Consider the following 71,370-nt stretch of genomic DNA (forward strand, 5'->3'; position numbering starts at 1 on the left):
GACATGTGACCCAGGTTCAGTGAGTCAGGTGCTCTCTCGGGGAAAAGGGGCCAGCCAGGGATCAGGACCACCGCAGGGCCAGGACTGCAAGCTCCCCAGGCTTTCCCTGTGGTGCAGCTGGGGCTGTGCATCCAACCACCTATTGCTTATCCGACACGTCCGCTGATATCTTTCCAACAATTCCCTTTGTGCTTCAGGCAGCTATTAGGGGCTTAATGGTGCCCCTCCCCAAATTCATATATTGAAATCCTAACCCCTAGTATCTCAGGATGTGACTGATTTAGAAATAAGGTCTTTAAAGAGGTAATTAGTTCAAATGAGGTCACTAGGGTCAGCCCTAGTCCAACATGACCAGTGTCGCTAAGAGGGAGTTTGGATGTAGACGCACACAGACGGAATACCAAGTGAAGACCCGGGAGAAGATGGCATCTACAAGCCACGGAGAGCAGCCACCGCAGAAACCACACTCTCTGACACCTGGATCTCGGACCTGTAGCTTCCAGAACTGTGAGCAAATAAGTTTGTGTTGCCTAGGGCAGCCCTGCTGAACTCTGCTAGCATACATGGCCAGTTTCCACTATTTGCAATCCTTCAGTGACGCAGCTCATGACTTCCCAATTTGAGATGGGGGGGACACACGACGCTGAAACGCCCAGACCTTGTGGCCAGGCCACCCAAGCTCAGATGCTGGCCCTGCCACTTCCACCTACAGGACCCTGGGCAACACCCTTGACCTCTCCCTGAGCCTCAGGTCCCTCATAGGGGCTAATAGTTGTATTTCCCTCTTAGGGCTACTATGAGTAGAATTAATATATGAAGAACACTTAGAACAGTGCTTAGCACAAAATAAGGGCTATGTGGATGTTATTTATTATCTCCATTGTCCTCTTGGTGGAAAGACACAAGTGGTGAGAGAGCCGGAGAAGCCCCATCTTGGAGATGAACTTGGAGCTGGCCTCTCCCCAGCTTTCCGTGGGGATGTTCTTTCTCTCCCAGGGTTCTGCCCAAGTGAAGTGTTTTCCCTGCCCCCATCCAATAAATTGGGGGGTCGGGGGCAGTTCATGAGCATCTATGATGACAGGGTTGTGTCTACAGAGAGGGAGAGATGGAAGTTTCTGTGTTTTAAGCCATGAAACCATATAAAAAAAGAACTCTACCTCCCTAGCCCTTCCCCCCTCTCCTGCCCCCACCGTGGAGCCTGGCATGAAAATGACCATTTCTAGTCCAACCCACCCCTTGTACACAGGAGAGAACTGAGGCTCAGAGACGGAATGTGCTGTTCCCAAGAACCAACAGCCAGCTCACGCAGGGCTAGGGGCCGGCATCTGGCATCTGCTCTTGATGCTGGAAAAAAAGAGCCACCAAAAGCACTTGTAACCTCCATAAGCCAGGGAGGGAAATGATGCGAAGAGAAGAGGAAATGGAATTTGCTGCTGCCTGGAGCAGCCCTGGGACACTGGTCCTTGGAGGAAACCAAACGAACAATGGACAGACTCAAGTGGTGTCCTCTACCCTCCCCTTCACCCCCCTCCCTGCAGGCAGCCTGGCCCTGGGGCTGCCTCGCACGCTGAGCTCTCCTGAGCTGGCTTATCCTCCCTGGCCTTTCCAGCTAATATTTTCTGTGATCTTTTCTTCCCTCTTACCATGATTTGGTGCGTTGTGGCTTCTTAAACGGGACACAACAGAACAGAGGGAACTGGGTCCAGGGGAACATTTAAACTCTTCAACAGTGGGCCTAGTACTGACCTGACCAAGAATTAAATTAAAGGCACTTGACTTGACTGCAGCTGAATCTAAAAAACCCCTGACCCCGGGCACTGGGGAGGGATGAGGTGCTGCCGTGTACGCAGCCTGCGCCAATTATTACGGGACAAGGAATGTTAGGCGTGCAGGGGGTGGGGCGGGATAAACTGGGGGAGGGTTGCAAATGGGGTGTCAATATAGGAAGGGTTTGGGGCTCTGTAACTGAGTGAAAGCTGATTCCCTGCAGCAATGGCAAAATAACTGATTTGTTACTTACGACCCTCTAGGAGTCACCCTCAAAAGAGGTGACTCCTGGTGACTCTGGGGGGTCGTCTGTCCCTGAGCAGGCCAGGGTGTGTCTCCTAGGAGGAACCCAGGCTGAGCTTAACTGCTTTGCCAAGAAAAGGGACAGAGACAGGGAGGTCCCAGGAGGAATTCTGGGGGAGGACCGCTGATTGTAAACACCAGGTCTGGAGCCAGACTTTGCTCTCCCAGGGCAAGTCACTGCACGTCTCTGTGCCTCGGCTTCCTCCTCCGTAAGCAGGGATGCTAATCGTCCCTCGCCTCCTTGGGTTGTGGAGGAAATGAAATGGGCTCATCCACACAGGGTACCAGGAACAGTGCCTTGTCCGTGGCAAGGATCCCCGCGGGTCTGGAATCCCCAGGGGGTCTCGTCTCCATTGAGTGCCCCTTTCAAAGGCTGTGCAGTTTTCAGCAGCACCCCACAGGACAACCCCCCCAGCTCAGAGGCTTTCCTTCCCGCATTACTGCGGTGCCAGCAATACGGCGTGACAGGCGGGGAGAACAATGTGCTGGAGAGAGGCGCCCACAAAAACGCAGCCCCCAGTTCCCGCAGCCCATTCGCATGCCAGAGCTTCTTTCCTAACGGGGGACAATGGGCCTGCACCAGAACCAGGGAAAAAATTAAATGAAACAAAATGGCCCATAATTAGAATGGCAATAAAAGCAGGGGGGAGGAGGAAGGCAGTGAACTCTATTAATAGTGCTAATAAATGTTCCGGGAGAATACCGCTGTGTTCTGAACCTGCCCGTGGGAGGTGTTGCTTATGCTCATTTGCATATTAATTTGGAAGGAAAATGCCGGGCTCTTTCTGCTGGGATAAATCAATTCCAGTGGAAGTTCTCAGAAGGGAAGCTGCTAATTCTTCTTCCCTTTTCCTACCAGCAGGAAGACGCCCATTTGCTGCCAGGAAAATATTTTTAAGAGCCACCATGGTGGACAAAAAAGTAGGCCAGAAAACCACAGGCAAAGTGCAGAATTTGCAGACGGCTGGAGCCCCGATGAGCTAGGGGTGGCCCAGCTTAGTGGGGGCTGAGGAGCCCGGCTTCTCTCAAAAACAGCACTGGAGCAAGGATGGCAGGTAGGTTCACCTCAAATCCCAGTGTGCATCCGTTGGTACTGGCTGTTAATGGAACACGGAGTTGAGAAGGATTTGAAATCCTGGACCAGACTCAGAGGACAGAGTGCCGTGATCGATTAGTGATGTCTGCCATGGGAGAGGGCATGGTAGGATTAGTGATGTCTGCCACACCGCCCTAAGCAGAGCCATGCTTCATATTGGGGAGCAGGGCTTTATAAATGGGTTGTTTGAGGGGCAGTGAGGCAGACAGGGCCAAGAATGTGAACAAAACTTCAGGGCGGCCAACCACGTAAGAGACTGTCCAGATAATGTGGTGAGAGAGGGCATGACTAAACACTGACGTTTATTGAGCAGCCCCTATGTTTTGGACACTGGGTCTGATCTGGGGGACAGAGACCACCAAGGTACTTTGTCTTGAGCAATTAAATCTAATAAGGGAGACAGGCATGAAAACAGCACTTTTGAGGTGGTGAGATGCCACTCCCCTGCTTCTTCCAGTTACAGGGCTGCCCCTCCCCACATCATCCATAAATCCTGTTTCCCCACTTCTCCTCACGTTTCTTAATATTCCCAGGTTCCCTGCTCTCCTCACTGCACGCCTTCACAGGGGAATCTCTTCTGCCCCCCAAGCTCGAACCTCCTCCTCTGCTCCAATGGCCAATAGGCATCTCCACCATTACAGCCCCCATTTTACAAGGGGGGGAACCAAGGCACAGAGGGATTCATAACTTCTCCAAGGTCACACAGCTAGCAGGTGGTCAAGTGAGGATTAGACCCCAGGTCTGGGTGACCCCGAACCAGCACTCTCAACCCCCAGATGGCTCTGGCCAGCTGACACCACCTACAATGACATCACAGTGGACCCTGGGGGGAATCCCACCCACAGGACAAGCACAGGACACACTCCTCCCACTGCCATCAAAGCCTAGGCTGCTGGCTATGGGGCGGGAGCTGTTATGGTTACTGGGTGGGACAGGACGAACTGGGAGAAGGTTGTGAATGTGGGAAGGGGTCAGGGCTCTGTGACTCCTTTTTATCGTTATTCTGTTACAGTTGTTCCAATTGTCCCCCCTTTGCCCTCCTCTGCCCAGCCCACCTCCCTTCTCCCACAGTCAATCCCCTCACCGTTGTCCATGTTCATGGGTCATTCATACATGTTCTTTGACTAGTCCCTCCCCCTTCTTTCCACCATCATTTTCTTCCCCCCTCCCCTCTGGCAACTGTCAGTCTGTTCCATGTTTCCATGTTTCTGGTTCTGTTTTGTTGGTTAGTGTGTTTTGTTCACTAGATTTTTCTAAAGGCAGGTTTTTATCAGCTGTACATCCTTAGCGGGGTCACTAGACTTCTCGGGTGAACCAGATGCTGAGAGGAAGGTCCTAAGGAGGTGACGTAATCCTCACCTTGTTGCAGAGGGGTCGAGGCTTAAGGAGGTCCACAGGTCTCCCACGCATGCACAGTCAGCCCCGTAGCAGGGCAGGGATCCAACCCAGGGCTTTCAGGCTTCTGGCAACTCAGTACCCAAATTCTCCTGCTAGAACAGGCCAACAGTAATGAGGGGCAACATTTATTAAGTATGGAAGTAGAAAAAAGAAGACATTAGCAAGAAAAGCTTGCATTTAAAAAGATGAATCTTTTAAAGGATCTAGTTGTTAAAATCTTAGTGCTTTGTGTTCAGTGTCATTGGGGAGAAAAGGAGTGGACACCGGGCATCTGGGTGGTCATGGACCGTTGCTCATACTCAACCACTTCAGCCTTGAACACACGGACACCCCCTGCAGAGAAGGGAGAACCTTGTCCAATATCACCCCTGGGGAGGTCCTCCCTGACCCAGTCCATACTAACAGTTCCATCCCGCTAGGTGCCCACCTGCTCCATCCACTGCAGGGGCAGCGACAAGGGGCCAAGGTCAGGAGTTCCAGGACCAGATGACCCACATTCCAATCCCAGCTAATTCCTACTGGCTGGGTGGCTGTGGGCTACTTACCTCTCTCTTCCCTAATTCGAATAAAACCTCAGCACCTGCCCCGAAGGGTTGTGATGAGAATTATGTGAGTCAGAAGATGTAAAGGCAGAGTACACTCTGGCGCTCAGAGTTGGTTCTCCTTAGATTCTCACTGGCTACTTTCTGTCTTCCCCACCAGCACGGAAACGCCCACGCCTGGGCTCTGGTGTTGCTCACCGTGGGACCCTGGCGCTGATCAGAGGTCAGTCTGCAGAATATGTTTTCAACACAAGCTCTGCTGGGCACCACACATGGCATGGAGGGAGGTCCTTCCTACAAGGAAGCAATGTGAACAGACGACCAATATTTGAAGGGCAGAGATCCGTGACTCAAAAAGCCTAGGCTTTGGGGTCAAACAAACCCTCGTGGGCACATTGGCTCACAGTGGGCCACTGAGCTGGCCATCACCTCTGGGAGTCTCCTGTTTCCTCACCCGAGAACTGGGAGTCCTCACCCCGCACCTAAGAGTGTAGTGAGACAAAAGAGATCACCAGCTCCCTGTGCCTGAGGGTGCTCAGTAAATGGCAGCCTCTCCCCCCTCAGGCTCCCCACAGAGCGCTCTCTGGCCACCATCTCCCCCACCCTCCTGACCCCGCAATGCTGCCTGTGCCAGCGGGGCCCACATTTATGCTGCAGACCTGGCCTCCCCTCCGCCGTGGGAGGGAAGTGCTGCTTCAGTTACACTCTTAGCAGGAGGAGGGAGGGGGGTTAAGCTCCTGTTTTTGTTTTTACAATGCAAAATTTGTCAACTTGGCACAGTTGACAGACTGCCTCTGTGTCACCGCACTGGTTCCTTTAATTGCCTTCCCTGCGTGCGAGCATCTGTGTGTGTGTGTGTGTGTGTGTTTGCGCGCATGTTCCCAAGAAAGGCTGCCTGGCTTGGGCAGAAAAGCTGATTCCAAGAGATGGGCCTGTCCCCTGGACCGTCTGACATGACCCCAAACTTGAGAGACAGTGTTTGGGGGAGGAGACACCTCCAGGAGTCAGGAAGCAGGACTCGGGGCCACACCCTGCCCCTTACATTTTAGTAATGGCAACAAAATCCATTAATAGTAAAACAGATGCTAGAATGGGGCTCTTTCTAGATCAATTTCAATTTCAAATCTCAAGACCTTCCACACTGCAAGCTGACCTCCTCTCCAGGGTGTATCTGGAGGTAACTGAACACCTGCTTTGCCACCCTTGGCTGACCAACCCCCCTCTGACCCTATTAAATGCTGGAGCAGCCTATCAGGAGGACTGAATATTGAGGGGCGTTTATTTGGATCGTTGTCAGGGGGCTATCAGCTCACCCTTGCTTCTCTCCTCAAGCCCAGTGAGATGGGCTTCAAGGAGGCCATTGGGAGACCTCCTTCTGGATTTGGGTGGTTTCACACCACAGGCTACTGTGTGACATGTGCCTGAAGAATCTACGGCTAAGAGGCTGTGGCGATCGGCCAGAGGCAGTGAGGCAGGAGGAGGAAGACGCTACATCAGGACCTAGCTGCACAGCCACGAGGCATTGGCAAAGCAGGGCTGGGCATGGGCCACAGGGAATGAGCCGGTGTGGAGCCTCCCCAAGGCGGCCTGAAGAGGAGGGTGGAGTTCTGGGTGCAGAGGGCTGCGATCTGAGCTGGTAGAATGTCATCTTGAGACACTGGAGATATGTGGGACAAGCTAAAGGTGGGAGAGTGACGAGACAGAAGGACCCAGAGTCCCCAGTGAGACCCTCCAACCTCGGGACTCCTTGTTCAGTAAGGCACCACATTTTCCTCATTGCTTAAACCTTTTGAGATGTCTGTCTCCAGAATCCAAGCTGACATGAGCAATTTACCCTAAAGTATCAGGAGCAAGTAGAAGAGTTAAAACTTAGTGACAGACCTGTGAATCCAGTGCTTGTCAAGAGTCACAGTGCTGAGATGTCCGGACGAAAAGTGCCCTGTGAGCCCAAGTCCCCCGAGACATGAGCAGTGTGGGAAACGAAGGGAAGAAAACGTACAAGGCTTTAACACAGCAAAAGCAGAAGCTCCGGGATGTAGGAAGCTCTGGGACGTAGGTTGGGGTGTAGTAAGTACCCCATTAAAGGGGATTCTGAGAAACCATCGTAGACCAGAAGCAGCTGGGGAGACATGACCACTAAACACAGTGTGGTAGCCTGGACTGGATCCTGGAACAGAAAAAGGGTGTTCGCAGAAAATTGACGAACCCCAAATGAAGTCTGGAGTTTGGTTAATGGCAAGGTCAGTTTCTTAGTTTTGACAAATGGACCAACAGCAGTGTGAATGGTAACAACGGGAGAAACCGGGTGAAGGGGACAGGGGACACTCGACTGTCTTTACAACTTCTCTGTAAATCTAAGTTTACTCTCAAGTAAAATGTTTATTTTTTAAAAGTTTAGTGAATGAATGATGGACGTATAAAAAGCCTAGGTCCAGGGATGGCTAGAACACCTCTTTCGTTACAATTGCTTAAGTAACTGTACCTAAACCGACCCCTCTCACCTCTCCCTTAGCCCCCTCAAGAGCCCTGTGAGGTGCGCATCACCCAGTGCTTGCCCGTAGCAGGTTCTCAGTAAATATTCATTGACTGGGTGAATTAATCCTCTCTGCACATAAGGAAGCTGAAGCTTAGAGATGCCAAGTCCCTGCACTGGAATTCATTTGCCTCCAAGGCCCAAGCTCCTTGGGCTCTACCACCCACCCGGCATGAGGGTTAGAGCCTCATCAGAGCCCAGGAGGCCCCTGGCTTCCCTCCACCGCCACTCCAACCTCCAGCCGCTCAACTTCATTGTTTATGCCTGGAAAACTAAGTGCAAGGCGCTACGGTCTCTCCATGCCCCTGAAATCAGCACCATAAATCTCAATTCTAAAATTTAATAGTATTTGTTTTTGCATTTATGGCATCATTGGTACAGAGCAGTCTGTTCAGGCTCAAGGTGGCTGTAGGAAATGATTCGTTTGATGGATCCCCTCAGCCTGCCCCACCACGCTGTGATCTGGCCTCCTCTCACAGACAGACAGCAAGGCCTGGAGGTGGGATGCTGCGGAGGGAAAGGGCAGACAGGGAAGGGAACAGCCTCGATCCATCCCGTAGCATCAGTTCAGCCCGCGGTTCCCTGTCATCACGATATCACAGTAACTACCTGCTCCAGGTACAGAGCAAGCTCCTCCTTATTCACCTCACTGCCCACCTCACTGCCCACTCCCCAGGCCATTGCTCACACCTCACAATTCTGTCCTTTGTGGATGCAGAAAGCTAGAGCAAGATTAACAACAGACAAATGGGGTGGGGAGCACTTCAGAGGTTTGCAAGACATGGAGGGTGCCCCTCAGGCCAACCTGGAGTCAACTAAGATGGGCCAGAGGGCAATCATAGCCTGTCCTACATCCCCCAAAGCTAAGGGCCCAGAAGGGGTTTGTCCAACAAACTATCGGGGGCTGATTCTCCTTGGATTCTCCCCTTCCTACAGTTCAAATTCTGTTCCCTGCCCAAGGAGCGAGGGGCTTCTAATTTAGCCCTTTTGACCTATGTTTCGGATCAAAGTAGACTTTGACTGATAGTGATTATGTCAACTTGGAATGGGCGCTTCTGCTCCTGGCACCAGGAGTGCCCTCTGCATAGAACTGGCCTTTTGGGGTCCTGGAGTAAATGGAAACGGGAGAGAGGTTCTGCCTCACAGGATCTAAGGAGATGTTCTAGTATCTGATGGCCTGTTGGCATGATGGGAGCAAGGCTCTGGATGTTTCTCAGTGAACCACGGTGGACCACGCTGATCCACAATGGGCCGTGGTGAATCATGATGGACCACAGTGAACCACGATGGACCATGGTGGACCACAGTGAACCATGATGGACCACAGTGGATCACAGTGGACCACAGTGAACCACAATGGATCACGGTGAACCATGATGGACCATGGTGGACTACAGTGAGCCATGGTGAACCACAGTGAATCACAGTGGACCACAATGGAGCACGGTGGACCAAAGTTGATATAACATTTAAAATAAAACATCTTAAAAACCCCTCATCGCAACATTTCATGGTCTTCACCTAGTTCCAGCCCCTTCTGCCTCCATCCCCAAACAAGCTGCATCCCATAAGTGATAAGCGGGGCATGGGGTAGAAAGGACCTTCCCCCCTGGGCATCCTTTCAGGATTCGTATCCTATTAAGGAGTTTTCATTGATGCTGCCACTGTGTGCCCTGAAGAGTTTCTACATGTGTAAATGACATAGAGAAGACTGCTTGGGCCTCCCCTGGCTCCCACCCCTGTGGACCAGACAGGCCCCTGAATTATATGATTTCTGAGCATCATCAGGGCACAGTCTCCAGGTCACCTGCCACAGGACCCACTGGGATTCTTACCAAAACTGTTTTACCTGCCCTCGAGATCTACAGAACAGGGATCTGGGGTGACGTTGACCGTCTGCATTTTACATGTCCCCAGATGAGTCTGAGAACCATGGGAACCATGAAAAAAATGACACCCAAAGGTAAACAGAAATGTATCTTCACCCTGGAGAATATAGGAACAGAAATCCCAACCAAAGGCAATGGGGGCCTCACCACCCACCATTAAACAAGAGGCATTGGATCTGGGCCCTTCTTGCCATCAATTCCTGACTGTCCTAGAGGAAGCCCCATCAGCTCCTGCCTTTGGTCACTGCACTAGCCTCCTGCCTGGTCTACCTGCTTTGTCCCTCGCCCTCTTATGACCTTCTCTGCACAGGGGTCCCATTCTGTAACTTAAGTTAGATCTCGCCAGTTCCCTGCTTTCTCCCTTCCCATGGCTTCCCAGCACACTTCAACCCAATGCACATCCTCACCATACTCCACTGCGCCCTACCTGGCCCGGCCTCCACCTGCTCCCCAAAAGGGTCTCGGGCCACTCTCTACTCATCTCTGTGCCAGACACACTGACACCTGCTGCTCCTGAACACATGGGCTGCATGCTGACCTTGGGCTCTTGGCATTAATTGGTCCCTCTGCCTGGAAAGCTCTTCCTGCTAATAGCCATTGGACTCACTGACTCACTTCCTCCAGCTCACTCTCTGTCTACTCCAGCTACAATAACACCCCCATCACATTGTGTCCTTCTGTCTTACCTCATATTTCCCCATAGTGCCTGATATGATGCTAAATACTTGTTTATCATTTATTATCTCCTCCACAGCATCTTTGTGAGAACAGTGTGTCATTCCGGATAAGCAAGGTTGTGCTGCGGTAACAAACAACCCAAAACTCTCAGTTGGCTGAGAAGCACAAGAGTTGATTTCTCACACCCAGTCCAACATGGGTCAGCTGAGGGTTCTGCTCCCACATTACCATCATCCTTACTCTGAGACCAGGTCAATGGAGAGCCACCATCTGGAACACTGCAGGTGACTTGACAGATGGAAGAGAGAATGAGGCAAAGCATGAACTAGCTTGTGCACATAATTCCACTCAGACTTCATTGGCCAAGCCTGAATTCAATGGAACAGGGAGGTATAATCATCCAGGAAGAGGAGCAGAGTTTGGTGAACAGGAACCAGGCTGCCAGAGGCTGGGAACTTCTATTTCCGTGCCCCAAGTGCCTAAAACAGTGCCTGGCTCGATTAGGTGCTCAGTTTGTGATTGTCATGTGGATAGAGGGCTGGATCCCAAGCTGGGAAGGTGCTCGACTTCATGATAAGGCCATGTGTGCTGGGCTGATGCTGCCCCAGACTCAATAGACCCAGTGGTTTCCGACACACCTACAGATCCAGCTGCGGGGCCGTGAGCCAGAGGGAGTATAGAGACCACACCCCGGTGTCCTTCCCAGTGAAGGTACCCTCTGCCCTCTGCACAGAGCCCCTGTCGGCAGTAGGGATGGGGTCTGGGATTCGGCAGGACAGAACTCTGGGCAGACTGACCGCATGACCACCCAGCGTCCCAGGGGCTCAGAGGTCACAGCTCAGACAACGAGGCCAGCTGGCATCTCCTGGGAGACCTGGGTCAGAAGACAACTGGCTCACCAGGATATCAAAGCCCCCAAAGGGACATATTCAGGGAGAAGGTGATGATTCTGGGACCCAGAGGGGGCAGTGACTTAAGCCAGGTCACACGGCGAGTAAGCGGCAGAGCCAGGCTGCGCACCAGGATCTCTGTCTCCTCGCCCCGTGGGAACAGCACCCTGGGAACAGCGGTGATGATGGTGACAGTAGTGATAGCCAACCCTTCCTGCACTCCTACTACGTGCCTGGCACTCTTGTCAGCACTTTTCATGAGTTTCCTCACATATAACTCCTGGAATAACCCTCCGAAGTGAATATTGTTACCCATTTCCACTTTATAGATGAGGAAACTGAGGTCCAGAAAGGTTAAGGAATGGGCCCAAAATCATACAGCTACTAAGTGGCAGAGCAAGAATTTGATCCCAGGTCTCTCAGACTCCAGACTCCATGTTCTCAATTGATAATATACTAATACGGTATTACACTAGTGACCAGCCCACGACTGATCCAGCAAGAGAAACCAAAGTAAGCCACGACTGGAGTTAGATACCCACTCCTGAGAAGCTAAAACACCTGGAGCCAGAGACTAAGCCCTAGAACCCAGGACCAAAGGGCAGAGCCGGGCCAGTGGCAGGGCCAAGGATGGAGGGCCAGAAGGAGAGGGCTCCAAGTGGACGCAGAGATAAGAGCAATGGCGTGCGAGCAGTGTGTGCCAGGCAGTCCCGGCTCGGCTCTCACCGCGTGCTAAGACATCCAATCCTCGCAGCAGCCCTGGGGACGGGGGCAGCATAAATCTGTTTTAGTCACAAGGAAACTAAGACACAGAGAGGTTAACCAACTTGCCCCAGGTCACAGAGCAAGTCCGTGGGGAGCCAGGGTTCGAACTTGGGCCTGACCCCATTTTTTACCGCTGCATTGCAGAGAACAGTGACGGCCTGGGCACAGAGCTGTGTGGACACAGAGACGGCTGGGCCCTGCGGCCCTGCTTGGATGCAGCTGGGGACAGCACTGCTCTGCACCATTACGTCACCTGGTCCTCCAGGAAGTGAGCTACAGCCCGGAAGGCTCTGGCTTGTCTTGGATGGACGCCCGCCTCTCCGGGTAAGTTCCCCTCATTGGTCCTAGCTCTGCCCCCAGGGTCAACAGCGATCAAGTCCACCCATCCACACCTTGATCACTCTCTCATCCCCTTTCAGCACCCCATCCTGACCTTGGTGGGGACGGCAGGCCCCTCGCCCTCTCTTCCTTACCCTCTGGAGAAGGATGGAATGCCAGCACCCCTTCAAATCGGGCAGGTCCTAGTCCCCCAGATACCACTTTCCTGGCACAGAGGGTCTCCAAAGGGACACACAGGCTGGTGAGTGTCTTCTAACCACACACCCTGATTTTTCACGGAACGACTGCCAGGTTTCTACCAGGTCAGGCAAATTAGGCTAAAGCTTGTTTTCCCAGCTCCTCCAAAGAATACCCCTGGGCATACGCTGCCTTGCTCTTTCCAGGCCTCATAAAACGTAATATTTGCACAGGTGCGCGGGAGGCACTGCCCGGCTGAGCCTCGCCTCCCAGCTGGCCGGCATCCAGGCTCCAGACCGGGTGCCTGCCCATCTGGGCCAGGCCTGGTGCCTGTGTCCCCACAGAGCTGTCCTGGTGGCAGTTCTGTCCCCACAACTTCATCCCAAGGCTCCCCAACTGTGCTGTTCAGAATCTTTGCCCTCAGACATCCCCAGGAGGGGACTAGGACAGAACGGTGATGGTGAGCATGAGTTCTGCAGGGTGAGCATTCTCTGTGGCGGGTGGAGGGAGGGAGGGAGCAGGCTCCGCAGTCAAGAAGACTGAGAAACCCTGGGGGAGACAGTGACACTGGTTTCCTTGCTGTCGGACTTCTCAGGGCCATGTGTGCCTGTGTGACTGTGTTATATGCCATGGGTCGGCTCTGACTCCTGACCACCCTATGAATAAGTGACATGCACCCCTGTCCTGTCCCCAGCAGCCCTGCCCAGCTCCTGTAGACTGGTCCCTGTGGCTTCTTCGATGGAGTCCATCCATCTCACGTTGGGGTCTCCCTCTGTTCCTGCTGCCTTCTGTTTTCCCACCATTATTGTCTTTTCCAAAGAACCTTGCCTCCTTGTGATGTGCCCGAAGTAGGACAGCTTCAGGTTTGTCCTTTTTGCCTCCAGCGATGTTTCAGGCTTAATTAACATTAGGATCCATTGTTCATGTTACTGGTGATCCACAGTATTCATAGAGATCTCCTCCAATGCCGTATTTCAAATGAATCAGTGTCTTTCCTATCATCCTTCTTCATTCAAGCATAAGAAACCTACTTAGGGGGCATCATTTAATTCAATAAATATTTATTGAGCATCAGTTGCACGGGTAGCAAACACAAGTCCCATGGGCCGAATCCAGCCCTCCACCTTGTTTTATCTGGCCCGGCACCTTGTTTCTACCCAGCGGCAGCACCGAGCTCGCTTAACTGTTAAGGAGTAGTTACATTTATACAGTCCTGAAATTACATTCAGCCCTTTGAAGGCAACCACGAGGCTGACACAGCCCCCGGTGAAAATGAGTTTGACACCCTGATCTATTGTCTGCCAAGTGCTATTTAGACACTAAGAATACACCAGCCAAATAAGATAAACCAAAAAAATTAAAAAAGAATTCCACGTTGGAGAGAGACAGTAAAGAAGAAGCAGAGGACATAAATAACATACATAGGATGCTTGAAGGTTGTCTGTGCCATGGATTTATTTTTAAAAGCAAGGTAAGTGGAATTAGGAGGGCCACAGAGGAGGGGCAGGGCTGCAATTTTTTTTAAAGATTTTATTTATTTACTTTTAGAGAGGGGAAGCGAGGGAGAAAGGGGGAGAGAAACAACTCGTGGTTGCCTGTCAAGTGCCCCCTACTGGGGACCTGGCCTACAACCCAGGCATGCACCCTGACTAGGAATTGAACCAGCAACCCCTTGGCTCCCAGGTCATGTTCAGCCCACTGAGCCACACCAGCCAGGACTGCAATTTTAAATAAGATGGTTAAAATAGGTCTCATAGAAAAAGTAGCATTTGAGCAAAGATATGAAGCATGTGCAATGAGTGGGTCTGACAGGTATCTATCTGTCTGCAGGACCAAAAATTCAAGGAGCGGACCTGGCATGTTGGAGAGCAGGGAAGGTAGGCGGTATAGGCCACGGCACTGTTGGCATGTGGGCCAGACCACTCACTCTCTGTTGCAGGATTGCCCCAAGCATCATAGGATGTTTAGCAGCATCCCTGGCCTCCACTCACCAGATGCCAGTAGACCCCTCTCACCCAGCTGTGACAACCAAAAATGTCCCTGGACATTGCCAAATGTCCCCTGGGTGCAAGAGCGCCCCCGGTGAAAACGGAGGCACAGAGGGGTGAAGTCACTTGCCCCAGGTCCCTTTGCCATCATACTATGCCAGTGTCATCCCCATGAACCCGTAAGTGGACAGCAGCCCCAGTGCGGAGCCCTGAAGTTCTGCGCAGGGGACCAGCCTGCACCATGCTGAGCTCCCTCCGCTGGAGCAAGTCCGGACACCCTCACCCCTGGCCCACCAGCATATTAGTAAGTCCTGGGTCTCGTTGCTCTCAAGGTGAGATCCCAGGACACAGCCCGGCTGGGGGCACAAAGGCAGGTAAACTGCTAGTTCGCCAGGTATGGATTCGGGCTGCCCTGGGCTTGGACTTTGTTTGCCACTTGCCAGTTATGTGACCCTGCAAAGTGCGGCTTACCCACAGCAGGAGACAGGAGTTCGCTTCCCAGGCATTTCTAATTTTGGATTAGCCAAGGGGTTCCCTGGGGACTTCCAGAGCAGCGTGGGAGCCAATGTGGACGAAGGCAAGGTAGGTGGAGTGGGGCGTGTGCCCATCTTAACCTGGTTCCTTGTGCCTGCATCAGCCCTGAAATAAGGCTGTCCCAATGAAACCTGAGACCACAGCTCCCCCTGGCGGTATCTCTGAGCCCGCACCGCGGCTCCCCTGTGCTCACGCAGCCATGCGCGGCGGAGGTGGCTGTAAATGAATTTAGCATCAGCACAGTTATTTAAATTGTTTTAATTAATCACAGATTGAGCAGTAAATGAACCACTAAGTGGAGAGAGAGTGCTCAGAGTGAGCGGGAGAGAGGTGAGGGGAGGAAGACAGCGCCAAGGTGATAGTTTAAAGAAATACAAAATGCTGACGAGGGGGCATGGGGAGGGGTTCAGAGGCAGAGATTACTGAGCTTTTCCTCCCACTTCTGATATGTCGCCTGCTCAGTCCCTAGCGCCCTACGTGGGGCAGGGGGTGGCCCAGCGCGGGCAGGGCTGGGAGGGCGCAGCCTTGGGGTAGGGGTGCCTTCTCCCCTACAAAAAGAATGGGAGGTTGGCAAAAGGGGAGAGGTAGCAGAAGGGAAGTGTAGCACGTGGTAAGAATTTCATCTGTTCCTTGCACTGTGCTCAGCACTTTCATACCCAGTGTTGTGTCTGAAAAACACAATACAAAATCGAGCGCCCTGACCCAGCAGTGCCCGCGGCTCACTGTGGGGCCCTAACCGTGCGTGACGCGCCTGGATCCGCAGAATGAGAAGGGGCAGATGGAACCGAGGAAGACAATGCCTAAAAGCTCCCAGATCTAGTCTTTTTTCCTGCGCAAGGCATTTCAAGCACGCTCTGGGCCTGGGCTCCCCATCTGCAAACCAGGTTTATCACCTTTCACTGGATGCAGTCCCGGATTTGACACACTGCAGCCCGTGAGCCAAGAGTGTGCTTTTACATGTTCACGTGATTGAAAAAATGTCAAAAGAATAATATTTCATGACACGTGCACATTACATGAAATCTAAATTCCATAAATAAAGTTTTAGTGGAATGCCACCACACTCATTCGTTTTAAGAACGGTCTGTGGCTGATGGCACCACAGTGGCAGTGAAGCTGGGACCAGGTGGCCTAGGAAGCCTAAAATATTGACTGCCTGACCGCTTGCCAACACCTGATTTAACACACCATCCTGTGTAAGATGCACAATTTTTATGGACCACTAACAAGGGAAAACACTGCCAAGTTAAACTATACCACAATGCTTTTGTATGACATAGGTTTTTCATTTTACTTTCATCAAAAGTTACTTTAGACTATTTAAAATACCTCGTGAACACATAAAAGGGGAATGTATGCAAAGTAAGTTGGTTAAGGTGCGCCTAACACACCTCCAGTCCCAGAGATGGGCTCCTCTGAACCACGATCTGACGCAGAACCACTTTTGCCCTTGTGCACAGCATGTGGTCCTCGGGGCCTCCATGGAGCGAGCGAGAGTCTACATGGGCAGCATCTACTCTAAGCCTGCCTCACCACCACCATCTCGGGGTTTTCTTCCCAGCTGCTGCCCCTGATCCGGAAGTTCTGACTTGAACACTTGCTGTGACAGCTACGCTGTGACTGCTGCCTGGACAGCAGGGACTTTAAGGAATATCCCAATTTCAGAGATGTTTGAATATTTGGGGAGGGGTGCGGGGAGAGTGATGTCAATAACAAACTTTTCAAATGTAACAATTGCCTGCTGGTGAGAGTGGTCACAACATAGATGTATTTTGAAAGTAGAGTCAACAGGATTGCCGATGACTAAGAAGTCGGTATGAGAGGGAGGGACTCTAGGAACTAGAGGGATGAAGGTCCTCATTTTCTGATACGGGGATGACTACAGGGGAATGGAAAAGTCAGGAATTGCGTTTGGGACTTGCTCAGTGTGCAATGTCTATTAGCCAAGTGGAGACTCAACTGGGCAATTCTGCCTTTCAAAGAGGGGGCTGGAAATCCTGGGAGACAGGAGAGCATGGGTGGGTACGAAGCCATGAGCCGGGATGAGATCAGAAAGAGGGTGGGTTTCGGTGGAGAGGAGAATCCCTGAGGGCTGAGCCCTGGGGTTTCCAACAGGAAGAGCTCAAAGAGATGGGAAGAAACCAGCAAAAAAGACAGAAGGGGCCCCCAGTGAACAGACATCTGTGTCATTCACAAGTCCCACCACAAAGTGAAAATGCAGGCCCTGTGCTCAAAATTAGGAAGCATTTCAAGACAGCGGCAACAGAGGCTTAAACAACACTGGGGCTTTTACAGCCCTTTTCTTCACCCAGGGAACAGACAGCAAGTGCAAAGGTCCTGCGGCAGGACCAGGTTTGGGGTGTTGGCTGAAGGAAACAGGGAGGTAGTGCCTGGGGAGCAAGGGGGAAGGATGGTGGGGAGGCCAGTCACGAAGGAGCACCTGGGCCAAGGCCAACTAAGCACAATGAGAGGCCACAGGTTTTGAGCATGACCTGACGTATGTTATATAAAACAGCCGTCTGACCGCTGAGTCACAAAATGCCTGGGGGTGGGGAGCCAAAGGGAGGAGTGGCAGGGGCAGGGGCATGGAGGCTTTCACGGTTGTCCTCACAAGAAGCAATGGTGGCATGAACAAGAGTGGCAACAGTGGAGGGGGTAGGAAGGCTGATTTGGGATTTGTTTTGGAAGTAGAGACAACAGGACTTTGGGGGCACTCAGGGTAACCAAGTGGTCCCAGCTGTGATGATGCAGGCCCCAGAGGTGGCCGTTTTCTTTCCATGTTTGCCCTGGCTTGGCCCAGCCTGAGCTGACCCCCCTTTGAGCCTGCTGCCCGTGTGTCTGCCATTCGTCCCACAGCCGGCCAGCGACTACGGTGGACGTCCCCTGCCATGGTGTGCTCTTCCTTCACCACCCTTCCTCCCCGCCCAGCCTTGTGTCACTAACACTGGCACACAGAGTTGGTCGTCTGCCCCACCGACCTCTTCCCTGAGGACTTCTGCAGCTTCCACCTCCGTCTGAAGGCGCCTCTTATTCATACGAATAAAGAAAACAACAATCGCCAGCCATAACTCTGCCCACTGTGTTACCTTTGCAAAGGGACTTTGTGCACCTGGCCTTCTTTGAGCCTCAGAAGTCGTCACAACAGCTAATATGTATTGAATACTTAGGAGGCACCGGCACCAAGCTGAGAGCTTTCCTTACTGTTCTGGGCTGAACTGAGTCCCCACAAAAACAGTACATTGATGTCCTCGCCTGTGACTGTGACCTTACTTGGAAATCGGGTCTTTGCGAATGTCGAATGTGATCGAGGTAAGATGAGGTCACCAGGGCAGGTTCTCATGCAGTAGGACCGTGACCTTATCAGAGTAGAAGAGGCAGACACGTGGAGGGGAAGGAGGGGAGGGCAGCCCCTGTGACTGCGGAGGCAGAGGTGGAAGTGATGCGTCTGCAAACCAAGGAACCCCAGACATTAAATGCCTCGGGGATAAGGTCACCCGACGACCAGGAGCGGAGCCAGGACGGTCGCTCCCACACCTGTGGGTCTCTGACACCCTCCACTACACAAGCTCACCTCTCTCGTGTTCTTCCACATCAATGCGTTGCGTCTGAGCAGCGATCACCGTTTATAAAGTCTTTAACTCTCTTCTGGGTTCACTGCCCCAGTCTGTGCGGGAAGTGTGAAGACCTGCCTTCCACAGAAGATCAAACTCAATCCAGGAGAAGCCACATGGGCTGGCCCTGTGACTTCAGACCTTCCTGGTCCCTCTGACCCCTCTCCCAAGCTGGCCCCCAATTTGTGCCACCAAAGAAGTAGATTCTTGAGACATGAACGACCTGTCAGGGTCTTAGCGCCTGACAAACAAAGCCAGGAGGGGTGGCTGAGCTCACCTGGTCCAAACCACTCATTTCACACAAAGCCCCAACTGGAGGAAGGGTGGCCAGCGCCCTCTACTGACAAGGCCTAATATTGCACTTGCTACTGAGCCAGGAGAAAATTTTCTAGGGTCCAGCTTCACTCTCATAAAGCAGGGCCAAGAAGGGACGGCTTAGAGCTGAGAAGCAATCAACCGATGGCCGGCACACCCGCGGTGCAGAGGAACCAGGTCGTCCTTCGGCATGATTTCTAAGCCCTTCATGGTGTGGCCCTCTCCATTCCCACCTCCCACCACACTCCTCGTCACTCCCACGTCGCGGGCACAACCTAGAATTCCAACAAGACCAGCTGCTCCATGCCTCCCCACTGGAGCTGTACCCACTGCCTGGAAGACCTTGCCCTCCTCCTAGCCAGCCCGTCTAGCCATCACATCTAAGGGCACATTTGGAATACCTACTGCGCCCCAGCCACGAGACTAAGCCCTCTTCATACACTATCTCATTTAATCTCTTGTAGCAAGCCTGTTGAGGAAGTACAAATAGACCCATTTCACAGGCAAAAACACTGAGACTCCGAGGAGTAAGGTAAAGGGCACAAGGTCCCTCAGCGAGTAAAGAGCAGAGCTGGAATTCAGATCCTCTCCCTTGCCCCCCCACCCTGCACACCCCCCAAGCTCTGCTGCCCCCATGTCAGGGCTGTCACCTTGGTCCTAGTGAAGGTCCCAGCGCAGGGAGGGCCTCAGACTGGATTCTGCCCCGGTAGGCTGGCCTGCAGGTCTCTGCTTGTGACCACCCCAGCCACACTTGTCCCCACGCGTGTCCTTGCTGCAGACTGTGGGTTGACTTCCCCAGCTCTGCCTTCCTGCTCCTGAGCAGTCCGGCCCCAAGCAGGTGCCTGGGGACCGTCCACCAGTTATCAAAAGGCCCATGTTCAGTTTTACAGTGCTTCCTAATTTTGAAAAAAACAGATTTGAATCACTCACATCCTGAGATATACCCAGACTGTTAAAGACTAAATTTTAAAAATGCAAAATAAACCAAGAAGCCAGCCTCAGAAGCATTCTCACCACTTCCCTCCCTCGTCGGAGAACAGCTTCCCGGTTTCCTCTTATCGTTTAAGTTCCCATTTCCTGGGTGACTGATGTGAAGGAGCCGTTTCCCTATGCTAATAATCATTGAATCACTTAGTGAGATCAATCATAATTATTTGCATTTCCCCCGGAATCCATGAGAACCACAAGACTACTTTCCAAAGTTCTAACAGAGTCCTGTGAGCACAGGGTGGGAGCCTGGGGGCACTGGGAAGGGAGATGGAAGGCTGCCCGGCAGGGGCAAGGAAAGAGGGCGGGCCAACCACTTCTCCCCCCCCCTCCCCCCCCCCCCCATTCCTGCAGGGCGGGTTCCCTCTGCTCTGCTCCCTCCCAGACCGCCTCCCATCCCCAACCCCCACTGCCCCTCACCATGACAGACTGTGTCTGACACTGAAGAAGTCCCCGGAAGCCCAGCTCTCCCTGTGACCAGGCTCTGGGCTTTCCACATCACCCCAGGGGAGCTCCGACACTACAAAGGAAGCATGGGGAGGGTACATCTTTCATGTCTTCAACCAAAGACCCGACACAAAGGATCTGGCCGAAAAGGAGGATGTTGAACCCCTCCACCTCCTGAGCATCTAGGGAAGCTAAGGGAGAGATTGACAGGGAGTTGCGTGTGGCCCTCTCTCCAATGATACACTGACGTGCCAAAAATATCCACTTCCTCAGCCTCCCCATGGCCAAGCCAGGAGGCAGCCAGCCAGCCCGGGCTGAGCAACCAGAGGCCTGCATGGGCTCCACGCAGACAGATGCCCCTCTGGTTATTTCCTATTAGCCCGGTAATGTAATAAACTGTGTGTAATTGGTACATGAATCTCGAGACACACTCCCTGTATGTTCCGCCGGGCTCCCCGTGTCCTCCTGCCACACTCCGGCACATCTCCAGCTGGTCAACCTGACATTTCTGGAGCCGACAGAGAAGAGACTTGTTGCGGCCCCTAAACTGGGAAGTGACATATTCTCAGGCTTTTGTAAGTGGCAGCGATCAAATCATCGGAGGGCCATCCTCCCCTTTTGTTCCTAGAGCACGAGTCGGTTTCCAAATATGAGGACCCGGAGAGGCCAGGAGGCAGCCAATGGCGGCAGAGGCCGGCAAGCCCATCCAGCCGCGTTTACAGGGTTATCTCACTTCTTGCAGGCCCAGCTTCCAAATTCCTGCCAACACCACCACCCTGGCTGCCTCTTAGGCCAGGCCGGCCAGCGGCTCCAAGGTACCCCTCAGCTAACCTATCCGTGCCAGCAAGAAGGCAGTGCAGTGGGAGGAGTATGGGTTTGGGAGACAGTTGAACCCACATTTGAGTCACCTGAGTGCCTAGGCCAGGTGACTTCACCTCTGCATGCCTCAGTTTCTCCATCCGTAACATGGGCATGCCATACCTTTCTCTCTGGCCCACGGTAAAGACTAATTAAATCTCCCAGAAGATCTGGCTCGGAGTTGGGGCCCAACAAATGCCAGCGTGACTGTGCCCCATGTCACCCCTGGCCCCACTCCATCGGACTGCTCAGATGGTTGTGCCTGGCTTTTTATTTGGTCAAAAAAAGATCCAGGAAACAGCCTGAGGGGATACCTGGGCTCTTCGCTTGAAACGCCCAGCTGTGAGTTTGCTTGTCTCTAAAGCACTTCTCATGCCACCATTCCTCCCAAACGTGAACACCACCAGTGACCCCCGTATTAAAGGTGTCTGGAACATCCCAGCCTGTTTCACACCAGTACCTGTCACAGCTCATGACACCACAGGACAGTCATCAGTCAACCTCATGGACTGCAGGACAGTCACATCCCGTGATGCTCTGCAGGGGAAGTGCCATCTGATTTCATTTGAAAATGCAAATCTCGCAAACCAGGCAGGATGTCGTGAGCTCCACGAAAGTGACATTAGAGTGTGGCTCGAATCCCACACCGTGTTTTTGACAAAAGAGTAGTCAGGTCCCGACTTCTCCACTAACTAGGTGTGCACGTGCAAGTTCCTGGCCCTCCGCGTGCCTCGGTTTCCTTGTAATACACGCACAGTGTGTCCACACAGCGCTGCGGCAGAAATAAATCTAAGGACACATGCGAAGAGCCTGGCGCATGGTGAGCACTCAGAACATACTCGTTCTTAGTACTGGGTAAAGGGTGAGACCTGCTAATAATCAACAAAGAGGAAATCAATGAGGATGATGAAAAAGTACATCAAAAGAGAATCATTTAAATATCAAAGTACTAAGACAAGCCCTTGGGAAAACTCATGAAGCCCTCCAGCATTTTTGCAAAAATGACCCTTTTTGTAGTTATGCCATGAAAATCTAGTGAGTGAAGGTTGTCCGAAAATCCCATTATATCACGTCAGAAAAATTTCACCCAAAAGAGAACAACGTGATGCTTTCTTTGCCCCTTTTAAAAATCAGCACATTATTTTGATTATAGTAAAATAGTGTTAAGCATAAGATCAACTTACACATTTAATCACACTTAGCTTTATGTTTCCGGGACGGGATGGTGTCACCCAAGGGGATGACACAGGGGCTGACGACGGGCAGAGAGGATACTGGCGTCCACCTGGACGATCCAGAGCTTGCCCTCGCGCCACATGAATACTCGTGTGGCGGGAGAGGGGACCCAGGTCAGGAGACACTGGAAGAAGGAGGCTCCCTTCCTTTTTTTTTTGGTTAATAAATATTTATCGTGACAGATGCTCTTCTGGATGGTTGGGATACAGCCATGAACAAAGACACCAAAAGACCCCACTCTCGCAGACTTGCAATCTGATTGGCAGGAGGCATAGGCGGGAGCTCTTAGCCACAGACATACTCAATACGTAATCACACATAAGAAGGGGCTAAGTGCTGCCCTGGCTGGTGTGGCTCAGTGGGTTGGACTATCATCGGTCAACCACAGGGTTGCAGGTTCGGTTCTGCCCAAGGCACATGCCTAGGGTATGTGTTCAGTTGGGGCACATACGAGAGACAACCAATGTTTTTTTCTTGTTTTCTGCTCTTGAAGAGTCCACAAATCTGTGAGATCATGCAGTTTTTCTTTCTGTGTTGGTTGCTTTCAGCTTTGGTTTTTAGATCAACGCTGGACGGTGAAGTGGTTTCTACGTGTGGAGGCTCTAGAGCAAGATGGGCCTGGGTTCCAGTCCCATCCCTGTTGTTTCTTCGCTGGGTGGCCCTGGGCAAGATACTCTCAGGGTCTCCATGTCCTCATGAGGCTTTTGGGAGATGTCAACGACATGATGGATTTTTGGTCCAGTGCTGACAGCGGCAGCCGCTGCGTCCTAAGTGCGCTCTGCAGGCTGGTACCATTCATTCACAGCCCTTTATGTTCAGTGCTCACAGCAGCCCCGTGACATGGGTTCCACCAACAAACCCATTTTATAAAAGAAGATACGGAAGCACAGAGTGCTGGTGGGACTTGCCCAGAGTTCCCTGCCTCCTCTCCCTCGCTGTGTGGTTTTGGTCAAGTCAACTAACCTCTCTGACCCTAGACAAGTTATTTTACTGCTTGTGTGCTCCAGTTTCCCTTTCTGGAAAAACTGGCATGTACTCAAAAACATAAAAGCGTTGTTCTTTTCTCATCCTCATCACCATTATCATACTGCTGATACAATTACAGACTTAAAGAAATGAGAGGTACTCGGTATGCATTCGCCAAAGGACGGAGGGAAGGTGGGCAAGAAAGAAGGAAGAAGTAAGTGAGTGAATGAGTGACTGAATGAATGACTCACCCAGGGAAAGCTCTAGAATGCAGAAGGTGAGCAAGGGCATGTGAAGCAATTTTAAGTGATACCCCTGAGAAGAGACGGAGCCTGCAGGTGCAGAAGAAACAAGGACCCACATCACTGTAGCTACATAACCCTCCATGGCTTGGCTCATGTCTCCCTGCCGCCCCCAGAGCACGAGAGCAAGAACCACTTGCATCCCGACACACAGCGATGCAGACGAAAATGTCAGCTACTCGTAATTGGTCCATCAACGCACCCCATATCACAGGTGACCAGTTTAAAATCCAGGGACACCTTACTAATGTTCCTAATTTATGGGCTTACTCGAGAAGTCAGCAGGGACAACAAACCTAACAAATTGAGGGTCAAAGGGACTCCAGATAGCAGCACACAGTGGGTGTGCTGTGGGTGGCAGCCCTTGAACTTTTGAGACAATCACAGCAACTGTCACCAGGGAGACAGGCTGCGAGAGGGAATCTGGAGTTAGTGGCTGTGACAGCTGGAAGCAGATTATCAAGAAAGGACAGGGTTCCTAGTCCGGCAGGACCCCCCCGGGGGAAGAAACCGCTCCCAGTCACACACCTAATTGATGCCAGCTGTTTCTTTGCACCACCTCATACAAGCCACCTCGAGACACACCTGTGCGGTAGCTGCCCCCATCCCCATTTTACAGATGAGACAAACAAGGTTCAGGGGGATTAAGTCACTTGCTCAGTGAACAGTCAAGCTGGGATTCAAAGGTGGGAGGTACCCACTCAACAGTCCATGCTGTTCTTCCCTGCACTCTCCTGGCCACCAATCTATTGCTCTGTTCCACGGAGGTGGACGCTGGGACCCGCGATGTAGCCGGGTCCCACACACACACAAGTCGACAGCAGAGCCGGGGTGAGGACTCCGGCTTCCTGATGTCTATCCTCTCGTTCTTTCTGAGACACTTCCCTGACTCTCTGGCACCTTCCCTCCCATTCTCCTCTTCTTATTCTGCTTTTTTTCCCTTTATAGCATTCATTGCCCGCCATGTTATATATTTGCTTGTTTGAATCTCAGCATGCTCATATGGATGAGCTGAGGGTCCGAGCTCTTTAATTACACAGCAGCCTGTACCCCAAGATGGTGATGTAGACGCAGGCTCGTATGCAGCTGGTTGCACACACTCATCTCAGGGTGTAGTCTTCCCAGTGGTACCAAAACAACTCAAGTCCACTTACGGAAATTCTCCCCATGGCCCGTCCCCCAACCCCGGTGTCAGAAGGAGCCATTCCCAACATTTGCGCCTGTGTGGGTCTTCTCTGTGCCCCAGGGGCTGACCCACCTTTACATACTGATACATCCTTGACAGGGTACAGGCTCTGGGTCTTGTTAAGTTTCTTTGCACATCTCTGCTTCAGTGTGTTATATGTTCATTATTAAGTATGTCACCAAAAAGGCCATCTCACTTCCTCTCTCCGGGGTTTTCAGGGGACTGGCTCATTACAGCTCCCAGCTCAAGCTATAGTGAAGGCTACTGGATTTTATATTCATCCAATATTCATATTTCCTGTCTCATTACAAATTGGTCGTGAGTGACTATGTTCCCAGGTTAAAGACTGTATTTCCTAGCCCCACTTTCAGCCAAGAGAGGAAGTTAAATGAGACAAGAGAGAAAGTCATTAGGTGAGGTTCCCTGCAGGAAAGCTCTTCAGAAAGGGGCTGAGAGAACTAAGAGAATTCAAAGCAATGCCTGGAGCCCCAGCAGCCAGCTTGAACCATGAGGCAGCCCTGAGGACGGAGCTGGTACTAAGGGAGGTAGATCCTGATGTTAGTGAATCTGCCAACGCAGCTTTAGCCTGATAATCCGGGAGCTCCATGTACACGACAGAAAAAAGTACATTTCTATTTTGTACGACTTTTATCTCTGTATTCTGCGACATACAGTGAAATAAAAAAGCCAACTAATGCGCTAACGTACACATTCGTTCAGCAGACCCTCATGGGGTGCCTGCTACGAGCAAACCACGGTGTTGGGGGTGGGCTGCGGAAGACGCCTTACCATAGGGGGAATTCCACAAGTAAGCTACGATAGTGGTGTCGAAAGAAAAATTCAGAGCTTTGTTTGATATGAATATTTTATTGAGCAAGGAACAAGCCATTTGTGAACACAGAGACTTCAAACCCGCAACTGGCATGAAGTTCAGAGAGAGGCATGCTGTTAACAGGACGGCTCATAAAGTGAAAGTGAGGACGTCGTCTAACCTTTACAGTGATTGGTTATTACAGGGCGGGGGGACGGGGGAGAGGTTCCAGATGGCGGGAGATTGGTTAAAAGTGATTATCTTAGACCATCCTAGGAAGCTGACAAATATCTTTTATGATTATCAGGGGCAGCCACCTGAAATAATCTCAGTCAAGTTTCGCTTGTGTTCATAAAATAAGCTAGATTTCGTTTCGCTTCCATGGCTTAAAAGGGTTTTGTCTGCTTGAAGGATTTTCAAGCCTGGTCTCCAATTTATTTTATTTTGTTTAACAGTGGGAAGCTGGGAGAGTGGAGGGGCAAAGGAGAGGACCTGACCCTGCCAGGGAGAGCAGAGAAGGCCGCCCAGAGGACGTGGTGCATGGTCAAGAACGAGGATCCACTCGCACAGATTTGGGGCAGAGATAGAGGCAGGGGCAGAAGGCAGATAAGGAAGAGTTTGTTTGTCGGGCTGAAAGGTTTGGACCTGGGCCCCACCTCCAAGCATACTCCAACATACATACACTATACACATACACACATGGACATGTATGAATGCACATGTGTGTGTGAGATGCACATACATGAACGTACACAGAGTGCATGCACACAGACGCATGCAGTGATCCCTAACCTCTTGCCCTTCTCCAAGCCTTCCTGGCTCCCTCCTGCCTCCAGGCCTCCGCCCAGGCTATTCTCTCTGCCTGGAACACTCTCTGGCTCCTCCCCTTGGCCAGTTTCCGGGTGAGTGTGATTGGAGGTACGTCTTCTCCTCTAGGCTGGGCTGCCCCCCGTCCCTGGTGACATTGCATCCTCACATAATTCAGTTTGCGGTGTTTTGCTAAGAGCTCGCCTGCAGCTGATCTTCGTGCTCCTGGGCAGTGGAAGTGCCCACGGGCCATTCCCTCTCTGCCTCTGCTGCAGTCCCTCGGGTTTCAGCAGCTTAGGTATGACGTCCACCAGTGTATCCAAAAGTCTGTGGTTACCTTTCCTCCAGGATTTCTGCCTGTTGGGAGCAGAAGGGTATCACCTCCACAACAGCAAACCTCTTCTTGTTAAACTCATGGGCCTTGTTCAGGGTCTCAGGGGAAAACACCAGCTAGGCCATCAGGAGACCTGGGTTCCAGTCCTTCTCAATACTCTTTAGTTGTTTTAGGACGGTGTTTGGGGTTGATGGATGGATTGTCCCATCCTTTGTACTAGAGTTTATTCACACCTCTGCCTCATCCCCAAAAAGTTTGAGGAGGCTTATTTGAATACAGACAACCCAGCACATACTTCAAAGGAGTAAGTGGATCAAGAAACAAGAATGAGGAAAAGGAAGCCCAACAAAGTACAGGATCCCTGAGGCCAAATGAGTTTTTTTTAACAGAGCTTCCTAGGAGCTATGGAGAAAACAGAAACACAACCACCCACAAATAGTCAGGATGACAGTGATTCTGAAACTTAGAAAACTGCCCAGTAGCTCAGGAGAACTGGCCCTTTCCTGGCTTGGCAGTTCTGCTAAGGAAAGCATTACAGGAGCCTCAGGAAAATCCGACACCCTTCCTCAGGTGGTTCTCTCAGGAGAGAATGCTTTTCTCTCCATCTCTTCAGAGATGTCGTGCGGATAGCAAACAGTTTGAAGTCACGGTCTCTAGGAAGAATCAGCCCAACGCACGAACATTCTGTGTTACCGGCCGAGGGAAGACTCTGTGCATGAACTATCAACAAGCGGGTCAACCTCTGCATAAAGAGAAGCTAAGAGAATACGTCTGAGAACACCTGTGGGAATACCTGTGAAAAGCTGTTTTCCTTAACAGAACAGCTCTTCATCTGCTCCCGCACCAAGAAACAACGTCCTGGTCCATCAAGCTAAGCCTTGATCACTCTAGCTTAAAATAATTTTCTTCAAAGTACATTTTACAAATCCCCCAAGAAAGCTTTAGGGAAATCCTAATAGTGCAGCCACAGGTACCTAATGTTAAGCAAGTATTACCGCCTGGTGAGTCCCCCTCATGGCTTAGTAGGAAAATGTAGCCCGAAGTGATTGAAAGAATGACTGCAGTTCACAGGTTGTTGAATAAAAGCCCATTCCATGTGAGAGGACATCTGCCAAAAGGGACAGTCGGGGCGCTGGAGCACTTGTCCTCAGCCACTTGTTTCTGAGAGTCGTCCCGGTGGGTGACAATAAAACCATGTCACCTGCATGGAAAAGACTTTTACGTTTCTGTTCCTCGTAACAAAGGGCAATTCATTCAACTCATCCAGAAATTCTTTCAAGTCGTAAAATACCCGTTAAAGGGAGCAGGGACCAAAGCCCATGGTTCCGGTGCTCCGCTTGAAACCGTGGTCTGCTGCATCAGGACAGTTCCTCTGCCTTCGGCCTCGCCCGGTGCTGGGGGCAGGTTCTGTCTGAGCACCTGCGGCGGGGGGCGGGGAGGGGGAGTAATACCGAGCGCCTGTCGTCTAGCCCATAGCTGGTTTCTCTCCACATAATTAGTTTCCCTCCACTGAGTCAAAGGCCAGAAGCAGCCATTGCTGTTGCAATACCGATACTGTTCCTGACAAATTTTTGCACAAGTGGCATAAAAAGGTCAATAGCGTAAAATAAATATGCCGAAAACCCAAGGGCCTCTTCGTACTAAATATCAGCCTGAGACTCTCAGCCTTGCACATTATAAAGGAGGAAAAGAGATGGTTTTGTTGGACTATCAGGTAAAATGATGGGTCCATCACGCGGGGGGAGTGGAGAATGAGCCTTTATAAAGCGGGATAGTCTGCCCTTTGGTCCATACGGACAAGACCCCATGTGGAGAATTAACTAGAACTTTTTGAAATACTTGCACACACGCTGTGGTATTCACCTCCAAGATGACTCCCAATGATTTCCCACCATCCAGGTATTCATAGCCGCGTGGAGCACCCCCCCTTGGGGGGTGTCAGGTCGGTCTGTGTGACCAGTGTAACATGTCAGAAGTCATGGAATGTCACTCCAAGGTTAGGTTACAAAAGACACTGAAGCCTCTGCCATGGTCTCTTTCTCATTAATACTTCTCTCTCTGTGTCTCTGTCTCTCTCTCTTTCTCTCTCATCTCTTATTCCAAGAGAATTTAGCTTCTGTGCTGTAAACAGCCCTGTGGAGAGGCCCCCATAGTGAGGAACTAAGGCCTCCAGCCAACACTCACGCAGGCGAACCATCTTGGAAGCAGGTCTTCCAGCCACCGTATGGCTGATGTTTTGACTACAACTTCATGAGAGACTCTGGATCAGTACCACCCAGCTAAGCCACTCCCAGGTTCCTGATCATCAGAAACTGCGTAATATAATTTTATTTGGCTTTCTGACAGTCTTTATCGAACCAAGAACTACAATGACAAAATCTACATTTACCCAAATCAGTTTTAATTTGCCGGCAACCACCCTGATAATGGGTGAGGAGGTAAGTCCAAGGCATCTCGTGGCATTTCAAGAGATTTCAAAAGAGCAACTTGCACCAATTTGAAGGTTTTATTCCTCTCTTTGCAATACCCCCACTCTCTGAGGTGTGGTAACCACGAGTTCCACTAGTCTTGGGCACGGCCATTCGTAAGGTCAAGGTAGGAGGGTTATTATCACTTTGCCCCTACCTGAGAACCACTTCCCGAACACAGTAAGGAGTCAGACAAGCAAACTGCAACTAACTCACTTTGCAGCCCCATGTCCTTCAAACTACTCACCATGCCTTGTAGTTATTTTATCTACTTGTCTGCTCGTTCATCTTGTCTCCTCTCTGACCTGTGACCCCATCAGGGCAGAAACCATGTTGGTCTTACTCAACACTTAGCCTGGTGCCTGACACACAGTAGGCACCAAATGAATAAAGGGTTGAATTTCCCCCAGATCCTGGCCACGCGCTAACACCCAGAAATACTGGACTCTATAAATCCGTTGGTGAGAAATTGTCCTCTCAGCTTCACAGAGCTGTCCATAAGGAGGTACAATCTATATAGTTTACACATATGTGAAACAGTTCTTCTACTGTGTCCAGAGCTGCTAAAGCAGGACCCTGCAAACCGTACACCAACCTGATCTCTGACTGACCTCAGACAGGTGATGTAAGTGGGGGGTCTAATCACCACACATCCCTCAGGCCAAGCACACTGCACATACCAGACAGAGGAAAGTCAATCAGCTTTAAGCCAGGTCCAGCCTCTGGTTACCAAATCCCAAGAAGAAAGAGCTCTGTGTTCTGTCCTGTGTGCTAGGTATGGCCACCCTCCACTTCGGGTGCCTCTAGGATCTGCCCAGTCTGCTTGGAAGGTCAAGTTTTCCTTCTCAAGCGAAGAGGCATAAGCACTCGGCAGACTGTGGGAGGTCTGAGAATGCTCTCAACAGAAACTAGAGTGAAAGAGAAGCAAACACAAGCTCAGAATGGCAGGTCTAGGCACCTCGATGCCCCCAGGAGACCAGGGCAAAAGCAAGTCTCAAGGGCAGCCAGTACAAGGACAGGGTGCCCCCTGAGAACCCCTGACCCTCTGACCAGGCCATCTCCATGACGAGCCATCTTCGTGTCATTGTTCCTGATCCCTTGGCCTGCATAACCTACCCACAGAGCAAGGACCCTCTTCTGCTCAAGAAGCCAGCACCGCAGAATCCCAAATGCACAGAAGACTGGACCAATTGCTCTAGACGGAAGTAATAAAGTGGGAGCCCCCAGACCTCAAAGCTCTCAAACCCACCCCCCCACTGGAGTCTTACACAGGTGTTTTCTTGTGAGTTCCTTCTGAAAACTCAGAATTTTAAAGCAACTCAAAGAGGCAGGGTGGAAGCATGGAAAGAGGGTCATACTGGGTGGTAAAATCTCAGGTCCAAGCTGGGACTCTGCCTCTTTCTAGCAACGAACAGGGGACCCGAGTGAGTCTCTTCCCACACCAAGCTCAATCCCTCCAACGGTATGACAACGTTAATAACTCCCAGGTCCTGTGGGGGCCACAGGCGGCAAAGGCGGCAGTGTTGGCCAGGGCTTTGGAAAAGGTCCAGCTGGAAGCCGCGCAAGGCACATTCTGAGATAACCAAAGGCAGGGAGGCTCTTGAGAACTGTGTTTCCCTCCTGCTCTCCTTCCGCTCTCCCTTCTTTCCCCACGTCACAGGAGAGAGTCAGTCACTGAACTGGTTCCTCAGAAGTGCCACCGCCCCACACACGAGGACACATGTCTTTCCTGACACAGCGTCCCAAAGCAAGACCCGTGTGATCTTACACAACCGCACACGGCTCTGTGTGGCCTGTGGGGTAAAATGCAAATCCGAAAACACTAACACGCCTTCCCTCACCGGGCCGCTCTCCAGCTCGCCACCCTGCTTTGTTTTCTTCACGACATTGTCACGAATGGGGATGGCAGTGGGCATTTATGTGCATGAGTCCATTTTCGATGTAAGTTCCATGAGAAGAGGGAGCTGGTCTATTTCGATCTCCACTGTCTCCAGCGCGGTGCTCGAAGTCTGGCACATCAGAGAGGGGCCTTAAAAATGTGCAATGGATGCGGAAATGAACAGGTGGCTCCAGCCTACCTGTCCAGCATGTTCTCCCTAAACACCTCTTTAGAAAGTGAAACCCCTGTCCGGTCCCCGAAGCGAGAACAGTGCGCCGTGCGGGGCACTCGATGTGCTTGCACGTCTTCCAGTAGATTGACGAAGGGAATGTGCGCGATGACGCCCCTTCTCCGCCTCCACATCAAATCTTGCTTTGACCCAAAGGGCCACACAATCTCTTACAGCTGTGAAGTCCGACAAGACCCTGTCACTGAGAGTGACCATCCTCTCCCCTCCCCCCTCCCCCCACCCCCTTATGGGGGTCCCTCAGGGCAGGGTGTGTTTCACATCCTGCTAGTGGCAGGCACGTAGGAGTTGCTCGAGAACTATTTTCGAAACAAACACACACGTGACAGCCGGGGCTCAGGCTCACCGTGGCAAGGGTGGTACCTAGGTCCACACAATGCAAGTGTTTTCTGAAGCTGCCCAGCGGGAAGGCTCAGCCCAGCGAGAGGCAAAATAACAGGAAAGCAGACAAGGTGTTAAAATGACAGGTGTGACTCTGGCTCCGTGCAGTTAGTTCCTCACCTGCACAAGGAGAGGGTTGGGCCAGATGGTCTCTGGGGGTTGTGAAGAATGGAGCAGAGGGTGGGTTTTAGAGCTGGACCGCCTGGGCTTGAAGACTGCTTCTCCTACTGGCTGGCTGTGCAGCCTTATACCCGCCACACCACCTCTCTGGGCGCATCTCCTCACTGTAAAGTATCGGGGATGGCATCCAGTCGACGAGGCTGCTGGTGGGTTAACTGAGGCAAGGGGTGCATCACCCAGGCTCCATGGCCTCACCACCTCCGCTACTTCAGCCCCTGAAGTCCCTGTCCACACTCCTGACCAGTCACCGCAAGGGTCTGTCACAGGCAGAAGGAAACTTGCCCTCCTAAGGCAACAACTCCTTAACATAACCAATGGTGAGCCTGGCTCCTGCAGGATTCTGCCTCCTGACACTTCACTGTGCATCCATCACACTGGGTCATGTTCCTTGGGACCCAGAGGAGAACGCCATTTCCCAGCCCCCTTGACTCAAGGCAGGGTCACATGACTCAGCCTGGACACTTTCGACTGAGGAAATTCCCCCCTCCACTCTCTCCTGGTCCCTGCAAACCCTGGAGCCCACCACTGGAGGATGGTAGCATCACACTCCAGAAGGAGTCTGGGTCCCTGAATGAATGTCCAACTACACTGGCTGTGACATGCGTGAGCAGTGACGCTCCCAAGGTTTTAGGGTTTGCCTATGCCGGTGACAGAGCCCAGAGTTCCATAGCTGGATCCGGTAGCCTGGGAAACAGCTCAGAAAACAGATGGCGTGGACTTGACCTGCTCCCCATCTCAGGGTGGGTCCCTAACTCTTCCTGACTCGCCCTCCTCAGGGTGTGAGGGTCCACCTGCCCCACCCCCCACCTGCTACCCCCACCCTCTGACAGAAGGTCTAGATTCTAACACCCCAATTCACAGGCACTGTCTCCCCTGGGGTATCTGTCACTCGTGCCCCACATGGTGCCCTGGAGCTCCCCAGGAGGTCACTTAGATCAGACCCTAGTGCCTTCCACCGCAGCCCCTTGGTCCGGGCCCCAGCATCCCCACACACCCCACTAGGGCCCAGAAGGCCTCTCCTGCTCTGGTTTGCAGGCACATCTGGGAGACTCCCTGTGCCAGCACCCAGCAGACTGCACCCTGGCCCAGCCTCCAGCCTAAAGGAGACCCATAAGCTCTCCTGGCTGAGTAAACACGTTTTATTGGGCCTGGGGACACTTCCTGGCCATCCTGCCCCCACCTTGCCTTGTCCTACTCCAGTCTGTCCAGTTTCCCCAGCACCACGCCCCCCTACCCCCAGACCTCCCCAGCACATCCTTTAGCTCCCCTCTGCCCCCGGCCCTATTCCGAAACAGCTGCATCCTCAGCCTTAAGGAGGGCGGAGAGTCTCTTCTCTTATCAGCCGTTTTACTGCCCCCTCCTCCCTGGCTACACAGCTGCTGGGAACAGAACTCCTGGCGAGGACAGGTGTGTGCCTGTCAGATCCCAGTGGACAGTTTACTGAGCAGAGAGGTCTGCTCAGTGCTGCCTCAGGGGGCAGGCAAGGGGCATGCACACAGGAGAGAAGCAGAAAAGACGCCAAAGGGCACGAAGAGGCACGGAGGTCCAGGTGCAGGTGGAGAGACTTATGAAGTGAGGCCGGGTGGAGAAGCACGGAGGGAAGTCAGGGCCAGCCAGACCAGAGACGCCTGGGAGGCTCAGCCCTCAGCCCCGCCCCGTCACAGAGACGTGGCCGGCAGAGACCCAGTGACCCCTCCCTGAGCCTCCACCTGCAGGACAATGGAGGCGCAGGTGCTCCAGAAGGCGCATGCTGGGGTCTAGAAGCAGCAGAACTGAGAGAAGTCCAAGAGGGTTTCTGGGAAGACCCCTCGGGTTGTGGTGTGGCCCAGGACGGAGTTGGCCACCTGGGACCCAAGCGTGATACTACAGCCTTCCAGAGGCCTGGCCGGAGCCAGCAGGAAAAGCCACAAGCCAGAGGAAGGGCAAAAAGGCGGACACACTGCCCCAGATCTCCTCTGGGGGCAGGCTTTCTCTTCCTCCCAGCTCTGTGCCCTGTTGCCCACTGGCTGTGACCTCAGGGCCCCGGGCCTAGGCCACACACCTGAAGAAGACCCTTTGCAATAAGACTGAAGCCAATTTTGCAATGCTGATGCCCTTGACATTGAGCCGGTGAGGGCTCTGAGCCTGTGGGCACAGCATACAGCCTGTTCTAGCTCTTCCCAGGTAACCTGCCTCCTGGATCCCAGAGATGGTTTCAAGTGGCCCATGGAAGTCCCTGGAGAGATGGAACGTGCCTGGCTAATCTGACATGAGGCTCCCTGTTCTCCACCTCTTCGTGCCCTCTTGATCTCAGGAGTTTTGGGAGAGGAAGTAGGCACCCTCCTCTGGCATCACCCTGGGCGCAAACAAAGCCCCCTCAGCCCTATTGGCAGCTGCCCATGGCGAACAAAGTGGTCCCTGCTCTCTGCGGGGCCACAGAGAGGCAGAACTCGGGATGCTGCGAGGCCCCAAAGAAACTGGGCCTGTCCTTCTCCATCGAGGAGATCTTAAAAAGGCCCGCCGAGAGGAGCGACAGGGTCCGACAGGAAGCAGGACGTGGACCAGGCTCCGGGAAAGCAGAAGTTGCAGACTCCAGGCGGGAGAAGCCCCGACAGGACCAGCCCCACAGTAAGTGCCTTCTGGTCATTTCTTATACATTCCTGGGTCTCCGAGACCCAGCTGGGCTCAGGCAGAGAAAAGGCTACTCCATATTGACAGAAGAGAGGGCACTGGGCTGGGACCTTAATCCTTTTCTATCTAGCCCAGAACAGTGGTTGTTCAGACGTGAAACCAAGGCTCAGTCATTTGCCGAATGCAGACATGGGGACTTGATCCTGTAGCCAGGCTCCTGCTGAGAATGCTCATTACCGCTTATTTATTCAGCATTTACGACGCTATAGGCACCGTCCCGTAGGCTGTGCGTGCCTCCTCTTTAACTTCGGTGGAAGGGCATAATGATCACAGCCTGAGAGAGGTGGAAACTCATCTCCGAATGAGAAGGGGTGGATGGTGTCCCCCAAGTTGCCCAGCTAGTAAGCAGAAGCCCCGCTGCAATCAGGACCTGGCTCTGGCTGCCCCTAAACACTGCTCCGTCCAGCACGCTCTTCTCCTTCGTAAGCCGAGGCCAGCCTGCCCAGCTTCTAGTGGCTGGAGCTTTGCCTGGATCTGCCCACCCTGACCACCCCCACACCCCCAGACCAGTGGCCCATCCCAAATAACAATGCCCAGATCTGAGACCCCTCCCTGACAGCTGGCTTGAGGGAGGGCCCGGAGGAGGACACGAACACCCTGCTAAATTCCTGATGTCTGTCTCAGTTCCCTTTCCGGGCCTGTGTGACCTCAGGGAAGTCCCTTCCCCACTCGGGCCTCAGCTCCACCCTTGGCGAGCCGGTTGAGTGAAGGAAGGGGAAACTGAGGCGACGTCCCAAGTGTCCGCTGGAGTCGGACAGTCCATGAGCCTGGAGTTCTCACGGGAGGTTCCCAGCTCTCTCCCCATTGCCAGCCCTTTAATCCAAGGAAAGCCTGGAAAGGGAGCTTGGGGAGCTGTGAGGTCGTCTCTTACCACACACACAGCCCCACTCCACCCCCTCCCCCTCAACAAGTCTCCCAAAAGGGGTTGTACTCAGATGCAGGGGAAGACCCTGGAGGGCCACTCCTCCCTGGTGAGGGGCTGGGGGGCGGGGAGCAGGTTTCCCTGTAGCTGAGCTTATTAATGGAAAAGGACTCCCAGCTTCATTTTTAGAAGTCCATGAATATCTTCCAGTGAATTGAATGAGCACTCACAATTCTTCTGGGAGTCTAACCCCAGTCTCTCTTGCTACAGCCACATAAAATCCATGACTGTCTTCTCTGAGACAGACAGAGAGAGAGAGAGAGAGAGGAGGAGGAGAGAGAGGAGAGGAGAGGTCTCCCCAACTGAGGGGCTTCCCTTCTCCTAGCCTGACGATGGCTGACGGCAAAAAGTTAGGGTGGCCACTTTTTCTGAACCTCCCCTAAAGATGCCGGCATGTTCCATGTCTGCTACCCTGCTACACCCAGAGCAGACCCCCAGTAAGTAGTCACCAAAATAGCAGTGGTGACGTTAGACAGTGCCCCTGGCTCACGGCAGTCTCACAGCCATGCTTCCTTCAAGCTGTCACCTTTGTGAGCCCCCACCTTACAGAGGGTAAACCAAGAGGAGAAAACGAATCACCCACAAAAACTGCATGAGTAGTTAGCCATAGAATTGGACCCCAGGGGCCTGAGACCGCCCACTCTCAATTGTCCCTGAACGTGCTTTAAACCCATCCATCTCCCTCCCACGCTGCTGGAATTCCGTATTTCCAGTGCAGCTGCCACTGGTGGTTCTCAAGGTGACTTGGAGGGGCACGCAGACAGAGATGGTTTACGTCAGTAGTTCTCATTATTCCTACACTAAGCTTCTGTTCAGGACCATGATACTGGCTGCTTATTGTGGGTCGCCACGTGAGGTTTTGTGTTTAAGTAAGTTTACTTATTTGCATAAACAAGGGTCTATTTGGGAAGATGCCAAACAAATAATAATTCAGATGGGATGCCAGCCTGTCAGAAACCACCGAGGTGACTGGCGGAAACTGTAAATGAGCTGGAGTCTGTGAGGCGCTAGGTGAGGAAGGCAGGGAGCCAGGATTCCAGAAGTCTGGTCTCGAAGCCCCACTCTGGCACCAAATCACAGGAGGACCCCAGGTGAGCCTCTCCTCTTTGGGCCTCCATCTCCCCATCTGGAACATTCCTGAGGTCCCCGCCCCTCCCCGCAGCTGTGACACACCACAACCAATTCCACAGCAAACTGGTTGCTGAAAAACCTTAGTGTTTTCACTCCTGGTGATTTTCCATGGCAGAGACTTCCTCCCCACAGAGTGGGGGGGGGTCTCCCCGCCAGGCAGGCAGGGACAGGGTGACTAGGAAGGGTGGGCCTCTCCCTGACCTCCCAGAATCCCCCACCCTGCCTGTTTCCCTCGTGGCACGCAGGACCAGAAATGATGTGTCCTGTGCCCTCTGTCACCCCAATAATAACAACAGAGGCGTAAATTCCTCTTGGGCCTCACTTACCACTCACAGAGCTTCATGGTGCGGCTTGGGGAGGTGGACCGGCAAGCATTGCCTCAGATTCCCAATCTTCAGGGAGTTTGCGAAAATGCAGCATTCCAGGCCTGGCGCCCAAGACTCTGACTCCAGGTCTAGGGTGGGGCCCAGGAATCCGAAGTCTAACCAGCTCTCCCAAAAGGGGTCCAAGAATGAAAGTGGCCCAAGGACCACTCTTCGAGGAGGCTGAGGCCCAGGGAGGCAGCAGGGCTTGTTCCAAGCTGTAGAACCTGTACCTCCAGGGGCTGGGGCCAGGCCAGTTATCCAGGAGGTCCACCCTCCCCACGTCCTTCCACTCTCGGGGGACCCTCATAATCTAAGGCTTGGACCCTCCTAGGCCTCAAGCCAATGGAAAATTCCAAGAGGGCCTCCCAATTGAAGAGGATGCTAAACCCAGCTGACTGTTCCCTCCCTCGGAGAGAAGCAAGTGCCCCGAAGCTGGGGACCCTCTGAGGTTAAGGGAGGCTCAATCAGGAGGAAGCCACCTTATACCAGAAGCTCAGACCTCGGGGAGAGAGAGAGCATATCCGCACCTGTCCCACGATGACCCTCCACCAGGGAATTGTGACCCCTGGGGGAAAGGGGAGAGGAGGAGACCACTGCAGCGGGTAAACCACTGTGGTTTCCTGGCCTGTGGGGGACCCAGATATGTTCCCTCATCTGCTCATGGGCCCTTCAGTCACTCAGTGAATGGCTGCTGAGCACTCGCTCTGGGCCTGGCTGGGGGCTGGGAAGGTGAAGGTGAATGAACAGAACCAGACATAGTGACCACCACCTGGAGCTGGGTGGGTTCAGTGGCAATGAGACCCTGGGGCCACCACCTTGGAGTCGTGCTGACTTCTGCCCATCTTGTCTGGTGGAGGTGACCAGGACACTGGAATTCTGGGGATTTGAGGAATGTCCTAGAGCAGTGGTCAGCAAAGTTTTTCTACAAAGGGCCACATAGTGAATTTAAGCTTTAATGGCCAGATGGTCTCTGTTGCAATTACTCAACTCTGCTGTCACAGCTGAACAGGAGACGATGTGTAAGTGAATGGGTATGTTTATGTTCCAATAAAACTTTATTTATAATAACAAACAGAGGGCTTGATCTGGCCTCAGGGTGTAGTTTATCAACCCCCAACCCGTTGGCATGGCATTCAGAGTCCTTCACAGACTGGCCCTGCTGGACCCCAGGTCCAGCTCCCATCACACCTTCCCTGTGCCTCACTCTCCACCCTCCAGGCACATAGAGCTTCTCTCTGACTCCCACTTCTTCCTGCTCCCTAAATGCCTCCAAACCTTTGGCCTTTAGAAACCTCTGCCCAACTCCCCCTCACCCCCACACACACACATACACACATGTCTTCTCTCTCCTTTTCCTCTTCATTCTCTCTTCCTCCTCCTGGCTTTACACAACAGAAATTTATTCTCTTACAGTTCTAGAGTCCAGAAGTCCAAAACCAAGGTACTGAAGGGCGGTTCCTCCCGGAGGCCCTGAGGGAAAATCTGTCCGGCGCCTCTCCCAGCTTCTGGTGACTGCTGGCAGTCCTGGGCCAGGCGTGGCTTGTGGGCACGTGGCTCCGCTCTCTGCCTCCATCTCACCCGGCCTTCGCCTCTGGGTCTCGGTCAAACTCCCTCCCCATTCTCGCCTGACCGCACCAGTCATTGGACTTAAGGCTCAGCCTAAATCAGAAGGATCTCATCTCACAATCTGTAATTAAATCTACAAAGGTAAAGTGTCCAAACAAGGTCACATGCACAGGTACCAGAGGTTAGGACTTGGATATATGTTTTGGGGGGGAAACACCATTCAAGCCACTATGCCTTCCCTCACTTCTTCATCCCCCTCATTTTCCTCTTTCTCCCTTCTCTTCCCTGTTCCCCTCCTCTTTCCTTTCTCCTCTCCTCTTCCTCCACCTCTCCCTCCTTCCCCGCACACTCCTCCTGCTCCCCTGCACCACCTCAGACAAAGGCAGGGGCTCTGCTGTTCTCCGGTCGCTGGGACTGAGGCTGTGTCTGAAACCTGTGGTGTCTCGTGGCTCATCATGAATGGCTCTGGCCCTTAGAGAGAGCCAGGGCTCCACGGGAGCAGACTGGAGCAGGGCTAAGGGGTGCAGAGCGAAAAGCTTGTACTTCCCCCAGGAGAAGTGTGGTCTGGTTTCTCTCTTTCAAACGCCTTCTCTTAGTCCCTGCCACCACAGTTACAGCCCAATGTGGCCATGGGGACATTCCCACAGGGCTGGGGGCACCTGGAGGCTAGTTCTAAAATGGAGAACTTGACTCCTTCTTAGGCCCTGTGGGAGGGAGTACAAGGCAGTATAAACTTGACCCCTGCTTGCAAAACAAAAAACACAAACAAAAACCACATTGTTTATTTTGGATCCTCCAAAAAGTAGACTCAAACGAAAGGATTTAAGTACAAGTAGCTTATTTGTGATGAGCAAGGACCACCAGCAATGACGTAGTGCAACGAGACAAAGGAAGGTAGACAGCGAGCAGAGGGTATGTGATGAAGCCACTGCCCACTGTGAGAAAGCGAAGCTTAAATCCTTTGAAACATGGAGCAAGGATACTCCTTGGAATTGTTGCAGGTAAAAATCAGGCTCTTTTATGGGATCACAAGGAAAGCATTCCAAGGACCCAAGCATGAAACACCGTGATGTAGCAATTTCTATTCAGGTGGAAATCTGCCCCTGGATTTCCAATTTCCCATCTGCCTCTGTCCCTCCATGGAAAAAGTCCAACCGTGTCCGCGGCAAGGCCAAAACAAAAGCCGGTGTCCAGGGTTTCTGCTTCATGTTAAAGCTTAGCCCTTTGGAGCCCACACAGTCTATCATGGCCACATGCTCCTGGGCCAGAGAGAATATGCTAACACACCAGGTGAGTGCATTAGAAAGGGGAGAGAGAGGGAGAGAGAGAGAGAGAGAGAGAGAGTTTCTTTGTTCCCCTGGAATTATATCAGCTTGGGTTTGGAACAGACCAGGTGCTTTTCTAAAACAAACAATTTCCCAAGCTTGCGTGGGTTTGGATAGGTCCACCTCCCGACAAATTCCTTCTTTCCCCACGCTAGACTGGCAGGCCTCTTTGGTCAAGTACCCACCCCTGTGTCCCCCAACAACCCGTACTGGAGGGGAAAGAAAGGAGGGTTAATCCCCTTGGCAGAGCAATGCTGTGATCCCCTGGGGTGTGAAGTTGTAGCTTCCTGGTGAAGCAAACATGTTTATGTTCCCCAGTTTATTAAACTCAATGTCTAATTCCCTTTGCTCCCTTTCTTAACTATCTATGTTAACAGAATTATCTGGGCCTTTTAGCCAAGAAATACATATCCTGGCAGTAGAAAGTTGTTCCAAGCACAAAAAGGTCTCAGAGATGCAGGCAGGGGGTGAACAAGATGACTGTAAAACAGGACCCCAGAGTGTCAGTGCCAGGAGAAATCCGAGTGGGCAGCGGAGACTTTAGCACTCCTTGGCTATAATTTAAATTCTGTGTATCCATCATATGCTCCACTGAGGCATGCAACAAGAGCTACTGAATGGCCACTGAGTGGCAGGCATATCTATTGCTACACTCCCCACCCCCACTGCCAAAAAAAAAAACCATAATGGTTTCAGAGAACCGTAAACATGTACTATCTCCCTCAGATTCTGTGGACCAGGAACCTGAGAATGACTTAACTGGTGGCTCTGGTCCAGGGTCCCTGCGAGATTGCCATAAGGTGTTGTTTGCAGACACCTGAAGGCTGGGCTGGAATAAAGAATCTGCCCCCACGGTGGCTCGCACCCACAGCTGCTGAGTGGTGCCAGCTGTTGGAAGTGGGCTCAGTTTCTGTCCCCATGGGCATCCCCATGTGTCTTGAATATCCTCCCAAAATGGCAATGGCGTCTCTCAGAATGAGCAGCCCAAGGGGAGGAGCCAGGTGGAAGCTGCACCCTCCGATGGTCCAGGCTAAAACCTTCATCGCAGCACTCCCATTTGTCATGGGAGTCACCAAGATGGCCCACATTGATGGAGACACGAATTCCAAGGGCCGGATCTCAAAGCCGCCACTGGTATTAGCTGGGAGTAGGGATGAAGTCGAGAACAGAACACAAGCATGGCCCTGCCCCTATCCAGCAGGCAGACAAATGGTGATCCAGTAATCACCACTGAAAGCACAATGACAACAGTGGTGAGTGCTGGGAAGAGGGTGACACTGTTCTTCAATGGCCTGTTCTCAGGGAGGTTTGGTCTGTCAGGGAGGCCAGGGAAGGCTTCCCAGGGAAGGTCATGGTTGTTGCTATGGGCACCAGGGAACTATAGGAAGTCCATGACCAGGCTAGAAAGAAGAGGCTAGCACAGGTCTGCCCGGGGAGACTCCTGCCCTGCACCCCACCCGTCATGTCCCGGAGGCATCCCCAGCCTGCAAGAGGGCTCCCAAGGGTGCTTTGGATCTTCTCCATGCTGAAACCACTGCCTTAGGAAGACAAGGACAAGGACCAGTTCCAGAGACTTTGCCCAGTGGCAAAGCCTCCAGGGCCTGTGGCTGAGCAGCCAGGGCCCATTAGCGGACCCCAGAGAAGGAGCAATCAGGAGAGGGAACCGAGCGCGGAGAAACATCGGTTTATAATTAGGTGGCCTAATCACCTGTGTAAATTGTGTATTTCTTATGATCGATGTGCTAAACGGCTCAGGCTTAATTAAGTTCTGCTGACTCGTTCTCTGTGAAGACCCACTGAAGTGTAACTCACAGCTTGCACAATGAATAATTGGGAGAGGAGCAACTTGAAAGGGGACCAGTTTCCCATCACCTTCCTCACCGTCTCCCCGCCACCCCACAGGCCCTCCTGGGTCCCCTTGGCCAGCACTGTGGGTGCACTGCTCTGTGGCCACCAGCTTCTGGGCCTCTCTGCCTGGTCTGGTGATGCTGGGCCTGGAGAGGAACTCAAGGAGTTTCTCCCTCCCAATCCAGTGCTCTTCCAGAGCTCGGAAAATGGGGCCCACCACCCCCATCATCCATCCTCTCAGACTGGGGCCCAGGAGATCCCAGCCCTTCCTGATGATTAAAACCCTTATCCCCTGCATGGGGCACTCCATCCACAAGCTCATCTTTCCAGCTTCTTGTGTAATGAGGTCCAAAATTCCATGGGCTGAGCTCTGTGTTCCACATTCTTCTCTGCTCCATACTGCATGTATGCTGTTCTGCCTTCTCCCACCTGCTTTCTCTCTCTCGTACCCCTGTGGCCTGTAACCCAGGCATCAGCCTTGCTGGCTCTCTCACCCGTTTCCAGAGCAGCCTCCTCCTGAGAGTGGTGGGAAGATGTAAGTGTGGACCTTCATGCCTCCAGAACCCAGCTCTCAGATGCTGCCCATCCCCATCCCAGCCTGCCCTGTGCCCAATGGGCAGCTCCACTCTGCTCTAAGTCACCACCCAGAGCTCCTGGGTACTGTCCTCTCTTCTGGACACACTTCTCCTCCCAAGGCACCAGCAGAGAGATGGGTGTGTGCCAGTCCACCCTTCCTCTCACCTGCCCTGTTCTTCCGGTTTCCCCAACGCCATCAGGGTTGGCTCTATGACAGATGATACTCTCTTTGCTGGAGTTATGTGGCAGTTAGAGGAAATTGCAACACAGACAGAAAGTTTATTGGGAAGTTTGCATGATGTTATAAAGACTATTATTTGCCAGGGAGGAGAACAATTTTCTTTAAATATATTTCATTCATTATGCTATTACAGTTGTCCCGTTTCCCCCCCTTCACTCCCCTCCACCCTGCACACCCCCTCCCACCTGCATTCCCCCCCTTTAGTTCATGTCCATGGGTCATACATATAAGTTCTGTGGCTCCTACATTTCCTATACTATTCTTAACCTCCCCCTGTCTATTTTCTACCAACCATTTATGCTACTTATTCTCTGTACTTTTTCCCCCTCTCTCCCCCTTCCCCTCCCCACTGATAATCCTCCATGTGATCTCCATTTCTGTGGTTCTGTTCCTGTTCTAGTTGTTTGTTTAGGTTGTTTTGGGGTTTTTTTTTAGGTTTGGTTGTTAATAGCTGTGAGTTTGTTGTCATTTTAGTGCTCATATTTTTTATCTTCTTTTTCTTAGGTAACTCCCTTTAACATTTCATATAATAAGGGCTGGGTGATGATGAACTCCTTTAACTTGACCTTATCTGGGAAGCACTTGATCTGCCCTTCCATTCTAAATGATAGCTTTGCTGGATAGAGTCATCTAGGATGTAGGTCCTTGCCTTTCATGACTTCTAATACTTCTTTCCAGTCCCTTCTTGCCTGCAAGGTTTCTTTTGAGAAATCAGCTGAAGTCTTATGGGAACTCCTTTGTAGGTAACTGTGTCCTTTTCTCTTGCTGCTTCTAAGATTCTCTCCTACTCTTTAATCTTGGCTAATGTAATTATGATGTGTGTTCCTCCTTGGGTCCAACTTCTTTGGGACTCTCTGAGCTTCCTGGACTTCCTGGAAGTCTATTACCTTTGCCAGATTGGGGAAGTACTCCTTCATTATTTGTTCAAATAAGTTTTCAATTTCTTGCTCTTCCTCTTCTCCTTCTGGTTCCCCTATTATTCAGATATTGGAACATTTAAAGATGTCCTGTAGGTTCCTAAGCCTCTCCTCATTTTTTTGAATTCTTGTTTCTTCATTCTGTTCTGGCTGAATGTTTCTTTCTTCCTTCTGCTCCAAACCATTGATTAGGGTCCTGGTTTCCTTCCCATCACTCTTGGTTCCCTATAGATTTTTCTTTACATCACATAATGCAACCTTCATTGCTGCCTGGGTCTTTTTTATGCTCTTGAAGTACCCAGTGAGTTCCTGGAGCATCCTGATAACCAGTGTTTTGAATTATGCATCTGATAAGTTGGTTATCTCTTCATCGCTTAGTTGTATTTTTTCTGGAGCTTTGATCTATTCTTTCATTTGGGCCTTTTTTTTTTTTTTTTTTTTGGTCTCATTGCGTGTGTTATGTAGTAAGGGGTGGAGCCTTAGATGTTCACCAGGGTGGGGCAACCCACGTTGCTGTGTTGTGATGCTGGGGGGGGGGGCGGTCCAAGAGGGAACAGTGCTGCTTGCTCCACTCTCTGCCAGTTTTCAGTCACTTCCTCCACTAACCACAAGCAAATTAGGCCCTTCTGGTGCTGATTCCCAGTGGGTGGGCTTGTGTACATTCTAGGTCCCTGTGGGTCTCCCCAACGAACTCTCCTGTGAGGCTGGAAGTTTCTCCCACTGCCGCCTCAACCCCCACAGGTGTTTTCAGTCAGAGGTTTGAAGTTTTATTTACCTGGAATTGGAACCCCAGGCTGCTCGGTCTGTCTCACTCCCCAGTTGTTCCTCCTGGTTTATCTTCACATAAACATGGGACCACCCAGTCCACCAGCCGTCACCTTGCCCACCCTGGTCCTCCAGCCGCCACCTTGTTGAAAGTCCTCTCCACCCTGCTTCCCGTCTCCACACCTCCTACAAGTCTGGATGAATGTTTCTGCTTGAACTCGTTGGTTCTTGAATTTCCATACTGTTCAACTTTCCATCATTTCTGGTTGTTTTTTGTTTTTAAATTTGTTGTTATCCTTGTTTGGGTTGTGCGAGGAGGTACAGTGTATCTACCTATGCCTCCTTCTTGGCCAGAAGTTGGAACAATTTTTAATGGTTTTCTTCTTTACAAATACACTGTAATATCTGCAATCCTGGGCCACAAATCTGCACGCTCCTTTGCAACAAGTCCCACAGTGGCAAGACCTCTCATCTTGCCTTCATTGTTTACTATGACCCTGAATTATCTTCAAGATAAAGAAACATACCATCTTTTCTCCAGTATGACTTTCATCATCGAATTCCCACCAGTGGACATACCTTCTTTCTGAGCTCTGGTTTGCCCTGTTTGACTGTGGCCTTTGCCATGTGACCCACACCAGCAGCAGGAGTCTCTTCAGCCATCCCCTGGGCAGCTCCATGGAGATGACGCACAGAGTTTTGGCTCCTCTGTTAGCAGTTGATCACCGCTCCTACCAGAAGACCCAGGGAAATCAGAATTTTGCACCAGAGGACCTACCCCATCCTCGCTGCAAAATCTTGAATGCCAGAAAGGGACATAAAGCTAATGTTCAATATTCTTTCACCCCCTGAGCCACCCATTCTCTCTCCAGCTGTCAACTGCCCTTCTTCGTCCATGTTCCCAGAAAACCTCTGAGTATTGCCTACAGCTGCCACCTCCCCACTTCACCTCCCTTCTCTCCTCTACCCACGGCCTACTGAGCCCTCACCGTCTCTGTGGGAACTGCCATCATGAAAGCCCTCGGTCTGGTGAGGTCCAGTGACCACTCTTCTATCCTTACTGTCATTAATCTATTCACAGCATGGACACAGCCAAGCCTTCTTCCTTGAAACAGTTTCTTCACTGGGTGTCCATGTTACATCCTCTTCCTCGCTTTCCTCCTACCTCAGAGAGCGCCCCTTCTTGGTCCCTTCGTTGGCTTCTCTTGGCTTCCTCATTGGCTGCTGAACTTCCAGGTGGTGGAGGGGCTCAGGCTTACTCTTAGGCCCTCCTCTCTTCCTCACCCACACTTCCTGCCTAAGTGACCTCACCCACTCCCATGACCGCAGAGGCCAAATGTATGCTGACAGTTCCCAGATTTGAACTCTAAATATATATGCACATGCTTATTGGATAGCTTCCTTTGGACAGTCAATAGGCACCTCAAATTTAACATGTCTAAATCAAATACCTGATCTCCCCAATACACACGCACAGGCCTGGCTTCACAGGCTTGTATGTGACCAGTGTGGCTGCCCAGGTCCCACACTCAGAAGGTATTCAGTGGGGTTTAATGCTACAGTTGCCATCTTGAAATTCTTAGTAATGTTATATTTAAATTTATGTTTTGAAAGTGAAGTCCAATGAGATCATGAAGCATCTGCCCGGTGCCTGGAGCCTCAGTTCATGCTCAGTCCCCTCTTCCCTGGGATGTGCTCTCAGCCACCTGTTTTGCAGCCCCTACCCAGTGACTGCTGCCTCCTCTCTCCTGGGCTGGGGCATGGGCTGGGCACTGGCAGGAGGAGGGTGGTCTCTGTGAGGCCCCATACTCACTCTGTCAGTCTCCCTGTGCCCGAGGGAGCCTAGCCTTAAATATCAAATTAAAAAACACCTTACAAGTTGAGAGAAGACGGAGAAAGAAAGGAAAAAGTTTTCTTCCTGCCTTTTGAACACAGAGTCCACATTTTTTGTTTTGCACTAGGCCCCACAAATGGTGGAGTTGACCCTTAGTGGACGTGAAGCTGAACAGGTGGTGGAAAGAAGGCTGTGAGGGGCTCACTGCTGTGGAGATCAGTCTTCACTCTGTAGGCCAAGGTTGGCAAGCGTTTTCTGTGAAGGGCCAGGTGGTAATTATTTTAGGTATTGCGGGCCATGTAGTCTCTGCTGCAACTACTCATCTCTGCCATTGTAGCATAAAAGCAGCCAAGGACACTACATAAACCAACGGGTGAGACCACGTTCCAACAAAACTTTATTTACAAAAGCAGACGGTGGGCCAGGTTTGGCCCACAGGCTCCAGTTTGCCATCCCCTGTTGTAGACAAAGGGGGACGTTGAAGGCATCTGAGCAGGAGAAAAAGACAATCAGAGGAATTTCTGGAAAGTTATCTTGGTCCCACTGTCCAGGATGGATGGGAGAGGGTCAGCTTAGGGGCAGAGATTTTAGGGAAAAAAATATTGCAAAGCTCTGATGTTCTAGGAACCAGGGGCCAACACTTGGTTGTGGCCACAGAGGTTGAAAGAGTGAAACAAGGCAACACAAAGCCAACACCAAGGTTACTAACACAACTTGATCTCTCCTCTTCCATCCAGGAGAAAGGAAGAGCAAGCGGAGGGTCCGAACCACCTTTACCACAGAGCAGCTATGTGAGCTGGAGAAGATCTTCCACTTCACCCATTACCCAGACATCCATGTCCGCAGCCAGCTGGCAGCCAGGATCAACCTCCCAGAAGCCCGGGTACAGGTACAACCAGCCCTGCTCTCGGCTTCCACCTTGATGCCCCTGGGGCCATGGATCCTGGAGCTCCCGGGGCTGCCCTGTCCAAATCTTCCCATTGGCTTTTTCCCACAAAGACAGTCATATTTGCTAAATGTTACACCCCAGGAAGTGAGGTCCCCACAGTTATAGGATGATTTCTCTCCTTGGAGGATGAAAATGGAGTGAGCCGGCATTGGTGATGGCAATCGATAGGTGCTCCCATGCCCTTCCTCTCCACTTGTCTACAGTTTCAGAACACCGTCCACCATGCAGCCCCATTCACAATCTAGACCAGGGTACAGAATTTTTCTGTGAAGGGCCAGATGGTAATTATGTTAGGTTTTGGGAGCCATATGGTCACTGTCACAAGTATTCAACCATATATTGTTTGTAGCATAAAAGCAGCCACAGACAATATATAAACAAATGAGCATGGCAGTGTTCCAATAAAACTTTATCAACGAACACTAAAATGTGAATTTTATATAATTTGCATGCGTCACAAAACATTATTTTTCTTCGGGTTTTTGTGCAGCCTTTTCAAATGTGAAAACCATCCTTAGCTCACCGGCCATACAGAAACAGGTAGAGGGCCACAGTTAGCTGGCAGCCCTTCCGCCTGGTCTGAACCACAAGGCTATGGCCTTGACGGCAGCACAGAGAAGCGGAAAGGACCCTGGATCCATGGTCTGAGGCCTGGTTAAAGCCCCAACTGCCTAATCTGTACTCTCTAATTTCTTCACCTAGAGTGTCTATGGCTTTTGCATGGTTGGAGACACAGGAACCCCTTGTCTCTCACCAGGGGTATGTCCTGCCCCTTGGCACATCTCCAGTTTTGCAAGTACAATTCTAGCAAACCCGAATCCAATCGTTGCACTGTTGGCATGCCTCTAACACAGTTTTATGAGTCACCCATTTTTTTAAAAAACAGATTATGAAGCATTCATTCAAATTCAAAATCTGAGCAAGGGCCCAGGTCAACATTCCACTCTTTATTTTATGCCAACCTACTTTTCCTCTGGCCAAGGACCATGCCCACCTCAGACTTCTCCCCTTTTCCTCTCCACTTGGAATCTGTCACCAGCTTAGTTGGTAGTGCCAGCTAAGTGGCTCAGAATTCAGCAGCATCGCAGCAGAATGACCGAGTAAAACAGTCACGTGTCAGGGACAATCAGGATGCTCATGAATACAGGAAACTGCTGATGTCCCTGTAGATGCCAAGGGGCCCCCAGGGGTTGCAAACAGGTGGCCTGCCAGCAGGAAACAGCCCACTGGTGGGTTTTATTTGATCTGCACAGTATTTTAAACCTCAGAGCTGTCACATAAAAGTCAAGATGGCTGTCTTAGAAAATGGATGAGCCTGCAAGGCAGGGCTCACATTGCACATGGTGGCTGTTGGCTGAGGCTGAGAAACTGCTCCCTTATGCTCTGTGTACCACAGACCCCGCCACTCCCAATTATATGGCACGGAGCTGCTTCCCAGCCCTGCAGGCACTGAAGGTTGTGATCCCCGACCCGCTCAGAAGGCTGACCTCCAGAGCCAAAGAAATCCTGTATGCCTTGAGCTCTCTAAACTGCCCCTTGGGAGGCATTGTTTTCATGCATGTTGGGGGAGGTACTAAATGGAGAAAAACCCTTTTGCTTAGCTCCACCCTCTCTCTCCCTCATCAGATCTGGTTCCAGAATCAGCGAGCCAAGTGGCGGAAGCAGGAGAGGACGGGCGCCCTTAGGGCTCCCCAGCAGCTGAGTGAGGCCGACTTGGCCCGGGACACAAACCTGGACGTGGCCGTGAGTGGCTGAGGCACTGAGGGGAGCTGGGGGGCCCGCTCTCTGGGAACATCCCTTCCAGACCCACATGGGAGGAGTCACTTCAGAGGAATTTTTTTTTTTAGAAAGAGCATGGGCAAGGAGGTTCTGGAAGTCCGTGGCCCCTGGGACAAATCATTGCCTCTCTCTCTCTCCATGTCCTTATCCACTGAGTGACAATCACAATACTCATCCCTCCTCCTTGTGTTACTTGTGTAAAACTTCACGGATTACAGACTAGGGTCACGGAGGAAAGGGTGGCACACGGAGCTTGAGCCCTGGAGTCAGACTGCCCGGGTTCGAATCCCAGCTCTGCCCTTAGCAGGGTGACCTGGAAGAGTCATGGTGCCTCTCAGAAGACAGTAATAGTTTCAATGAGAATGAAATGCCTGAGAGGTGAAGATCGCTCGGCAATGAGGAAGTGCTCCCTAAGTATTAGCTGTCCAGGGAGTCAGCACATAGGTGGCGTGTGTACCAGGTGCTAAGCTCTGGGAGACAGCACTGCACACAATGGACAGTCCCAAGCTAAAGGTTTGTGTAGACCCATGGGGATGCCAAAAGGCAGGATTTTTTTTATTTATCCCTCTCCCCCCGCCTTTTTTTTTTTTTTTTTTTTTTTTTTTTTGCTAATGCAGAAACTGGGCTCTGAGAAGCAAAGTGACTTTTCCACATCAGGCAATTGCTATGAACGGTGGGGTGAGGACCAGCCTCTCTGGCCCCCAGTGCATGCAATTCTCCCCAGGTCAGACCCCCACCCCCACCCCACACAGCCCAAGTTATGGGGGGAAGGTTGGGAAGCTGCAGGCCAACCCAGGCTAAAGCAGAGGACTCACTGCTCTCCTGACCTCCCTCTGTGACAGGGTCCCCTGCTGCCGCCCCCTGCACTGCCCAGGCTGGCTCCTCCCACGGGTTGTTACCCACAAGCTCAAGGTCAGCCAGCCTCTGCCTGGTTCCCTGCCTGGACATCGCCTCTCCTGGGCCCCCTCATCCAGCAGACCTGCATCCCTGTCCTCTGCTTCCTTCCACCTCCACACCCGAAATGGGGCAGCATCTGCGCCACTTCAACATAGGGACCGGACCAACATCCTGTCCACAATGGAGCTGCCCTCCTATCCAAGTGAAGACGCATGGGGGGAAGCTGCCCAGACCTCTGGCGGGGTCAATCTCCTGATCCAAATACGGCCCACACCCCAGGGAGGCTCCCCAAGCACGCCCCTTGGCAGGCTGCAGCAGACTCCGCAGCGGGGTGGCCCGTGAAGGGAGCTCTCACCTCTCCTGGACAAGGAGGCCCTCCCAGCTCAACAACGGAGGTTTTTCAGACCTCAGGGTGAGCTCTGGAACAAGCAGGTCATTCTCTCTCACCTGTGCTTCCTCTCACTTGCTATGTGACCTCCAGCTGGTCACTCACCCCATCTGGACCTCACGTGTAACATGAAGCAGTTGGACAAGATGACCTCTGAGGGCCTTCCGGCCCCTCCACTGGTGAGGCCAGCCATGGTGGGAACAGCGGCATGGCAGAGGCCAAGGAGAGGTTGTTTGCTCTTTCACTCATGACACATTTATTCAGCGCCTGCTGAGCGCCCAGCGAATGGAACCGGATACTGACATGAACAAGAGAGGCTCTGCCCCTGTGAGCTCAGTCCAGGTTGGTCGAAAGGAGAGTGCTGGCCTTCCCCTGCAGGCCCAACATTTGCCCGTGACCTTGCAGGTGGTCCATGTGTAACATTCTGTATGTCTTTGATGTGACTCTCTCAAAGAGAGAGAGAAATATAGGACTTTTTTTATGTTAAACAGAACATAGTGTCTTTGGTTATTCTGTTGAATTGGGGGGAGGGGGGTGTCATTTCTGGCTCAAATGAAGAGTAAGACAGAAAGCTGTTTGCAGAGTTTATTTCCCAGGACTTGTGCCAGGAGCCCAGCCGGAAGACTAGCTTCACTCTGTTCTGAAAAGCCTAGGGTTAGATTTGACTCCGCTGTTTCCGCGTAGTGAGACCTTTGGCAAACCACTTGCCCTGCCTGGGCCTCAGTTTTGGCATCTGTAAAATGGCCTGCCCCCCTGGCCTGCCTCACAGAGCAATCGGGAGGCTCTGAAAGGAAGTGGACATGTTTTGCAAAGTGTGAGGTCAGGACCCACCATGGAGTGAAGTTCTCCCAGATTCCACCAGGAAAGGGGTTGCTTTGGATTCCAGCCACGGGACAGATCGCCCCTGCTCACAGGGAGTGCATCCCCTAAACTTCCCTTCTGCGTGAGTATCACTTAGATGTGCCCTGTTGGGCAGGACAGGGCCTGCTCCCCTGAGCTGGGCAGGCTGGACTGACCTCAATGTGCAGTCCTAGAAATAAATTCTAGGACTGTGCCCCAAGTCCCAGCACCTCTGCAATCTTCCCGGATCCCTGACCCACCTCGGAGTTGGGCTGGGAATCAGGAAGCCTGGGTCTTGGTGCTATGCTCTCTCTAATGTGCTGTATAACATTGCCATTTAATCTCTCCAGGCCTCAGCTTTCTCATCTGTAAATTGGAGGCAGCAAGGCTAGCTCTGCCTTTAGGCATGCAATGTGCCAACAAGAGAGTACAGCCCACTGCGTGAATGTGCTTTGCAAACTTAGACATGCCAGACCAGCCAGAGCCCTGACTGTTCTTATTGACATCTAGCCTCCAGCAAATTGGGTGGAAGGAGAAGGTTAGGCATTCAGGGGGCAAAAGACAGGTATCCCGTAACTTACTGACTCGGGTAGCAGGTACCCATTTCATAGCTCTGAACTCAAATGTGCAAAATGTCCCTTTTGTCATTTGGTAATAACTGGATTTACTTGCTATGTTGTTGGCTGAAATTTTATTCTAGTAACTTCTGTGTTACTGATTCCTCAAATGCTCGGGTTTAAACTCAGTCACGTTTGAGATGACCCCCTTTGTTCCCTCTTTGCTAGGTTGAGGATGGGGTTGGAAAAGTGTTCACACAAATGCCACTGCGGTCTCTCGGGGGAGTGGGTGTCTGCTCCCCGGCCTCCGTCTTTCTCAGCCCCTGCTGACATCCACTGAGTATGTCTCAACCGGTCTGGCCTTGGGTGGGACCCCTCCACCCCATATCAGTCAGACCCCTACTGGGGGCTCATGCTACTTTCTCTGCTGCAGCCTCCCACCCCAGTTGTAAGGACCTCCATCCCTGCATCCTCTCTGCCTTCCAGGTTGTCTCTCATGAACAGGAGGAAAAGCTGACAGCTCCTCCACAGCCTCTGGGGCTGCGGAAGCCTTAGGCCAGGCAGCAGGCGCTCCTCTGGGACCTCGCACAGCTGTTCCTGACATCCTACTTAGCGGTAGGTCATGGATGGAATTGCAGATCTGCAGACGTCCCAGTGGAATGGAGAAGTCCCATTACCTTCAGTCATCAAGCTGGAGACCAGGGGAGCATAAACTCCAGTCTGAGCCCAAAGTCGGGGGACCAATGCCCCAATTCAAAGATAGTCAGGCAGAGAGAACAAATTCTCCTTTCCTCTGCCTTTCTGTTCTACTCAGGCCTCCTGTTCACCCACATTGGGAGGGCGTCTGCTTTACTCAATCCACCAGTTAAAGCGGGCATCTCATCCAGAAACACCCTAGCACACATCCATATGAATATCCTGTTTTCTGGGCATCATGTGACCCAGTCAAGTTGACGTGTAAAAGTAACCATCGCTGTCCCCATCTCCTGTCCCAGTGACATATCCTCCTTCCCCCAGAATCCTCTAGAGACAGGGTCTGGCCGACCATAAGAGATTCCTGTGACCAGAGTGTTACATCTGCTCCAGTACAGATGTAACAATTGGTTTCGGGGGCCACCTCCACTCTAGGGAGGGATTTGTTTTGTCCCCCAAGAAACTGTTTTACTCCCTTTATATCTGTGGGGCAAAAGAATCACTTTAGAACTCGTGCCAACTGCGTGGCCATGGGCAAATGATATGTCCCCTCTGTGTACATGTTCTCGGCATAGCATCGGTTTCTTGTGTCTTAGTGTTTCTGTGATGATTAAATGAGTTGGTACATTTTGGCATGTGGTAAGCACTCAACAAGTGTTAAGAAAAAAGGTCATTTCCTCAACCCTTTCTGTTACCCAATAAAAGTGGGGTTCAGCTGCCCACCACCAAACATAGGCGTATTCCAAAGACTAAAGTTGGTGGGGAAGAAAAGAGGTCTTTATTAAAATGTTGCACAGTTGGTGGGAACGGGGGATGCCCCAACTCCAGGCCAATCTCTTCCACAAAACACAAACAAATCCATTTGTTTCCAAAAAGAATGAAATCCAAAATCACACCCAGAAATCCCGCTCCATCCTTATCCATCCTTCAGAGCACGAGGCTGCTAGGAGGACAGCTCTCCAGCCTCAGGCTCCCTGGAGTCTACGGGTGGGGCCAGCGCCACCAGCGCCACACCGCAGCTTTTCACAAATACGTGCCACGGATCCCAGAGGAAGAGAAGGGGCAAGTCTCTGCCTTCCTTCCATTTGAATCTCCCGGCCCAAACTTGCGCGTGCTCCAGAAGTATCCAGCACCCCCAGCCAATCCTATCCTTTTCCCAGGCTACACTGGCAAGTCTGCACCTCCCTCTGCCACCACATTAACTTTTTACAGTACACGTGTTGCTGTGACCTCTGGTTTCCCCTTCAATCAGGAACCAGAAGAGGGTAGGAGGGCTTTTCCCTTTGTCTTCCACTCTCTAGCCTTGAGCAGACTCTGCACAGTGACTTCCCCCTGCCACGTCTCTGCCCAGGGGCAGGGAATCTGTCATCTTGTGCCACACTAGCTTGTTTACCCGGGGAACACAGCCTCTCCCATGCTGCCTTGGGCCCCCCTCTCCACTCCCAGAACCACACCAGTATCATCCCTTCTACCTCTTTCTACTTCTGGACTTGAGCAGCTGTTCTGATCCCAGATTCCTTCCCAGTAATTTTTTGTAATTTTTAAATTGATTTTAGAGAGAGAGTGGGAAAGAGAGAAACATCGATTTGTTGTTCCACTTATTTATGCATTTATTGATTGATTCTGACCAGAGGTGGAACCCACAACCTTGTTGTATCGGGATGATGCTCTAACCAACTAAGTACCCAGCCAGGGCCCATCCTAGGAATTCTTAAACCAGTCTTCAGGAGGCAAGCAACTCTCCAGGGAGTATGCAATGTTGCGTGTCTGTTAGTGCGTTTGTTTTTCCCAGGGAAATGGTTCATTGCTTTCATCAGCTTTTCAAAGAGCACTGTGGCTAAAAATAATCCTAATAAAGCACCTCTGTCAAACACACCTGTGTCAGCTCCTGACAGGTTCATATTCTACTTGTGTGGACCAGAGACTTGAGATCATCTTTTTAAAGATAAAATCATATAAACGTAAAATGAACAAGTGCCGAAGTTTTAACTCGCTAACTAATGAGAGAGGCAGTAAGGCATCCTGGCAGTTCCAAGGAGAATTGGAAGAACAGACACACATCTAGGCAATCAGGAATGCGGACGTGAATTACAAATAAAGACCAAAAGGGTCCGTAGCCAGAGGGAAACAATCAATTGCATCTCCACCAGACACAACTCATTTGCATTTCTATGGACAAGAATCATTTGCATTGTTACCAGTTTTCTGCAATTTAAACAGTTGAAAAATAGCTCAAAAACAACAAAAGGTGCAGAAGTCCTGGAAAAGTGGGCTAGACAGAACACCCAGCAATCTTTGTATGCCCATTTCAAAGACTTTCCCAATTTTTCCTGACCTAAAGTTACTCATCTCTCTCAATGTCACTTTCCTCACCCACTAAATGGGCATAACAGGCCCTGTGTCAGGAGTCACCTGTGAGGTAATATCAGACAATGCAGGTAAAGTGTTTTATATTTGTCCAACACTAGGAATTTAGGAAATTATTCTTCACTGCCTTGCAAACTCCTCTAGAACTCAAGTTTTAAAGTCTATACCTAGGATGTGTTTAGAAATACAGTAACATTTCTTTAATATCCCTTGACTTTTGATAGTTCAATTTTTAAGAAGGCTACAAGTCATAGAAAAGTGGCAAAGAGCAGAAATAAGAGACTCACAGGAAAAACACACAAATGGATACTAAACATATGAAAATATTCATAACCTCATTCATAATTTTAAAATGTCAATAAAACGGTATTGAAGCAGGGTGCAGCTAAGAGGAGGGCCCCAAAAAAGGATTTGTAATGGGGTCCAGAACTCAAGGTGTCCAGGAAATATTAGAAATATATATATAGGATGTCCTCGCCCCCACAAGCCTGAGCCAGGGGGGATGGGACACATGGAACAGGACCATTCAGAGCTGTTTTGGGTAACAACAGCTTTGCAGCTAACCCCTGGCATGGTCATTTAACATATCTATAACCTTTAACTGGTTTCATAGACATGTTAAATAGCTGTGGCCCTGCTTTGAGCCAGGGGGATGGAAGTGACTTCCACCCAAGATGGGACTGGGAAGCAACTCCCCCTGGTTACAGGGCCTGCCTGAGAGCTTGGAGATGATTGGCTCCATGCCATGGGGCCCACACCTGCCCAGACTTACTATGGCAGCCCAGTAAAGCTGGAAGAATACTGGGATGCTGGCAGGTGTAACTGATTGTAGGAGGAGTCGGAAATGGGGCTGCAGAGGAAGATGGGTGCTGGGATTTAAAACCTAGGCGCAGCAGCCATAGAGAGAGAGGACTACGTGGTTCTGAAGGAGAAGAGGGAGGACCATGAGGTTTGGGGGGAAAAGGGAGAGGATCATGTAGCTTTGGCAGAGTGAATAGGAGAGGACCATGTGGTTTTGGAGTGCTTCTTTTTGCCACGTGGCTTAGGCAGCAGGAGAGTCTTTGCTGGGAAGAAAAGGGGAGAGAGGACTCTTGCTGGTGGGCCATGAGAAGGTGCCACATGGCTTTGGATTAACTGGAGATTGCAGCAGCCACACAGCTGATGGTGCCGGGAGCCTGAATCACGGACTTCTACTTCTTTTCCTGAGATACGGTACCCGGACTGGGCACAGGGAGAGGGAAGGACTGTGCATCTGTGGGTATTCTAGAGGACTTTAGTATCTTATTGAAGACATTAAGTCATTACCCTAAGTCTGTGTAACTTTTAAATAAATAATTTCTTTCCTTTTCACCAGTCTCTGGCATTGAGAGACATCTTTCCTCTGGCAGCGGGGGGAGGAACTTCCAGAGATAGAAAGGGGGAATCCTTTCTGTAATAATTTATCATGAACCACCCCTCCGCCTGTTCTGTAACAGTATGAAACGCATTTTTTTATCTTTCAGATTGGCAAATATGTAAAAGTGTTGGTGAGGGAGTTGATGAAATAGTCACTCATATTCCTTACACTAATAAGGAAGTGTAAATTAGTAAATGAAATTGGAAGATAACTCAACAACTATTAATATTCTGAATGTAAACCTCTTTGACCCAGTAGTTGTATGTACAAGAACTTATCTGACAAACATACATGTATGTAAATACTAAATGTAAGGATGTCCACCGAGGCTTCGTTGTAGCAAAAACTGAAAACCACCTACATAGGACACTGGTTGAGTAGACAATGGTATATTTATCCAGGTGTTTAAAATAACGAGAGATTGAAATGTACCTCATGAGAAATTGGCATCAGATGTGTCGTTAAATGGAAGAAGCAAGTAGCAGAGCAGTAATATGGCCTCATTTGAGTAAGAAAAGGATAAAGATACTCTTATATGGAAAAAATGTCATCTATATGCTGATGGCTTTCGCATACCTTAGCTTTTGCTCCATAACAAGTTACTCTGAAATTGAGTTGCTTGAAACGATGATTTCTTTGGCTCTCAACTCTGGCTTCACTGGGTTCTTCAAGTGATCTGGGCTGATTTGGCTGCTCTCAGGAGGGCTTATACATGTGTGTGGTCAGCTGGTCAGTCAATGGCCACCGTGGGTGGCCTCACTCACAGACAGGTCTTGGTTTGGCAGGCTGTTAGCTGAGGTGACAAGGTGACTGGGCCATGTGTCTCTCACTAGGCTTCCTCATACAGTGGTCACAGGATTCCAAAGCAGAAGGTACAAGGGGACTGACTCCCAGAGTGCATGTTCCAAGCAGACAAGCACCAGTACCTAAGTGCTTATAAATCCTCCACTAACATCGCTTGCTAATAGTTTATTGGCCAAAGAAAGTCACGTGGTCTCATTGGTCAAAGAAAGTCATGCAGGGCCCACATGGGAAGGGACCACACAAGCAAGTGAAGACCCAGAACAGTGATTCACTGAGGTCACCAGTGAAACAGTTTACCCCCTGGTGCGTGACCCTGAGCAACGTAACTCAGATGAAGAAATTTCTCTCTACTTATTTTTCATCATCCATAAAGTGAAGGAACACAAATCAAAGTTCTTGGAAGTCCCTTCCGTATCCGCCTTCCTATAATGACAAAATCTTAATGGAAATGAACCTTCAAGAGCTGAAAACAAGGTGAAACTTCACTTTGAATCATATAATATAAACATAATATATAAAAAATATATATATAAATGTATATATATAAATTTTATATATATACATAAAATATTTATATCTACATGCATGTATCATATAAAAGTAGAAGATTCACTTGGGGAACAGGAAACCAACCGGGAAAGTTCATAAAGAAAGAGAGGTGGCTTAGAGACTGTCCATGAGAAAAAGGCGTAGGTGATTGACTGGCTGGAAGGTGGGCTCAGTGGGAGTCAGCAGCGTGCTGCAGCCCCCAGGCGAGTTAATGGAGCCTTCAGCTGCTTTTGATAGAAGCATTAGGCAGAGATGCAGGAAGGTGATACTCCTGCTCTCTAGTCCAACCCCGGCTGGAGTGATGCATTCCCTCCTGATGCTTCCTCTTAAGAGCCAAGTATAGACCCACTGGACTGTGTTCAGAATGATGACTTGTGGAGTAACCAGGCTGCTACCCTCTGGACCCAGCCAGCCTTCGCCTCTCCAAGAGCTGGACAACCTGCCATTGTGTGAATCCTGACCTAAGGCAGGGCAGCCACAGAGCACCCTGTATGAATTGTTCCTGCCTAAAAATATGAACTTGACTCCACTCATGCTCTAGACTTAACGACCTATTTACAGGAAGTCTAGAAGACAGAAGAACAAATTAAATACCGTGAAGAAGCAATCAGCCATATTCAGAGGTAGTTAACAGGACAAATGATTCTGTTTCTCCAACAAATCTATAGCACAGAGAAAATGGAGGCCAGCTGTTACAGAATAAAAGACACTTCAGAGTTAGAACAAGCACGTGAAATACAGGAATATTTTGGACCTGGTTTTTAAGAAATAATCATAAAAATTCTTAGATGCAATCAAGGAACTCTAAATATGGACTGAGTAATAGAGGATATTGAAATTTTCTATTAAGTGTGTTAATTGTCAAAGTCACATGGTCTGGTTTTTTAATGTCTCCCTTTTGTTAGCGATGCATATTAAAGTCTTACAGATGAAAGGGGGTAATGTCTGGGATTTGCTCTAAAATACTCCAGCAAACACACACACGAACAAAAGGAGGAGAGAATAGAGACTTGTTGATGGGCATGTGGGGAGTGCACAAGCTATCCTCTCTAATTTTGTACATGATAGAAAATTTCTATAATAAAGATATTTCATTCCAGAAGCCATTCATTTGGGGGGAAAAAAAAAAAACCAGAAAAGAAAAAGTGATCTGGAAGGCACAGCCAGGCCTGCTGACAGCGTCATGAAAGGACCAGGGACGTTTGGGACGCAAAGGAGGGATTCCTGGACATCTGACCCTGTGTGCAGATGTCAGAAGGGCTCCTCTGAAGTAAGAGGGAACCTTGCTCTGTGCCGCCCAGAGAGCAACAACGGGACCAACATGGAAATTAGAGGAAGACAGTTTAAGGGCAACGCAAAGACCTAACAGGCAAGGTCTCCCAAAGGCCTCTTCTCCCACCCACTCTCCAACCTCCCTTTCTTCCAGAACCCTCTGTGAGCCCTGCCTCCACCACACTAAATCATTTGAGGACCCTGGAATACACTAGGCACATTCCTATCTCATGCCCTTTGCCCTACACTCTTCTTGGCTAGGAATGCCCTCCCCTCTCCCCAGCCATTGAAATTCCACTCATGCTTCAAGGCCCAACTCAAACACTGCCCTCCCTCCGCCCCTTTGCGGCGTGCCCCCCCGCCCCGTCTCCCCTTTGAAACGATAACATCTTTCAAGTGTTTAGAATATGCTGGTGGCTGTTATATGCATGATTTGGTGGTTAGAAAGAGCTTATATTATCTTCACAGCTACATCTCAAGGATAAATGATATATTATCTTTTGTAATGATTCCTCCGTTTCACTCCCACAATACTGGGTACCTTTATTGTGATCACAGTGGCGCCCATGTTTTGAGGGCCTACTATGTGTCACGTGCTTTGATTCTCACACCAACCCTATGACATAGGCATCGTGAGTGTCAGAGGGGGGTCAGGTGACTACGCGTCTCACAGCAGAGGTCCAATTTGAACTCAGAGTTCCCTGAGGCCAAAGATTTTAACTACTTCCTATAAAATTTACGATGTCACTGTACAAGTGGTGTGTGTGCGTGTGTTCTCTCCATGTTAGTTGTGTCTACTTCCTTTCCTAGTGCACTGTCTAGCATATAGTAAATGCTCGGTACATATTGAGAATGGGTGGAGAGATGAATGAATGCATCCCGCATGATCACTAGTTATGTATGTGCTTTCCCCCACAGGAACCCCCCCACAGTTCACTTCCAAACAACTAAAATAAGCAGGACTAGGCTCCAGTATCCCATATAGGATGGAAAAGCAGTCCTCCCAGATAAGTGGCAGGGACTTGCCAAAGTCCCCCGGAAGCCGATGGAGTGGGAGAGGGAGAGGACGAGCCCACAAGGGGGATGTGATCCCTCCCCCAGCACAGGCTGCTGGCAGGGCTGCCAGAGCGTGGCATTCAGGAGAAGGCCTCTCTCCTCTTCCCCAGCTGCAGGGCCCTGACCGCTGTGTGACCCCTGGGGGTGGGGACAGTACTCCCCAGGGGAGGAAGGTTACAGCCCTGTTATCGACAGGAGGCAATAAAGTCATTTGGTGGTAATTAGATTGCTAACTTATTTAAGTCATTTGCAGCTCCCAAACAATTACCTGGTGATTCTTATCTCTCCAAGAATCCTGAGATGTTATTTGAAGGGGGTCATAAACTAAGAGCCTGGTTGGGGGTTAAGGAATGAAGAGAGAAGACAAGGAAGAAGGATGGCTGCCCACGGCAACGGGGAAAGAGAAACCGTTAAAGCACTTGGCACTGTGTCTACTCCCTTCATGGGCTGTGGGCAAGGCAGGCCTATCCTTGTGAACTTAGCAGGAGAAAATGTTCTATCCCTACAAGGTTCCTTTGCAGAATGATGAAATCCTAGAGCTAGAAAGGCTAAGAAACACACAGTAAGCTATTTCCCACACTGGAAACCCCGGCCATCTGCAGTTCCTGAGACGTCCGTAGGTGATCGATGGTGAGTTCTCCTAGGGTGAGACAGTCTAGGAAGTGCGCACACCATGGGTCCCTGGTGAAGAGCCGCAGAGCCCCCTGCACGTGGGAGTCTCTGAGGAGACCTGCGGGAACGGCACCAGGGTTCACAAGAACGTTGGACTCACTGAAACCAAGGGTGCCTCAGACTTTGACCGCTGCCACGTTCGTCCCCGCAGGAAATCTAGTAGCAGCACAATAAACTTTTAGAAATACGGGTCTGTTTATCCCAGTTTCCTCCTCGGTCTTGGGCTGGAAGACTGAGTGGGTTTCTGTTCCATGCCATATGACAGTGAACAGCCAGCCAGCTGTGGCTTCCTTTGAACGATGGGGGGTGGGGTGTAATCTCCATATTTATGTCTCACCTGAGAGGTTAAGGGAAGGGCAAAAAGGAAAAACAGTCTTTTGACAAACCAAAGAGGGGGCCACCAACGAAAGCTCACCTCCAAAGGTGACAGGAAGAGACTTATTCTGTGGGTACCAAAGGGGCAGAAGTGATCCAGGTAAAGAAAGAACTTTCTAAGAGTCAAAGCCACGGACAACAGAACAGACGGAAGGAGTGAGCTTCCTGACATGTGTATGAGCCAAAGCTGAACAGCTCATTAGGAGGATACTATTCAGTCAATTAGCAAATGTTTGAGAATCTATAGTGTTCAAAGCACTATCTGAAGGTAGAAAAACAATGATGAGCAAGGGAGATAAATTTCCCTCTGTGTTGCAGCTTATATATATATATATATATATATATATATATATATATATATATATATATATTCTTTCTGATAGGGAGGGGAGCGAAACAAGTAAGAACAGAGTAAACAAAAATAAACATAATAATTGGAGAGAACTATGAAGATCTCAAATGGGTGATGTGATCATAACAGGACCAGGGCTAACTAAGTTAGGGCGACCCTGCAAAGCCTCTCTGGGGTGAAAACACGTGAGCTGAGGCCTAAACACCAGAGGAGGTCAGCCCTGGGAAGATCAAGGGGCAGTGTCCCACGCATGTGGCTCAGCAAGTCCAAAGGCTCTGTGGTGGGAATAAGTTGTTAGGAAGGCCAGAGCACTGGAGCCAGGTGGGTGGGAGGGGGGAACACTATGGATGAGGGCGGAAAGGTGCAGCACATTCCAGCACCCAGTGACCTGGGAAACCCCATGCACACCTCCAGTTCTGGGAATCCACGACAGCTTCCCTAGGAGGCATGAGGCCCCCTCCCTTGACAAATCCTATCAACGATCTTAGGCTCAGTCCGCAGTTTCCTCATCTGACAGCTGGAAGCCATATGCCTCGTCTGCAAAGATGCTGCGTGGAATATTATTCAGCCATAAAAATGAAGAAAATCCTGCCGTTTGCAGAAACACGGATTAACTTAGAGGACATCATGTTAAGTGAAATGAGCCAGACAGAGAAAAACAAATACTGTCTGATCTCACGTACATGTGGAACCTTAGAAAGTTGAACTCATAGAACCAGAGAGTAGACCGTGATCACCAGAGGCTGGCGGAGGAAGGGGGGATGGGGAGAGCTTGGTCAACGGGTACAAATATTCAACTGTAAAATAAGTAAGTTCTGGGCTCTAATGTACCACACGATGACTATGTAATACTCTAGGTACTCTTGCTATTCGCTGAGAGATAGACCCTGTGTTCTCACTAGACCAGAAATAATAATAGTAACTGTGAGGTGACAGATGTGTTCATTAGTGTGACTGGTAATCACTTCACAATGAATATCAAACCGTCACGTTGTACACCTTAAATACATACCATTTTTATGTGTGGACTCTACCTCAATGAAACTGGGGGCAAAGTCTTGCAGCCCAAGAAGAGGATGCTGAGGGCGTCCCAAACGGTTGCACAGGCCGTGCACACCCTGCGGGACCTGGAAGGAACTCAGATTTGTTTAGCCCCGACTCCGTTCGCCCTCATCACAGCCCTCCAGGGTTCAAACTACAATCTCACTGTATAGACTACAAAAAATGAGGCTCAAGGAGAAGTCCATGGTCACCCACAGTACCAGTAGAGCTCCATACTCCAAAGACTTCCCTCTGATTCTGCACTGGGTGGACCCTCCAGGGGCTGCAGGTGGGGGAGCATCTAACACGCAAGAGATCACTTCCTGGGGGGAGGGGGTGCTCTTGGACCCAGGACACGATGCATCCGGATCACGAGAACCAGACAGAGGGAGAAAGTAGTTTATGTTCCCTACTATGTTGGGAAAAAGTGATTTTTACTACAAAATATACATATTTCACAATGTATTCAAAACACTACCCTCTTTTTTAAGCTCAGTTTCCTTGTCATAGCCCCAGGGCGTGTGCAACGGTGTGTTCACAAACCCCTAACTGAGCTGCGGCAGTAGCTGCCACTGTGACTGCAGACAAGCCGCAGGGCCCTACACTCACAGCACCTATGACTTCATCCCCACGGACGCGCTCACGACTTTACGGCTCCTGCAGATATCTGGGAATGTTGAGTGTGTTCATAAAGAAGCACATGCATGTGCTGCCCACGTCGCAAGTGCTTTTTTTATCAGGTTGCTGAATTTCAGTGTAATTGGCTTCCTTTACAGTCTCCTGTATTTTATTTCATCAATTTAGAAAGCATTATTCAGAACAAGGACCCATGGCGTCACCAGACTGCCAGAAGATTCCATAGTTCGAAAAGGCTGCCGTACTTCTCCTCCAGGGGCTCCCATCCTCTGGAGCCCACGGGAGCCTTCTGCAACTGGGGGCCCATCATCTCCCGGCCCTTCCGTGATGCTCCTCTCTGCTGGCGTCATTTATGCCGAAAGACATTGCCAGCGCACTGGGCTTGCGCACTGCCCACGGCATTTACCTCTGGAACCCATTTTCCCCCCATCCAACTTGCGCTGCCCATTTACCTTGTTGAAGAGAAGGATTCTCCGTAGCTCAAGTGCTGGTAAATTGGAATTTTACACCCAAGGGGAAGATCAGGCTACACCTGCACAGTCCCTGGGCAGCAGTGAGCACAGCTCACAAACTCCGCGGATACAAACTGCGCTGCGTAGACGGGCTCCCAGTCTCCACGGCAGCGGAAAATGCTGGCCGAGAACACTGCTGAGTTTCAAACCGGAATTAAAGGTTGTTCATCACATGCAATGATGTCTTCCCTCCTGGAATCACTTGACCCAGATCTGGGAGCCCACCACCCTCCAGGGAAGTTGGGAGCGATGCTTTAAGACCTTGAAGCTCACAAAAGGCTGAGGGTCCCACATTTCAGGTCCTATGAGGGGACAACCAAGTACCAGTTTTGCTCTCCAGGTGAGGGACCCCAAGCACATCCTCAGGGTGTTTCAAAGCCCTCTGGGAAGATGCAGGGCAGCAGAGAGAAAAGAGGGTCCTGGGCTAGCAATGGAAGCTTCTGAATTCTGGTCTAGTTTTCCCTCACCTGCTGGATGCACCTGGACAGTGGTCCTTACACCCCTGGGCCTCAGCATCCCCATCTGAAGAATGGGAAGGAAAAATTGCATATCCCCTCTCTTGAGGCCTTGGGTACAACATCAAAACCACTCAGTGAGTGACGACCTGGGAAGGTGATGCCCACAGACAGAGCTGCCTGGTCTCACTTCTGCCTTTGCTCTGCCAGACAGGCAGCCCCGTTCAGGCTGCAGAGCCCCCAGCCACCTGACGTGGTAGGAGCCCCTCCACGAAGGCAGGTTGTCCAACGATCTTCAGCCAACAGGAGCCCGAAGTGCAAGGATCCAAGGCTACACTCAGTGACAAGCCCTGCCTCTTGCTGGACCTGAACCTTCTCTGCAATGAATGCTCAGGAGTGCAAGGTCTGGGTGGCATGTTTCATTTTTCAGGAAACTACCAAGCTGTTTTCCAGAGTGGCTACACCATATAACTTTCCAACCAGAAGCACGTGAGTGAGACAGTTTCTCCGTCACCTTGCCAGCACTCGATACTCTCACTGTTTTTAATTTTAGCCATTCTAATAGGTAGGTAGTGACAGCTCCTTGTGGTTTTAATTTGCGTTTTCCTAGTGGCTGGTGATGTGTGTCTCTTCACATGTTTGTTTACCATCTGTGTATCTTCAGCAATATCGCTACAAGATTTTTTTTTTTTGGCCACGTTCTAATTTAATTCTTTGCTTTTTTTTCTTACTATTGAGTTTTGAGAATTCTTTATAATTTTTTTTAATTTCTTAAAAAATTTTTTCAATTACAGTTTACATTCAACATTACTTTGTATTAGTTCCAGGTATACAGCATATTCGTTAGGCAAGCATGTATTTTACAAAATGTTCCCCTAGTATTCCCAGTACCCCCTTGGCACGGTACAGAGTAATTACATTATTATTGACTATATTTCTTGTGCTGTCCCACACATCCCCATGGCTGTGCTGTAACTACCAACCTGCTCTTCTCAATCCCTTCACCTTTTTCACCCCGCCCCCCAACCCGCCTCCCGTCTGGCAACCATCAGTCTGTTCTCTGTATCTGTGAGTCTGTTTCTGTTCTGTTTTTTACATTTGCATTGTTCTTTCCCAAGTGCCCATCAATAGATGAGTGGATAAAAAATGTGTGGTACATATATACAATGGAATATTACTCAGCCATAAAAAAGAATGAAATCTTACCACTTGCAGCAGCATGGATGGACCTGGAGGGTAGTATGCTCAGTGAAATAGTCCACCTGAGACTTCTTTATGTATTTCAGATAATAGCCTTTTTTCTAATATGTGGATTATAAATATTTTCCCCTACTCTGTAGCTTATCTCTTCATCCTCACAATAAGGTTTTCACAGAACAATAGTTATTAACTTTGATAAAATGTAGTCTTTTCTTTTCCTTGTGTGGGTCTTGCTTTTAGTGTCAAGTCTAAGATTATTTTCCAAGCATGGATCCCCAAAATTTTCTATGGCTTTTCTAAAAGTTTTATAGTTTTGCATTTCTCATTTAAGTCCATGGTGTGTTTTAAGTTAATTTTTGTGTGAAGTATAAGACCCAGGTTGTAGAGGTTCACACCTTGCCTATGGACGTGCAATTGCTCCAGCAGCATGAGTGGAAAGGCTGTCTTTCCTCCCCTCAATGGTTTCTGCACCACGTCGAAAATCTGTTGGGCATATTTGTGTCGGACTCTTTATGGGCTCTGTATTTCTCTCCATTGACCCATGAGTATGTGTCTGTTTCTCCACCAAGGCTATACAGTCTTTATTACATACAGTAATTTATTATATATTATATACAGTCTTTATTATATACAGTAGCTATACTGCAAGTGTTCGAGTTGAGTAGACCAACTCCTTCCTCTCTATGCTTCTTTTTCAAAACCGCTTTATCTCTCCTACTTCCTTTTCCTTTCCATACAAAAAAGCTTGTCTGTATCTACTTTTTAAAAAGCTTGCAAATGTTTTGATTGGAATTCTGTTAAACCTGAGTTTGGGAAGAATTAACAAGTTTACTCTGTTGAGTCTTCCAATCCATGAACACAATATGACTCTCAATTTATTTAGATCTCTTTTGAGTTCTTTCATCAATGTTGTATAGTTTTTAGCATACAATTCTTTACAAGTTTTTTTCAGATTTACACCTAACTATTTCTCTCTTTTTTTGAGAGATTTAAAAAATAGTTTGGTGTCCACATGTTCGTTGCTAGTTTACAGAAATACAACCGATTTTGATATGTTTGTCTTATATCTTGTGAATTTGCCGAACTCACTGTTTAGTTCTAGGAGTATTTTTACATATTCCTCAGGATTTCGTAGAAGTAGGTTGAATAAGAGCATGGAATGGACACTTTTGCCTTGGTCCTTCTCTTAAGGGGAAAACATTCGTTCTTTTATCATTAAGTGTAACGTTAACTGTAGAGTTTTTTAGATGCTCTTCACCATACTGAGGAAGGTCTCCTGTTTCTGTGTTTCTCAGTTTTTATAGGAATGCTTTTTGCAAATGCTTTTTCTGCATTGATTGATATGATCGTGTGATTTTTCTTGTTTACGCTGTTAATTTGGTGGATTACACTGACTAATTTCCAAATATTAAACCAGCTTTGCATTCCTAGAATAAATTCTGCTTGGTCATGGTGTATAATTTGTATATATCACTGACTTCTATTTGCTTATATTTTGTTACGGCTTTTTGCATCTACCTTCATGAGAAACTTGATTTGTAGTTTACTTTTTCGTACTGTCATTTTTGTACTGGAGCAGAGGGTCAGGTAGCAGTTGGGGCTTTATTTAAAAACAAACCAGGAGTTCTTTGATTATATTTTTATTTGCAGGACTTCTCAGAGCCTTGGACTTGCTGATAGGCATGTGACTTCCTAAGATGGGCCACAAGATGCAATGCTTCCCAACCTTATTTGACTATGAGGCTTGTTTTCAAGGTGCACTAGGTGTGATTGTGTACAGCACCCCCTCACTGATGGATTTTCCCCACTCTGTCCCTGACAAGTGACCCCTCAGCCCCTGCTGGAATGCCTCTGTTCAGGGCATTCGTGACCCATAGGGAAGCCCGTCCTCACTGTTGGGGGTGAGATTCTATTCAGAGCCCTTCTTGAGGCTGAGTTGAAATTCATCTCCCTGACCCATTCATTTACTGATAAGAGTAATAATAATGGCTACCCCTTACCGAACACCAACTACCTATGTGCCAGTGTCTGTGCTAAATTTTCTGTAGACGCTCTCAACAAAATCTCTCAAGCACCCTATGAGGTGAGCATATGCCTAGTCTACAGCTGAGGAAGTTGGTTTGGAAGAAATTGCGTTGCTTTTCTGAGCTCACCCGGCTGGCAAGGAGTGTATCGAAGACTTAAACCCTGATGGTCTGACCCAAGGCCAAGGACTGCAATGTACCCAGCCATTGTACTTCCCTTCCCTACCTCCCAAAGCTCTGCCCTTGGGGCCCCATAGAATGATATTACCCACATCCATGTGCCCTTCCCATGTGCCAGGCTCCATTCTGATGTAATCCTGATGGCAGCCTGTGAGGAAGAGTCTACGATGACCCTCAGTGTGCGGGTGAGACACCAAGCAACCAACCGCCAGGTACCAGGTAGCAGATGGGAGACTGGAACCCAGGCCACCTGGCTCCAGAGCCTGCTGTATTGGCCACCACGCTGTGTGCCCTATGTCTCTGCCCTTTCCACACCCCATCCTGCACAGGCTGAAGGGGCTGTGTCTCCATGAGCCTTTGCCTTCCCCAGGTCAACGGTCCCCTGATGCCCTCATGTTTCTTCCCAAGGAAAGGTCTCCAGACTCCTCTCTCTACTCACCATTCTCCTGTGGAACCATCCGAGGATTCTGCGCAAACAGCCAGGGCATTTCTATGGCCCCAGAGAAGGGAAAAGTCAAGAAGCCAGGGCTGAGGACAAGAACAAGAACACAAACAGCTGTCAAATGGGGGCTTGCTGGACCTCGAGTCCACATGGAAGTTGCTGACCGCTGGAAGAAAATGGAGTACATCCAAGTTGCCTCAGTGGGGGAATCCTCATTGTCCTCGTGTACAGATGAGGAAAGGGGTGCCCAGAGGTCTTACAGCAGGCTCAAACCACACAGCCAGTCACAAGTCCAGCACTCAAGCCCAGGTCCACCTGGCTCCATGGCATTTGCCCTCTCTTTCACCCCACCCTGCAACCGCCCAAGAAACAGTTCCTCCCTACCTCTGTGTCTTGGAGCCCTTTGCTGGTTTGGAGACAGGCTCTCTGTGAAAGTCACCCAGGAGATGTGCAAGGGCCCTGCAGGTAGGGCAGCCTCCCAAGTTCAAGAGGAAGGAGTGAGAGAATCCACAAGCTGGAGCTCTGGGTTCAGTGGCCAGTGCTAGCATGCCACCAGCGCAGGAAAACACTCTCAAATGATTCACTCAGAGAGGTGTCTACAAAGAGTTCTGGAAGACCCTGAGTCTCGGGGCATGAAGAGTGAATAAAGCCAATGTGGGCCAGGTGGGCCTACAGGGCAGAATCTCAGGCACAGAGCTTTGGGTGAAGGATTAGATTACGGGCTGGTGTCCAGAGCGTCCTCCCACAGGTGCTCAGCCATCCTGGCCTGTGTTTCCAGTGCAGAGGGATACCAAGGGCTCTGACCTGATGGCAGCAGGCCGGGACCTGATCCAACTCTGCCAACGCTAGCCATGGGAACTTCAGTGACCCCTCTGAAATAGACCTTGGTGATTCCCTTATGTGGTCATTCATCCAGCATTATCGACGCAAATGTTTGCCTATGAGAGCTGCCATGAGGACTGGAGACACAAATAGGGGATTGGGACTTGCTTCACCACCTGCAGAGTGTTTCATGAGTAGTGGCACAGCTGCTGGGACTGGCAGAGCCATTCCATCCCTGCAGCCATGCCCACTCCCCAGGGTGGCCCCTGGGTGAGAACAGTACTGAAGCAGCCACGTTGTACCCCGACCATATGGAACCACCCTACCGTGGTCTGATGGTGGACAAGTTGCTGATGCTCAGCTTCCTTACCTGTGAAATGAAGGGTGGGCAGTGGATCCCAGCATGGGTCCCAGCTTCAGATCCCCCAGCTGCCAGGGCAGCACTTAAATATCTTTTCTAAGGGCCAGGTAATAAGTATGTTAGACTTTACAGGCCTTATGGTCACTGTAGCAACTACTTAACTCTGCCATTGCAGCTCAGAAGTAGCTACAGACATTATGGAAATCAGCGGGTGTGGCTGTGTTCCAATAAAACTTTATTTACAAACACAGGCAGTGGGCTTGATTTCTCCTGTGGACCCTTAGAGTTTAGGAGAAAAGAGGCAAAAATTTGTGCCCAAGAGAAGGAAGGACACAGACGTGCTCCAAGGAGGGCGCAGCCTGAGTTCCTTGTCTAGCTTCCATGTATTTCCTTGGGTTTGAGAAAGAACAGGCTTTCTTTCAAAATACCCAATCTCTGCCCTAGCTTTGCCCAGGCGTGGGCTTGTGGTACCCCCAGCCAATGTCTTTCTTAGATTCTCCAAGGTTTGTGCTCTTCCTCTACCCAGTATTTTTCCCAGATTTTCCCAGGTTTTGCCCTCCCCCTTTATGGTCGCCATTTGGTTGACCATATGAGAACTGTGCATGCCTCATTGTTCTGCCTCAACACTTGGCTTCCACTGGACATGTGCTTAGTGAAAGGCACTCTCCTGTGCCGCCTCGGTTTCTACTGTGCATAGTCTCAGGAAAAGCAATTCCCCTTCACCATTTTCTCCCCCCACCCATTAATCCAGCAAAACAATGCTGGTTACTGCACACCACCCCCGCCAGGATGGCTGTAGCATTTGCTGCCTCCTCTTTTGTTCATTATCTAGCTAACTGCCTGCTCTAACTCTCTCCCTCTAGAACTCTGGGCCATTGTAGTCTTATAAGGGTAAACGTATGGAGGACTCATCTTCTATAGCTTCTTCCAGCTATCAAGAGGCATAGTCCTGTCTCTCCCAGGCCCAGAGATCTTACTATCTCCAGAGAAAGAAGGGAGCCGAGGGAGGAGGGGAGCCTCTGTGTAACAGGGTGCAGCCAAGCGGAGGCCCCAAATAGGGATTTGTAATGGGGTCCAGAACTCAGTGTCCAGGAAATATTAGAAAAAAAAAATATATATATATATAGGATGTCCTCACCCCCACAAGTCTGAGCTGAGGGATGGGACGCATGGAGCAGGGTCATTGAGAGTTGTTTTGAATAGCAACACTTTTGCAGATAACCTCTAGAATGGTCATTTAACATAACCTTTAACTGGTTTCATGGATATGTTAAACAGCTGTGGCCATACGTTGAGCCAGGGGGATGGGAGTGACTTCAACCCATGATGTAACTGGGAGGCAACTCCCCCCGGTTACAGCGCCTGCATAAGAGCTTGGAGATGATTGGCTCCACACCACAGGGCCACACCTGCCAAGACATATTATGGCCGCCGAGTAAAGCTGGAAAAACACGGGAATGCTGGCAGCTATGGCCAATTGTGGGAGGAGTCGGAAATGGTGTGGCCAAGATTGGTGCTGGGATTTAAACCCAGGTGCGGCAGCCATGCGGGGTCTTTTTGGGACCACGTGTCCTTTTGGAACCACACAGCTTGGGCGGGGCAGAGAAGAACCACGGACTTCTATTTCTTTTTCTGAGGTATGGTACCCAAGACTGGGCAGAGGGGGAAGGAAGGACTGAGTGTTTGTGGGTATTCTAAAGGACTTTGGGATCTCAGTGAAGACATTAAGTCATTACTCTTAAGTTTGTATAACTCTTTAAATAAATAATCCCTTTCCTTTTCACCAATCTCTGGCATTAAGAGATTCTTTCCCTGGTGGGGGGCAAGGCGAACCTAGTACGGGGTGAGGGACCCCCGGAGGACAGGGGTGGGTCCATTCAGTAATAGTGTATCATTCACCACCACCCCTGGGTCTATTCTGTAACATCTATACAGCGGAGAAGGCCATCCTCCACTACCCCTTTGCCTACAGGGTCCCAAAATTACTGCTGGACTCTTGTGATAAATGAGATTTGAAACTAAGGTTTCTGTGGCTGGCCCCCCTGTCTGACCACTCCATCAAACCTGTCTTGCCATTAGTGCTTGATTCTGTCTTTTAAAACTTGAGTAACCCCAGTTAAGACATGCAACAAGCACCTTCCTGCTTCAGTCATTGGGAAAGCCCCCCCACTCTCTGAGCCTCATTCCTCCACCTATAAATGTGCCTATTGAAAGCCTCCTCTAGGGCAGGACCAGCTGCCAGTGGGGTGTCCAGTAGAACAGCCTCAGAACATTGTACCAAAATCTGCCTCCTCAGAAGGTAGAAACTGGGACTCAGAGAAGTTAAGAAACTTGCCTGAGGTCACAGAGCCAGGAAGTTTCCAGGCTGGAACTAGAACCTAGTTCTTTGGGTGCCTGCCTCTACCACTCACATCTTCCCCAGAATGATTCCCAGGTCTCCATCAGTCCTACTTCTCTGAGTCCTGGGAAGGTAGAGGGCCCCGCAAGGGAAAAGAGTATGATGGCAAAGGGAAGACTGGGGAGTTTCATTCATTACTCAATTTTGTGCCAGGCTATAATCTCAGTTACAGAGAATATTGTCCTCCCTGTGGGAGATGAGGAATCAGCCCCAGAGAGGTAGAGGGGCTTGCTCAAAGTCACACAGCCAGTAAGTGGAAATCAGGACGTGAACCTAGCT

General features: G+C 50.5%; 1 protein-coding gene and 1 pseudogene across 1 annotated transcript; one reads left to right on the forward strand and one right to left on the reverse strand.

Moving 5' to 3' along the window:
- Positions 1–33,306: 33,306 nt before the first annotated feature.
- Positions 33,307–53,896, forward strand: ISX (intestine specific homeobox). The gene is made up of 4 exons (XM_024579527.4): positions 33,307–34,521; positions 46,812–46,963; positions 48,650–48,766; positions 49,645–53,896. The coding sequence occupies exons 1-4, from the start codon at positions 34,293–34,295 to the stop codon at positions 49,852–49,854; spliced, it is 708 nt and encodes a 235-aa protein (XP_024435295.2). The 5' UTR covers positions 33,307–34,292; the 3' UTR covers positions 49,855–53,896.
- LOC112321944 (large ribosomal subunit protein uL14 pseudogene) lies at positions 44,626–45,250 on the reverse strand (annotated as a pseudogene).
- Positions 53,897–71,370: the final 17,474 nt, after the last annotated feature.

This window comes from Desmodus rotundus, chromosome 3 (genome assembly GCF_022682495.2).
Source record: "Desmodus rotundus isolate HL8 chromosome 3, HLdesRot8A.1, whole genome shotgun sequence".
Classification (NCBI taxonomy): Eukaryota; Metazoa; Chordata; class Mammalia; order Chiroptera; family Phyllostomidae; genus Desmodus; species Desmodus rotundus.

Bases quoted from the DNA above. Each gene is read 5' to 3' on its own strand.
- ISX (XM_024579527.4), top strand. From the start codon at position 34,293: ATGGCGAACAAAGTGGTCCCTGCTCTCTGCGGGGCCACAGAGAGGCAG. The intron at 34,522-46,811 runs GTAAGTGCCTTC...TCTTCCATCCAG, and splicing joins CCGACAGGACCAGCCCCACA to GAGAAAGGAAGAGCAAGCGG. The intron at 48,767-49,644 runs GTGAGTGGCTGA...CCTCTGTGACAG, and splicing joins ACACAAACCTGGACGTGGCC to GGTCCCCTGCTGCCGCCCCC.